Source organism: Lutra lutra, chromosome 2 (assembly GCF_902655055.1).
Source record: "Lutra lutra chromosome 2, mLutLut1.2, whole genome shotgun sequence".
NCBI lineage: Eukaryota > Metazoa > Chordata > Mammalia > Carnivora > Mustelidae > Lutra > Lutra lutra.
Window position 1 is genome coordinate 150,252,469 of NC_062279.1, and position 72,089 is coordinate 150,324,557.

A 72,089-nucleotide genomic window follows, 5' to 3' on the forward strand; every position below is an offset into this window, starting at 1 on the left:
CCCAAAAAAGGACAGAATGTAGAAAAGAGAAACATCAGGTTACAAAGCTTTAATTCATAAAGATTTTAAACTTCCAGAATCATTCCAGAATTATTTCCAATTTACATACCAGTAGAGCAAGGCAAGAAAATGAATGAGCCTGGACTGGACCCCTCACCAAAGGCAACTGGCTTTGCACGTTCCACAAGGCAATTTATGAGACACACCTACAAGGAGGTTGAGCAGAGAGAAAGTGTCTATATAGTATGAGGGTTGATCCATATGTCTCCCTCCCATGCTAAAAGGAAGTCAAATCTGAAGAGTACACACAAGTCATCCCCATGTCAGAAATGGAAGGAGCCTTATATACTATCACATCTCACCTTTTCAGGCTACACAGAGAGAACTCAGACCCACTGACATGAAATTAAGTGCTTCAGCTATCTTGGCTTGCTAATTACCCAGCTATGCCTGAATTTATGCCTTTCCTGAGGGTTTAAATGAGCTCCTGCTGGGTTCAGTGTTAGTTCTCAGTTGCGGCTGACTGCCAGTGTGGCCTTGGATGGTTCCCAGCTCTCTCTGAGCCTAGACTCCCTCATCTGTAAAATGAGGATAGTAACATTTACCTGCACGGAACTGATGGGAGCATTAGAGGAGGTTATATTCCCATAATAACTCCTCATATTGCTGACAGTCCACTTTGTGAGATCACAGAAAATGAATGTATTGGTCTCTGTTCCCCATTCCTGACACAAAATTCCTAAAACCTCCGTAATTCCTAAATCCCTTGGAATTTCTTGAGTGATAGAAGTATCTTTTGTTTGAATGAGGTGACTCTTGGTGGGATCCTGGATGGGGGTTGGTCATCAACAAGACCAAGCCATGATTAGAAGCCAGCAAGAGGAGAAGGGCTGGAAATGGAAGTTAATAATCGATCATACCTATGTGATGAAGCCTCCATAAAAATCCCAAAAGGATGGGACTGGGAGAGCTTCCAGGCTGGAGAACACGTGAAGGTGCAGGGTGAGCAGCATGCATGGAGAAGTCATGGGAGCTTTGTGCCCTTCCTACTTACCTTGTCCTATGCATCTCTTCCATTTGGATATTCACCTGTATCCTTTATCATAACTTTAATAATAACCATAAACAATAGGTAAACTGTTTTTCCTGAGTTCCATGAGCCCCTCTAGCAAATTAACTGAACCCAAGGAGGGTGTAGTGAGAATCTCTGATTTATACCTGCTTAGTCAGAAGCACAGGTAACCAGCTGACTTGGGACTGGTGTCTGAAGTGGGAGAGGTCTTACAGGATCTGACATTTTTATCCTATGGGCTCTGATGCTCTCCAGGCAGGCAGTTTCTGAATGAAGTGAAATTGTAGGACACTCAGTTTGGTGGGGAAAACCCCCACATCTGGTATCAAAAGTATTGCCAATATTGTAGCAGTGTCAGCAGAAAGGAGAAACATGGGGGGAAGTGTGGGTTTTCCCATCACACACTTAAAAGTACATTGGTCTGTTGAGTCTCTCTACCCTACTTGACTAAGTCTCAGAGAAAGGCCTCCACCTTGTTCCTTTTTGTGCCCCCTGTGCCAGGTGCAATAAGATATTTGACAGACAAGTAATCAATTAAATGACGTGTGTAAATTGCATACTCCAGGTTCCTCCAGCTTTTCTTCAATGCCAGCTGAAGGTCCATTGCTCTTTGCACTATATTATTCTCATACCTAGCTGGAAATTCCACCTGTATTACTGGTTAAAAGCTCTTTCAACAGTGGAAGAATAAGTTTATATTTAGTCTAGAATTAAATAAGCATTTAATATAGATAAATCTAGCATATTCTTTTAATTTAGTAACATTCAAAATAGATCAATCTAATTTATGTATTTTGAAATTATATAGCATTTATTTTCTATCTTAACAGTAATAAATGACCACTGCATTCCTCACAGTCATCCCTGCCAAGGGCTCTTTCCTACTACAGCTTTCCCTGTCTGAGAAGTCATCTGCCCTCCTGCAATCCAAGTCCAAGCCATTTAAAGATCCAAGTTAAGCCAGCCACCTAAATCCTGTAGGTCAGATGGACTTTTTTCTGTAGGAGTGTTAGCTTATGCCCCACAACCACCCAAGTCTTTATACATTCATTATCCATTTCTTTGGATCCTACTCAACTCACATAGGCCTCATCTATCAAGCCAGCTTCTAAGTTTCTCCAGGTCAAAGAAGTTTCCTCCCCTGGGGATTAAAAAAAGATGGGAAAAAAGACTGTCTCAAACAAATGGTATTGGGAAAACTGGACAGCAACATGCAAAAGAATGAAACTGGACTGCTTTCTTACACCATACACAAAAATAAGCTCAAAATGGATTAAGAACCTAAATGTGATACCTAAAACCATAAAAATCCTAGAAGAGAGCACAGGTAGGTATTTCTCTGACATCGGCCATTGTAACATTTTTCTAGATATGTCTCCTGAGGCAAGGGAAACAAAAGCAAAAATAAACTATTGGAATTAAATCAAAATCAAAAGCTTCTTCATAGCAAAGGAAACAACCAACAAAGCTAAAATACAACCTAGTGAACTGGAGAAGATATTTGCAAATGATATACCCAATAAAAGGTTAGTATCCAAAATATATAAAGAACTTATACAACTCAACACTAGAAAATCAAATAATCCAATTAAACAACAGGCAGAAGACATGAACAGACATTCCACTGAAAAAGACATCCAGGGGGCACCTGGGTGGCTCATTTGGTTAAGCATCTGACTTCAGCTCAGGTCATGATCTCAGGGTACTGGAATCAACCCTGTGTCAGTCTCTGTGCTCAGCAGAGAGACTGCTTCTCCCTTTCCCTCTGCCCCTCCCCTACCCGTACACTTACTTCCTCACACTCTCCCTCTCAAATAAATAAATACAACCTTAAAAAAAGACATCCAGATGACCAATAGATACACAAAAAGATGCTCAACATAACTAATCATCAGGGAAATGCAAATCAAAAACCACAATGAGATATCACCTCACACCTGTCAGAATAGCTAAAATCAAAAATGCAGGGATAACAAGTGCTAGTGGGGATGTGGAGAAAAAGGAACCCTTGTGCACTCTTGGTGGGAGTGCAAGGTGGTGCGGCCACTGCAAAAAGACAGTATAGAGTTTTCTCGAAAAATTAAAAACAGAACTATCCTATGATCCAGTAACACACTGTTGGGTTTTTACCCAGAAAATATGAAAACACTAATTTGAAAGGATATGTGCACCCCTATGTTTGTTGCAGCATTATTTACAATAGCCAAATTATGGACTCAATGTAAGTGTTCATCAATACGCAAAAAGATAAAGATGTAGCACATATGCACAATGGGTCATTACCCAGCCATAAAAGAGAAGAATCTTGCCATTTGCAACAACATGGATGGAGCTAGAGTATATTATGCTACGCAAAATAAGCCAGTCAGAGAAAGACAAATACCATATGATTTCACTTGTATGTGGAATTTAAGAAACAAAACAAAACAAATAAACTGAAAATCAGACTCTTAAATACAGAGAACAAATTGACGGTTACCAGAGGAGAGGAGGGGAGGATGGGTGAAATAGGTGAAGGGGATTAAGAGTACAGCTATCATAATGAGCACTCAGTAATATAAAGAATTGTTTAATCCCTATATTGTACACTTGAAACTAATATAATACTTCATATTAATTACACCAGAATTATTTTTTTTAATTTCACTCAAATGGAAACAGAAGTCAAGAATATAACTCAATTATTGTCATTATCCCTTAACAACCAAGTTGGAAGCAATATTCAAAAGATGGGAGGGGGAATCTAGTAGAATTCTTTAGTAACTGGACTTTATCCGGTTAACTGTGTAAAAATATGGGAATTTTTTAAAAGCTTGAGGTTCTTGGTTTTTTTCTTCAAAGCAACATGGCAAGAATATCCACTGGGAGAATCAAGTCCCTCAGAGCTTCTCATCTTACCACACCAGTATTCTAACAGATTCCCCTCCATCCTGATAATGAATGCCTTAGTCAGCTTCCCAACAGAAAAACCAGGCAGGGAGAAGACAGAGCAGGGCAAGGACACGCTCTTGCAAGTCGAAATTTAAGCTGCTCTGAGTGTGTGCTAAGTGAGTGATCCCAGTGACGGAGCACCGAGATGGGAGCCTCATGGCCCCACCCTGGACCAGGCAGCACGCAGCCACTTTAGGCATCCAGCCCAAATCACTGGGTACTTCACTCTGTGGGTGAGACATTCCGTCTCCCCAGAATGAAGTGCTTGCTCTCAGGGGAGCCCCCAGCTCTGCCCTGCATGTAACTAGATACACTCAAATTTCAGTTCCTCGTTTTACTGGTGCAACACTTTATACTTCAACTGTGAGAAACTGAATTATGTAAAAAGAGATTTAAAACAGGTTATTTCCTAAAGAAAAACTCAAAAGAAACAATATCCTAACTGAAGACTTTTCTAAACAGTCCTGGAGTTTTGTTTGCCTCCAAAGGACAAGGGGATTAACTTCAGCTATCCTAAAAGGGGGTGTAGTCAAGATGCTCAATTAATGCGTGAATCAAAACTAAACATAACTACCATTGATTGGTCTTTCTTAGTTCCAGGCACCATGTCAAGAAGTTAATCAACATCCTTTTATTTAGGATGGCAATCCCATGAGATTGTTCTTATTACCATCATTTTATAGATGAGGGAACATCTCAAAGAAGTGAGTGCTCATCCATGGTCATACACCAGGGCCAGACAAGGGTAAGGAAAGAGAGGCACCTAAGTACAGTACTTAAGGAAGCTCTTGCTCTCAAGCTTATGCAAGTGCAGGGCTGCCACTGGATTGTCACCTTAAATCTACATCCTAGGAGCCTCCCTTGCTTCACCCTAGCCCTCTCATGTGCAACACAGCAGCAGTACACCTTGGATTCAAACTCAGGTCCATTTGGTTCCAAAGACCTGGATCACACTACTCATCCTGCTGTGGAGACAAGCAGCTCTATGCATGATACTTTGTTCTAAAAGATGAGTCTCCACATAAAAACTGACATCACTGAAATGTGGTGTCAGCCCTAGAAACCCAGTAGAGTACCATGGGGCTGTGACAGGTGCACACCTACAAATAAACACCAGTATCACGAAACTCCAGTATCCCGAAAGGTCCTTGACCACTATAAGAGAACCAGCCCCTCAGTCAAGCTGTAATCATAAAGTAACCCAATATTCTAAAAGGAAAAGCCATTTGGTAGCTTTCCCCAATATGAAACAGGAGAGAACAAAAAATCTGCAATACCTATTTGGAACCTAAGTTATTGATCAATTTGTTCTGGAACAGAGGAGGTAGCGCATATTTTTCATCAATGTAAAAACCAAAACCAAAGTTATGATTAAATAACCATGGCCAACTCCCCAGGCCCCACTCTACCCTGCTCCCATCTTAAGCCATAAAACTTCTAATTGCTCACCAGGGGGTGAATAAAACATGTTTCTGGAGGGCAGTAAGCTTGACTGCCATGAAGCTCACCGTCTTCACTATGGGCTAGGAAGGGGAGAGTAGCTCAGACATTTGCTTTGTAGAAAATACTCTTTTCTTCACCTGTTTTTGGTGGAGAGGATGTGTGGAAATTCTACAATATCCAAGTTTTCAAAGTTACTTCAATTACGACAAAAATTACTCAAAATATTTTTTCCCTTGTCAGTCATGATTTCCCATTATAATTTTCATTTTCCTCTGAAAAGCACTTTTTCCAAAAATAAAATGGCATATTTAGATTGAAAATGGGTATCAGGGCACCTGTGTCACTCAGTTAAGCTTCTGCTTTGGACTCAGGTCGTGATCCCAGTGAGTGGGAAGCCTGCTTCACTCTCTCCCTCTGCCATTCCCCCCTCTTGTGCTCTCTATCTCTCTCTGTCACATCGATAAATAAAATATTTTTTAAAAAGAAAGAAAGGAAGATAATGGATATCATCCAGGTAGCCCACCAGACCAAAATGAGTTGGTCTGATAGGCATCTGTCAGAAACCACCAGCCTCAAGACAGTAAGAGGTTGTGAGGAGTTGGCCCACAAGAGGCATAAGGAGAAACTAATGTTTTGATACTCCACACAACACACAACCTAGAAAGGTTTCTTTGGAGCAGCGAAATGCCAAAGATTTAGCCTGGCAAAAGTGACAGAATATTGGCCCATCAGTGTCTGGTGTTGTTTTTAACTTAGAGAAAACAATGAAATCACGATATTTTAATTCTGGTTTCCATCACAAGAATTATAGTTTTATCTCCTCCAGCAAAGGAAAAGAAAATGGTGAAACTTGCGCCATAGGTAAGGTGGCACTTTATCACTTTAATTCCTGAAGATTCACTAGAGCCTGGATACTTCTGGCATCCCCCTGGGAACTGGCTAAAAATACAGCCTAATGGTCCCTGCTCCAGACCTATTGAATCAGACAGTGCATTTTGACAAGATCCCTGACTACTCATGGGCACATTAACATCTGAGAAGCACAGTATCAACTTTGAGATTGGGGATGAAAAGCAAAGTGGTAATAGAAGTAACAATCACTATCGTTACCAAGATGGAATGCTTCCACAGAGCCAAAGCTGTGCCATGTTCTTTTCCCTATATTGTCATTGCAGTAACCCTGAAAGGAATGCATTTCACAGATAAGAAAGTTGACACTCGAGAAAAGCAAGTAACTTCTCAAAGCTCACTATTTAGTCAGTGGCAGAGCCAAGTTTCTATCCCAAGTCCCTCTGATACCCAAACCAATGTGTTGTCCACTGTCTTTGGTTATGCTTCAGCCTGCTCTTGTGATAAAGGACACACCAACTTCCTAGAATTCCTTGGATTCCATGATGTGGCTCCTGACCTGCAGATAAAATGCCACATTTCTTTAGGTAGTTCTGAAAATTTTCCTCTTGAACAAAAACCTTTAAAACTCCACTAGAGGTAGACAGTATAAAATAAATAAATAAATAAATAAATAAATAAATGTATGTCTGCAATCCCCAAAAGTCACAAGCCAAGAACATACTCAAGATATTATAAACCATTAAATAAAATTTAGTGGAGAAAGAGCACTTCATTGCATTAATCCACTGAAAATTGTCCTTTTCAGCATTCCACAAAACAATGGTATCACAGTTAGTATCATTGAGAAGATCTCTCATCATTGACAAATAGAAATAAGCACTCAATCTCTAGCCCAACCCTCAGACCATGAACTCTTCAGGTGCCTATTATTTTCTTAATATTTCAATTTTTTAGAGCAGTTTTTGATTTACAACTAAATTGAGAGAAAGGTACAGAGATTTCCTGTATGCCCTTCTGACCCTACACATGCAGAGCCTTTTCCATTACCAACATCCCCACCAGAACAGTACCTGTGTTACCACTGATAAACCTACACTAACATATTGTAATCACCCAAAGTTCACAGTTGACCTTAGGGTTCACTCTTGGTGTTTGATATACGTGCTATAGGTTTGTACAATGACATGTATCCACCATTAAACCACTATCATGCAGAGAAATTCCACTGCCCTAAAAACCTCCATGCTCCATCTGTTCATACTTCCCTCCCCCAACCCCTGACAACTGCTAATTTTTTCTTATTAATTCCATAGTTTTGTCTTTTCCAAAAAGTCAGGTAATTGGAGTCATACAGACTGGCTTCTTTCACATAGTAATATGCATTTAGGTTTCCTCCGTGTCTTTTGATGGCTGGGTTGCTTATATCTTTTTCATGTTAAATAATACACCATTGTCTGGATGCACTCTAGTTTATTTATCCATTCACCTACTGAAGGATATCTTGGTTCTTCCAGGTTTGGGTGACTATAAATCAAACTGCTCTAAATACTGTGTGCAGGTTTTTGTGTGGACATAAGTTTTCAACACGTTTGGATAAATACTAAGGAGCACGATTACTGGATTATATAGTAAGAGTATGTTTAGTTTTGAACTAAACGGTCCTCCAAAATAGTGGTACCATTTTGCATTCCCATGAAGGTATCTTTTTTCATTTTATATCCCTTGTTCTTTACATCATAGCACATAGCCAACACCCAGCATACAGCAGGTACCCAATAGATATTTGTGGAATAACGGAAGAAAGAGTTGTTGTATAGCTTTTTTTTTTTTTAATCACCAAGCACTCACTTGTTCAGCAAATATTTATGAAGCACGAATAAATTCAGACTAGGTGTTAGATACTAGAGACACAAGAATGGAAGATATTAAGCTTTATCTTGTGTTTTCGAATACTCAGAATAATACAGGTTTGGGATCATACAGATACAGAGGCTCATCCTGCCTCTGTCATCATGCCAGCCTCTACCAGTCTGTTACATCATCTATTGAATGGGGCAAAAATGAGTTAATTTCTTGGGTATTTGGGGTGGAATAAATGAGATAATGTATATAAAATGACAATTACATGCTTCTCACATAGTATAAGCTCCAAAGTAGTAGCTAGAATCATTGTTACCATTTGTTTACGATAATAGATTTTCCATTTTTTAAATCTTTACAAAAATGGGTGTAAGTCCATATTCTTCACAAATCCATTCTTTTTTTTTTAATTTAATTTTATTTTTTTATGTGACAGAGAGAGAGATCACAAGTAGGCAGAGAGGCAGGCAGAGAGAGAGGGGAAAGCAGGCTCCCGGCTGAGCAGAGAGCCCGATGTGGGGCTCGATCCCAGCACCCTGAGATCATGACCTGAGCCGAAGGCAGTGGCTTAACCCACTGAGCCACCCAGGCGCCCCACAAATCCATTCTTTTCTTAAGGTGAAGTCAGTTTCATGGTGGCCTTCCCTAAAAGGAATAATTAATTGGGAACTCCAAGCGGAAGAGACAGACATCTCAAATGCCACCCAGAAATCCTGGATTGAAAGCAGCATTGGTAGTTTTGGGGAAACCCAACACAAGGTCAAGTGTGGGGAGAGGAGCGTGCCCCCTTTGCTATAGGTGGAACCTCCTGCCACAGGCCTACAGTAACAGATCTTGTCTTGTAGCCCTCACAGAGATCCACCACCTCCCAGAAAAGTAAAACTCATATTTACTATGACGTTATCACAGTGGGGGAGGGAATTTTTTTTTTACAACAGTTGATGGGTGTGACTCTGCAAGTGGACTACCTTACTAGACATAATCTGAAATGGAAAACTAGCTAAGTCACTTTCTGAGAGAGTTCTGGCATCTTCTCTATACAGCTTCATCAAAAAACACCAAGCAAAAATAACAACCCTAGAAATCAAGAAAAATGGCCACCAGGAAGTAGTCTCAGTCCTTCCTTGGCATGGTTTTCATATGCATGTCTGTCAGCCCCTGGGGCTTCCTGCCACCCCACACAACTGGGCATCTCTCTGCCTTATCAATATTCACTGTTCTCAGGGCTCCCCTAAGCAAGTTTCAAGAGGCTCTGATGTAGTGTTTTCGGATTAATGTTCAAATTGAGACGGTTTCTTGTGTTAATTAAGAGTGTGTCCTCTGGCGTTATTCTGGCTGTAATTCTCATTAGCTAGGACACCTTGGGCAAATTACCTACACCTTTGTGTCTCAATTTCACCATCTGTAAAATGAGGATAATACAGTATCTAATAATAGCATCATTTTCAAGAAGATAAAAAAACATAACACAAACATAGGATGCATAGCTTCAAAGCTTTTTCTAACTCATTATTAAGTTGGGGACCAACAGGTTGTAAAAATGATTCAAAGAACATTTGAGGGATTGAGATTTTATAGACACTGAAGAAATTATATCAGAATAAGACCATTAGATTAGCTGTAAAACTGGTTAATATACTATAGGCAATAAATCCAGAATCTTTGGAGTTATCTTGTCTATTATACATCTCTACCAAACAAAACCTTCACATTGACAGCTGATTTGAAGAGTGTGGACCCTAAGTAACAAGAAACGTAAGTGAGATGACCTAGAGCCACACTATCAAATATGGTAGCCACTAACCTCATATGGCTACTTAAATTCAAACTTAATTAAAATAAATAAAATTAAAATTCAGTATCTCAGTAGCCACATTTTAAGCACCCAATAGCCAGATATAGCTAGGGACTGCTGTGTGGGAAAGGGTAGAATAGAGCATTTCCAATCATAGCTCAATATTATAGTGGATAGCAGCACCCTCAAAAAATCCTGGGTGGCATTGTTAGCTTCCTATGGGTGCTGAAACTAATTACCACAAACTTAGTGGCCTAAAATAATACAGGGGCTCCTGGTGACTCAGTGGGTTAAGCACCTGCCTTCGGCAGGACTCTGGGATCAAGCGCCACATCGGGCTCCCTGCTCAGTGGGGAGTCTGCTTCTCCCTTTGCCCCTCCCCCTGCTTGTTTGCTCTCTGTCTCTCTCAGATAAATAAACAAAATCTTAAAAAATAAAAAAATGTGAAAATAAAAATTAAAAAATTAAATAACACACTTATTATCTCATGGTTCTATAAGTCTGTAAGTCTGGCTAAGCTCAACTGGTTTTTCTGTTCCAGGTTTCCAAGGCCAAACTCAAGGCGCCAGGCAGCTGGGCTCCTACTAGGGAGCTGTGGGGAGATTCTACTTCCAAGATCCATTAGGCAGAAAGAAGGACGGAGGCCCACTTCCTTGCTAGCTGTCAGCCTGGGGCTATGGTCCTTCTGCTGCTTTCCATGTGGCCTTCTCTAGCAACAAAGGTCAAGTCCCTCAGATGTCTCCAATTCCTCTTCTGCTGTATCTCTCAAACTGACAACAGCTGGAGAGCAGTCTCTGCTTTTATTAAAGCCTCCAGTGATTAGGTCATGCCCTCTCAGACAGTAGAATATCCCTATCTGAAATTCTATAACCTTAATTACATCTGCAAAGTCCTTTTTACCACATGACATCATAAATTCACAGGATCCAGGCAGGGAATAGAATGTGGACACCTTCAGGGAGCCGATATTCTGCCTGAAACAGTGGGCTTGCTAGACAATGTTCAATATAATCTCAAGAGAATATGAAATCCAACTTTTGTCTTGTTTCCAAGCATTGGGTAATTCTTAACTTCCCAGAGTTCTCACTAGGATTAAATATGTGACCCACCTAACGTGCCTAAAACAGGGTCTGGTGTCAAATAAGAGCTATAGAAGTGTACCATTAAACCTTCTGTGCCTCAGTTTCCTTACTTGTTAGATTTGAGTAGTAACTGTGCATGAGGTTGTTGGAAAGATGAAAAGGCTAAGTTGTGTTAAGTTAAGTTGTGTTGTGTTAAGGAATTAAGCACAGTGTTCCTTACAGAATGCCCTTGGTCTTAGTGAAGAGACAAAGGGGACAGTGTTGGCAAACAGAAGTCTTGCTCCTATGGGGTGGAGGAAGAAAGGTCTGGCTCCTCCTCTGCCCACCCACCCCCTGCACCCTGCATTTCAGGTGCAGATGAAGGGACAGCAACCAAACCCCCAGAGGCCCAATGAGGACAGCTCTCCCCTTCAATGAGCTGTCTCAAGAAAAACATCTTATGCTTCCTCCTGGGATCATGAGGAGAACAGGAATCTGTAGAAGTGTGGGCCAGAGAGGACACAGGGAGTGGAGATGAATGGCCAAATGCCTCCTGGGTCTCTCTGTGAAAGCCAAAGGAGCCACTGCAGGTTTGAGTCCTCCTCTCTGAAACCTTTTGGAGTGTAAAATCAATGTGAAAAGAGAAGATTTTATTGGTCTATTGTTAGAAGCAGAACTCAAGTGCTTTGGATCTTGATCTTGTGTTGTCTATGAAACTGCTCCTGCCTCCCCACCATGGTGGGGGTGGGGGGTGGCACTATCCCTCCCTCTTTTGTGTCCACATTGCACCTCAATGGGAACTTACAGTGGTAGCAATTCTGTCACTTCCTTGTATTCATTTTTGTTGCAGGTACAAATCTCATGAGGGTCATGCACACATACACACAAGAAATGTGCCTCTCTTTTCTGGGATTCAATACAGTGCTTATGCTGAACCCCTCTTCCCACAGGAGGCTCATATCAGTCCATACAGGGTGTCCCCCTCCTCTGCCTGGAGTCTTACACACAACTTGAGGCTGACATAGAACCAAGGCTGTGGAAGCCACACAGGGCAGGGAGGATGGCAGGGCAGCTGGTCGTCACAGCCATGAAGCCCCACCCTTAGCTGGCATGTCCAGCATCAGGATGACTCTCAGTAGTCAGTTCCTACAGGACACTCCTGGGCCCATGAGAGTGGCTTTCCCATAACCCTGTGCTGTTCCACACACACAGAAGCATCTTGTGACTACTCAGCCAGTCATACCGGCTCTACAGTCCAGAGCCATCACAGACGGATGTGCCCTGCCTGCCCTGCCGTTTACACCTGATTCGTGCAGCTTTTTCCTGAAGTAATCTCCCCACACAGGTACACACCTGCAAACAGCCCTCCTCAACTCCCGCTTCTCCAGTCAGGGGGTGGCCAGCCAAAGCCGCTTCCCCAGCCCCAAGGGGTGAGTGCCCCCAGACTGGTCACATGGGTAATCACTTAAAACTAATTACTCACTTGTGTCAGAGAGATGGCCTCCAAACATCTGGTTTGGATAATCCTCCTCTCCTCCCCACAGCCCAGCCTGAAACATTCTACCAAATGTTGCAGGAAAACATACAACCTGCGCAGCATCCCAGGTGTCCATGGCCAACTGTGCAGGCCAACCCCTGGGAACAAATCTGTACCCGGCAGAGAGGCTCAGATTTCAGCGTGGTCATTTTCCACAATTCAGGACAGAATGCACCCACGCCTTCCCTCTCTATCACCCCAAGAGAGGAACCTCACCCTGAAATCAGACTCTAAGACACTGCCACCAGGGAGACAGCCCCAGGGCTCTGTGATGCAGGCATTTTACACTTCAACGCAATCCATCCATTCATTTATGTGTTTATTCGATAAACCTTTAATAGACCCAACTAGACCCAAGGTGCCAGATAGTAGGAAATCCAGAGAAATTCTATGAGATCACCTGTTACAAGCCTCTCTTGCTAGACAGCAGTCCTGGAGAGGAGGAGGTAACACCCAGAGCCCACAGCCACTTCAGTAGGTTAGCCTGGACTACCGCCTACTGCACTGATCACAACACCCATGGGGACACTGAGGCCTGAGGCTCGCCAACACAGCTGGCTGCGGAGGTCAGCTCAGACATGGAGACTTTCTCTCCTTCCTCTTCTCTCCATCAGCCTCCCACACCACGGAGAAAACATCAGTTTGGTTTCATGCTGTCTGCTGTTGTTGCTACAACAACTTCATTTACACCAGCAAAGAGATCCTTGTTATTCATCAGATTGCTATAAAAAGGAATTTAAAACTTTCCAGAACCTTCAGGGCATCTACTATGTTGAGATTTGTCTAAGACGTATAAGAAGCTGTCACTTCGCTTCTCCTCTGTGAGGAGTAGCTTGAAAAGTCCCTCACTGTTAGAGATGTCCCAACACCGGGGTAATTCCATGTGGCTTTTCCCAACACTTAGAGTTAGTCAGCCCCCACCTCTCTGCCTGTGGGCATGGAGAGCTGGTTCCACTCCCACCTCAGCCCATTTCAGCAGCTCTCCAACTGACCTCTTAGCCTCCACCCACCACTGTCACTGGAATGATCTCTATAAAATGCAGAGCCAACTAGGACCCCTACCCCACCCACCCTACTGAAGTCATCTTCATGGCCTCCTAAGCCAGAAATAATTTTGAAGAACTTCATTGGCAAGACCTTACACGATTTGACAGCAACTGACCTTACCAGCCTCATCTTCCAGCACTCTCCACATCTCTCCTCCAGGCCCTGTGATCCAATGACACCAAATGCTACACTGCTCCCCAATACCCTGTTTTTTGTTTTCATACCATTCCACACCCAGAATGCCTTTCCCTATACTTCCACCTGGAAATCTCCAAGTCACCTTCACCCATTCAGTTGTCAACACATTGGTCAATTATTCACCATTGTCCTAACAAAGTGAATTGTGGCTGTGTCTATTTCTGTGTTACTTTCCACATTTATCTCCCATGTTGTACTTTGTTTGCTAAACTAAACACTGTACACTGCTTAGCACAATTATTTTAATAAATCAGTATCGAGACATATTTTTAATATCTCTATTTCTAATTTCTGATGTAGTGCCATGGCATATAGTAAACACTCAAGTTATGTTTGACAAAGAAAGGAAAGGAAGGGAAGGGAAGGGGAGTGGAAGGGAGGGGAAGGAGAGAGGTGGAGAGGGAAAAGAAAGGATGGGAAGGGAAGGAAAGGGGAGGGGAGATGAGGGGGAGGGAAGGGGGGAGGGAAAGGGAGGGAAGGAAGGAATGGGAAGGAAGGAAAGAAGAGGAGAGGGGAGGGGAGGCAAGGGAAGGCAAGGGGAGACAAGGGGGGAAAAAGAGAGAAAAAGAAAGGCCAAGATGTTCCTAACCCAAGTTCACCAATACTTTCTTTTCCTCATTTCCACCCCCTACCTATATCTGATAGTAGCACTGCATATTCATCCGGCCATTTCTTAACTTTGGGGTACAGTAGATGAAGGAACTGAAGCAATATTTGCAGTGTGAGGCAGAATTTTTTTTTCCTATATACTCCCATTAAAGCCACCAAAAAATTAAATTAGTGGTTTTGACATTTTTCTGCCTACTTGCTGATCTAAGCCTCAAAATAGAGCCTCTATAGTCCTTTCTTATAGCCCATCTCAGTGTTTATAAGGTGGTAGAAATTGTGGGACTTACCTGTTCCTGGGCCAAGGTCAGAGGGAGCAAAGTATGGCTTTATTAGACTTTGGAAAAGTTCCCTATAGGAGGCTCCTTCTCACATATATGAGTCGTGGCTGGTAAAATACATCTAGCAGGTTCTAACCCTGCTGAAAGTGTGGGCCATGGTCAGTAACCCTCACCTAATATATCACCAGAGATCTTGCTCCTACTACCTTTTGTTCCTTACTCCTTCTCTCTGTGGCTGGGCTGTGCGAGGCCACTAGGAAACTGTTAGCGTTCCCCTCCCTCAGGACAGTCTTGTTACTCAGATTCACTACAGGTGGAGGTTGGGGATTTATGCATTGTGACACAATCAGAGGATCTTAGAAACAGGGGTACCTTAAAAAGTCATCTATCCAAGTTTCTCACTTTACAGTGGAGGAAGCAGGAGGTATACCGGGGAATGAGCCCTCTGCTATTACTAACCAGAAGTGAATGAACTGGCTAAAGAAGCATTCTGAAACCCACTTTCCACCCTGTTTGGGTCACTCTGGGCACCAGAACCCTAACTGCAATAGACAGTTCAGCTCACAGAGTTCAGGCATCTCTACAGAGTAAGACCTGTGTGTGGGCAAGTGTGGGTGATTAACTCAGCACCTTACAACAACAGGGTTCATTCAAAAGCACTGATCTCACACTCTGAAAAGAAATAACCTAAGCTTGTAGTCACACAAAAACAGCTTCTAGTTCTTCCTTGAGTAGAAGTCCTGAGCTGCAAAGAGTAAGGAAAGACCCCCTGTTCTGGTCTGCTCTGGGTACTTGTCTTCTTGCAGGCTATGATAACCCTCTTAGGGCCCCACAACTCTTTTCCCTTGTGAATGCCACTTCCTTTCCTGAGACAAGGTCATCATTTTCAGCTTCAGCTTGTGCTTTTCTCTAAGCTTCTTTGCTCTAGCAATAAAAGGCTATTTCTATATTTGATAACTTTTACAAAAAGGTTAGGTGGAGGAGGGGGAGTTCCAATGTACAAATGGATTTGCTCCATTGGCTGGAAGCAGGGTGACTTGTTATTTCCTGTGTAATATTAATAAACACTCACCCTAAGTGGAGCAGGTAAGGGTATTTCCTGCTTAACTATTTCATGCCTCAGCTCCATGGACTACGTTACCAGAGAAGAGTAAGACCATGGGGAGCTGTCGGGATTTCTTTTTTAATATAGCTTGATCTGGTGCAATAACTTTCCAGAAAATAATTTACCTAAATTCAAAGAGTGATATTTCCCTGGACAGCACTCTAGACTCCAGGCTAATGAGATTTGGACCCTTTGAAAAATACTTAATCTACCAAGTTCAGGACTCAGAAAGCACTGAGCTAAAGACTTAACGTTATTTCATTTGAGTCTCATAATAGCCCTATGAGAAAGATACTATTGTCATTACCACCTTGCAAATAAAAATGCTAAGGTTTAAACTGGTTGAGCTATGCAGTATTACACACATTAAGTGGCAGGATTAGCTCCACTGGTGCTCCAGCCAAAGTAGAGCATTTAATCATTGCACCAGGAACCTAGAGTAATGGACAGGGTCGTACTCCTGTGTTGAAGTGCAAGAAACTATGTTTAAATAGAAGCCGCATTTCTGCCAAGGCACTCTTCCTTGACTGTCAAGTGTCATCCTTTTTAGAATGACATATAGTCTCATATATCTCTGCTATGACCTATCACCTTCTTTGATCTCTGCTATCTCTAAACAATTTGTCATCCGTCTTCCAAAGTCTCAGCACTTTGGCCAGCTCATCTCTTGGCAAGTCCAGAGATGACAGTACAATGTATCAAACCCAAGGTTTACCTGTGAAGGGGAAAGAGAGATCATGACTTTGAGTGACTGAGTAGGAGTTAGGTACTGATGAAAAAAAATTCATGTCAGAAATCTCAGCTGAGTGTCTCTAAGGTTTGGGACACAAACATGTAAATCCACTTTGTCTTTTTCATATGCCCTTAAGCGCACCCTGGGTTTGTAGTTGCATTCTCTTATTCTTCCCAATCCTACCTCTTTATACTCTTTATACCTCTTCTACCCAATTCCATACTTGAATTTTATTTTTATTCTGCTGTTGTTGGGTAGAATGTTCTGTAGATATCTTTTAGGTCTAGTTGACTTATAGTGTTGGTAAAATCTTCCGTTTCCTTGTTGCTCTGCTTCCTAGTTGTTCCATTTATTATTCAAAGTGAGGCATGTATGGAGCTCTAAAGTTAGGTTTACTTTAATTATGTGTTTATAGTTGTATCTTTTTGGTAAATTGATCATTTCACCAATATAAAATACCCTTGTTTGTCTCCTGTAACAGTTTTTTGGGTATTTTTGTTTTACTTTATTTTATCCAGCATTAGTAGAGCCACTCAGCTCACTTTTTGTTACTGTTTGCATAATATGAATTTCTCAATTCTTTTACTTTCAACATGTTTGTTGAATTTAAGTGTGTCTCTTTTTTTATCTTATTTAAATTCAATTAATTAACATACAGTATATCACTAGTTTCAGATGTAGAGTTCAGTTATTCATCAATTGCATATAACACCCAGTGTTCATTATATCATGTGTCCTCCTTAATACCCATCACCCAGTTATCCCACTCCCTCACCCCCTACACTCCAGCAACCCTCAGTTTGTTCTCTATAGTTAAGAGTCTCTTATCGTTTGTCTCCCTCTCTGAATTTTGTCTTATTTTATTTTCCCCTCCCTTCTCCTATGGTCCTGTTTTGTTTCTTAAATTCCACATATGAGTGAAACCATATGATAATTGCTTTTCTCTGACTGACTTATTTCACTTAGCATAATACCCTCCAGTTCCATCCACATTACTACAAATAGTATGATTTCATCTTTTTTAATGGCTAAGTAATATTCCATTGTATATATACACTACATCTTCTTTATCCATTCATCTGTCAATGGACATCTGAGGTCTTTCTACAATTTGTAAATGTGTCTTTTATAGACAGCATATGGTTGGATGATTTTTAAAAATCTATTCTGCTCATCTCTGCCTTTTAATTGGAGTGCTTAATACATCTGTATTTAGTGTAATTACTTATAAGGTAGGATTTGTGTCTGCTATTTTGCTATTTGTTTTCTGTATGTTTAACTTCGTTTTTTTTTTTCTTTTTCTACCCTTAAATCATGACATTCATTTGTGTTAAAGAGGTATTTTTAATTTTCTTGTTTCTTTCACTTTTTTTTCATCCATTTTCTTAGTGGTTGTCAGGGAATTACAATATATATTTTAATTTATACCAACCTAGCACAGATTAATACCAACTTAATTTCAATAGTGAATAAAACTCTGCTCCTTTATGTTGTTATTTCATACAAATTATATCTTCTTACATTGTATGTCCACCAATACAAATTTGTAATTATTTCTGTATGCAGCTGTCTTTTAAGTCAGGCAAGAGGGAAAAAATACATTTATACTGTTTTATATTTACCTATGTAGTTACCTTTACTGATTTTCTGTTTTCTTGTGCAGATTCAAGTTACTCTCAGGTGTCCTTTCATTTATTTTAGCCTGAATGATCCCTTTAGTATTTTTAAAGGCAGATCAGCTAGTAAAAATTTTTCTCAAGTTTTATTTATCTTGGAATGTTTAAATTTCACCTTTTTTTTTAAAGATTTTTATTTATTTATTTGACAGAGAGATCACAAGTAGGCAGAGAGGCAGGCAGAGAGAGAGGAGGAAGCAGGCTCCCTGCCGAGCAGAGAGCCCAATGCGGGGCTCGATTCCAGGACTCTGAGATCATGACCTGAGCCGAAGGCAGCAGCTTAACCCACTGAGCCACCCAGGTGCCCCTAAATTTCACCTTTTGAAGTATAGCTGTGTGGAATAAAGAATTCTTGGTTGATATTATCTTCTTCCAGCACCTTGAATATGGTAATCCACTGCCTTCTGGACTCCATGATTTCTGATGGGAAATCAACAGTTAATCTTAATTAAGGGTCCTTAGTACATGACTTATTAAGGGTCCTTAGTACATGAGTGATCACAGCTCTCTTGCTCCTTTTAAGAATCTTTTTGATGGTAATGTATAAAAGTGTGTATATCTTCTAATTTAGCCTCTTTGGAGTTCAGTAAGCTTATTACACATAGTTTTTCATTATATTGGAAGTTTTCAACCATTATTTCTTCAAATACATTTTCTACCTCTCTTTTCCTGTTGCCCATCCCCCACCCACCCCCACTTTTGCAGATTCTTATTATTGTGTATGTTGGTATTCTTGATTATGTCCACAGGTCTCTAGTTTCAGATGTAGAGCTCTGTTCATTTTTCTTCATTCTGTTTTTCTTTCTTTTCCTCAGACAAAATAATTTCAATTACTTACATTCAGGCTTGCTAGTTTTTTGTTTTTTTTTCTGCTTGCCTACTCACATGTTGGTAGCCTACAGTGAATTCTTCATTTCAGTTATTACATTTTTCAACTCCAGAATTTCTATCTGGCTCTTTTTTATAATTTTTATCTCTTTATTGATATTACGCATTGAGTGAGACATCATTATTACACTTTCTTTTAGTTCTTTAGGCATGCTTTCCTTAGCTCTTTGCACACATTTAAAATAGTTGATTTAAAGTCTTTGCCTTGTAAGTCTAACATCACGCTTCCTCAGTTTCTAGTGACTTTGTTTATTCCTGTGTAAAGGCCATACTTCCTTCTTTCTTTGCATATCTCATAAATTTTTGCCAAAGCTGAACATTCAAAACTATATGGTAATTCTGGAAATCAAATTTTTTCCCCACTCTCCAACCAGGGGTTGTTGTTGGTGCTGTTTATTGTCATTGTTTTTGATGGTTTAATGACTTTACTGAAATAATTCAGTATGTTCTTCATTCTTTGATATGGGTCAATACTGTTGTCTCTGCTTTGTTAGCTTAGTAGTCAACTAATAATAAGCAGAGATTTCCTTAAATTCCTGGAGTCAGTAAGTCTTACAGTCTTTGTAAAGGTGTTCTGTGTGCATACTGACCATTCCACCAACACTCAGTTAGGGATTTAAGGTCTTTAACAGCTCTGCTTTAGCCTTTAGTTCTTGAGAAGAGCCTCAAAGTCAGTCACAAATGAGAACTGAAAGCATTCCCAGGTCTTTTCTGAGCATTCACAGAGGCCGAAGCACATACATAGGTTTCTAGATTCTCAAAAATATGTTAAAGCTCTTCAAGGCTATGAATGGAACTATCATCTTTGAGCTTTTCCTTTTAAGAATTTTGGGTAGCCTATTATTTGGCCCAATTGTTATCCACTATCTTGGGCAGCCATGATCTTAAGCAATTGTCCTTCATGGTATTCAACAGGTGCCCCCAAGGGAAAGATTTTTCACACTAGGTGAGCTCTAAATCAGGTAAATAAGAATAGTACTGAAAATGGGCTCTTCTAGGAATCCATATGGCAGAACAAATAATAACAATTCTCTGAAAATAGGGCTTTCAAAGAGTTCCAACCCTGCTCTGCTCCCTCTAGTGGATGGCAGGCTGCTAGCTTTCACTGGATTACAGGCTGTTGGTTCAAGGTTACCATAGAGCTAGAAATAAAGGGATGAGAATGGGGAAAATTAAAACTCCACTGTTCATACCAACTTTTCATATGAAGATTTAGCTATTTTTTTTCCTTGAATAAATGATGCTCCACAGATTGCTTCGAGCCTTTGGTTAATTTCCACCATTTTGAGAGAGTTAATTCTGGCAATTTTGCCAATGTTCTTATTGTTTTTATGGGGGAAAGGATCTTCAAAGGTTGTTTTTTTTGTTTTGTTTTGTTTTTCCATCATTTTCACTGAGGTCCAATCCAGATTCATTTTATATCAACGTTTCTTTGCTCTGTTTGGCCCACTTTCATTTCTGGAAGTTCTGTTTCTGTTCCTTTACATTCCAGTTTCCTCATTTCCCACTTTCAATCAAAAAAATTTGGGGGTTGGCGCCTGGGTGGCTCAGTGGGTTAAAGCCTCTGCCTTCGGCTCTGGTCATGATCCCAGGGTCCTGGGATCGAGCCCCACATTGGGCTCTCTGCTCGGCGGGGAGCCTGCTTCCCTTCCTCTCTCTGCCTGCCTCTCTGCCTGCTTGTGATCTCTGTCTGTCAAATGAATAAATAAAATCTTTTAAAAAAAATTATATATATATATATATATATATATATATATATATATATATATATATATGTCAGACCTCAAGTCTTGCAAATATTCCTTACTTAGGGATTTTATCATCTCTCCTCCAGATTATTCCAGTAGTAACCAAATTGGCCAGTTTATAGCATATTTTATTCTAACCTTTTCACCACCCCAGAGCTAGATTGATCATTTAAAAATATAAATGTGACCTTGCTTAAGCCCTTTCATAGACCCACATCACCTTCAGGATAAAGTCCAATTGTTATCATGGCAAGGTATACAATGCCCTCTTAATATGGCCCTAAATCTCCTTTTTACCCTTACAGTTCCTACCCTAGCCCTACATAAATATGAAATTCCATATAAATTCTGCACTCTCATTAGTATTCTTTCCCCTTGTTCTCCTAATGAATTCATTCATTCATTCACTCAATACTTATTTTCTAAATACCTACTATGTGTCAGGTACCATGTAAGGCACAGGGTAAAAGGAAGTGAACAAGACAGGCAAAGTTCTTCTCCCTACAGATGTCACATCAGAGAAAGAAACTATGATCAAGTAAAGTAATTTTAAAATAACTGGATGATTACAAAATGCTATAATTTCAATGAAGAGATTAAATGGGATAAAGGTAACTAAAGAAACCTTCATCAATTGGTTTAGGAAGAATAGTTCTCTCTTAAAAAAAAAAAAAACTATTTGAACTGAGACCTTAAGAATGGCAAGGAGCCAATAAGACAGGAGAGGAAAAAGACTCTATGCAGAAGCCCTCAGACCAAATGAAACCCAGATAGAAATTAAAATCGAGAAAAATGTCTCCCAGACTTCCATACATTCCAGGGAACACACACACATGTTTACACATGCGCACACTTAACTTAGGTTCCTAAAGTGAGTAACTGCTGAGCATACCAGCTGACAGATGGGAAATCCTTTCAAGGAGCTGTGACAAGGGGAAGTCTGTGGGAAAAGGCGCTGTTATTTAGCTGACCCACCCCTGCTGAGGGAGTCCAAAGTTTCCCTTGGATTCATTCCCACCTGAACTTCCACCCTTATGAGCTAAAAAGACCTTTAACATTCATGTTTTATAAAAAGAAAGAGATGAGGATTAAGTAGCAGCTGCTTAGTGCTTGGTGTAGAGAAGAAACACATACATGCCTGGTTGTAAAATGATTATATTTTAAAAAGAAACTTAAAACCCTCTACCCATGCTTCTCAGTCTTGTGATCCAGTTAAGGAGTGTTGTGTAAACAAAGCCCTTTAAGGTAGAGAGCAAGAGGAATGAGAAAGTGTTCCACAAAGAGGGGTGTTGACTGAGGAGGTGATAAACTCTTGCAACTAACAGAGTGTCCAGCCCACACAGGCCCTGCTGACATTGAGGATTTCTTGTAGAAGTAGAACCACAGCCCAATGGTCCTGCAAAATTCTTCCTGATGCTGCCACTTTTTTCATTCATTTGTTTAATAAATAACTGTTGAGTACTTACAATGTCAAGCTCAAAGATACATCAGTGAAAGATCTCTTGTAGCATTATCCTAATGGGGAGAAAAACAGACAATGAATAAATAAATAAATAACATAAAGACTGTGTCAGATGTTACTAAGTGCCATGAAGGAAAACCAAGGTAGGAAAGGGAATTAAGAAGAGCTAAGAGGTTCTGTTTCATGCCAGGATCGAGTAACAGGAACAAAATTAACCCTTCCATTTAAAACAACTGTAAATCTGGATAAAACATATAAAACAATTGTTTCCAAGTCATCAGATATCAAGTGAATGACAGGGGCAAGAAACAAACAAAGCAAGCATGCTACCTAGAGAGATTTTCCAGGCTGGAGTGCAGGGAGGAGCAGCACAGACCAAGCCCAACGTATTTCCTGATTTGAGAAGATGGAACTGAGTCTGGGGAGACCAAGGAAGCTAGACTTTTTAGGAAAGTGTACCAGAGAGAGGACAGAGCCATTCAGAGAGAAAAGTCTGGGGATTTTCAAAAGGCCCACTCATCAAGTACTGATCAGCGCATGCATGTGAGGAAACTCCCCAAGGATGAGACAAGAATGATCGGTGGCAAAGTGTACCTGAAGGGTTTGAGGCACATCAAGAGACTTGATGTGCCTGTGGAGTTCCAGGAGAGAACAGTAGGAAGAGAAATCAGAGAAGTAAAGGCAGCAGGGGACAGCTTAGGCAGGGACTTGTAAACCATTGGAAGGACTTCTTGGTTTTGCTGCAAATAAGATAGGGGCCATGAGAGAGTTTTGAAGAGAGAAGTGGTATATTCTGCTTTATATTTTAATTTAAAAGAATTACTCTCAAACACGGAGAATGTATTTTAGGGAAAAGCAAACTCTGAAAACTTTGGAGACTGTTTTTATAATCCAGCAGTTCATGGTGGTCAGGACCATGGAATACAAGTGGAGGTGGTGAGACTATATCAGACCATGGATGTATTTTGGGAGAACCAAAGGATTTGTTAATGGGTTTATTCTAGAAAGTAAGTCTGTCTTTTTTTTTTTTTTAAGATTTTTATTTATTTGACAGAGAAAGAGAGTAAGCACAAGCAGGGGGAGTGGCAGGCAGCTGGAGAAGCAGGCTCCCCCCAGAGCAGGGAGCCTGATGTGGGACTCAATACCAGGACCCTGGGATCATGACCTGAGCCCATGGCAGATTCTTAACCAACTGAGTCACTGAAAGTAAAGCTGTCTTAATATTAGGGAATCTTTCATATTTGACTTCTATCTTATTCCTTTCTATCCATGCAGCTGATGTTGTGAGCTAACTTGGGATTTTCTCCAAGACCAGCCATCCTCTCTATTTTATTTAATTTTTTTTCAAGGAACCAGAGTGTAAAGATCTGAGACTTGGATTGGGTTTAAGTATACTGAAATAGAAGTAATAGTTGTCTTTGCCTACTTTTGTCTGAATCCTACCTAGCTTAAGAAACATTGGTATTTTATGTGGCCCAGCCTTGCTTTCCAGAGTTCTTTAAATTAGATTATGATCTTATTTGTAGTTATTCCTTGTGCATATTTCCTCTTCAGGAACTTCATTAGGAGGAGTAACAGGAACTTGAGATAGGACTCAGGTATCCCTAGTTCCTCAGACTCACAGCCATAATATTATTGAGATCCACACATTATTCCTAACAGGATGTTATTAATATAACTCATCACATCAATGAATTACAGAATACAACTCTGTATTCATTTTAACAAATTCTTAAACAATGTAAAAAATTCAAAATCTGTTCTTGTTTATTTTGAATCTTAGTAAAAGTGAAGACTAGTTTTTAACATGACAAAGGATATTGATCTTGAAATTAATTGACAGAAGGATCCCTAAGTGTAGCATATGAGATAAATTTGTATGAAAGTCAAAGATGAGACAAGAAAAACAAGGTGCCCTGTACATTACTTACTATTCTTGTATTCCAAAGAACCAGCCTTGACTGTACTGAGAAACCTGAGTTCTGGGGTGGGAATGAGAAGGAAAAGAGACACAAAGGATGGGATCCTGAAGGTAGGTCAAAGGTGGCAGCCAATGCTGCTTATTGGGTTACAGCTCTTTTATATGATTCAAGCACAATACAATCCCAGGGCAGTCACCTTAATCATTGCAATTGCAATTCAATAGAACAATCAACATAACAAACTACCTGTAAATAAGTTTTCTCATTCAGCCCTGTTACCCTTTTCTAGGCCCTCTCCCTCCTATGTGGTTTGCATGCTTCTGCAAGCTGAGGTTATGGCAGTGTTTTAGAGCTGAACCATGATGGGTAGGGCTGGTCTCTGTCCTGGCCCTACGATTGCAAGGACCCTGTCAGCTTGCTCTCTGGTCACCACACTTGCGTAATTTCTGGATAATACAGTAAGACATAATAAAGGAAAAAGACTTAGACAGGTCTTGTATGCTTTATAAGTGTCTTATAAGTGAAAAGCTTTATTTATTTGGAGAGTATATCGTTGCACACTTAGAAAACATGCACAAAAAATATTAAATGGGTTCGGAAATGGGCAAAATAGGCAAACGAAATTAAAAGGTATAAACTTCCAGAACAGTTTGATGTCTCAGTTCATTAAGCATCTAACTCTTGATTTCAGCTCAGGTCCTAAGGATGAGCCCTGAATTGGACTTCATGCTCAGTGGGGTATCTGCTGGAGATTCTCTCTCCCTCTCCCTCTACCCCCACCCCCCTTGCTCTCTCTCTCTCTCTCATTCTCTCTTTAAAATAAATAAATAAATATATATTTTTAAAGTTATAAACTTTCAATTATAAATAAGTCATGAAGATGGAAAGTATAGCATAGGGAATATAGTCAATAATACTGTAATAATGTTGTGTAGTGGCAGATGGAGACTACTTACCAGGTGAGCACTGAGAAATGTATAAATTTGTCAAATCACTATGTGATACACCTGAATTAATAAAACATTGTACATCAACTACACTTCAAAAAGATGTTCTTTAAAAAATAAAAATTGTAAAAAATGAATGAGAAACTTTTGAGATAATAAGATAGTTCAGTAATGTGGCTACAAATATGTGCTTTAATTTTTTTAAGATTTTATATTTATTTATTTATTTATTTGACAGAGATCACAAGTAGGCAGAGAGGCAGCCAGAGAGAGAGAGAGGAGGAAGCAGGCTCCCGGCCGAGAAGAGAGCCCGATGTGGGGCTCGATCCCAGGATGCTGAGATCATAACCTGAGCTGAAGGCAGAGGCTTTAACCCACTGTGCCACCCAAGCGCCTCTACAAAGATGTATTTTAAAATAGTTTTCCTTATATATATATACAATAAAAAATTATAAGATATAATAAAAGAAGATTCTTTTTACAGTAAAAACATTTTAACTTCCTATGAATAGACCTAAAAAGAAATTTTCTAGATTCATATTAAGAGTACTTTTATTCTATGTATAGAACTTATACTATATTGGGAAGCCTGGGTGGCTCAGTTGGTTGGCGACTGCCTTCGTTCGGCTCGGGTCATGATCCCGCATCCTGGGATCGAGTCCCACATCGGACTCCTTGCTCGGCAGGGAGCCTGCTTCTCCCTCTGCCTCTGCCTACCACTCTGTCTGCCTGTGCGCTCGCTCTCTCTCTCTCTAACAAATAAATAAATTTTTAAAAAAATCTTTAAAAAAATAAAATAAATAAAATTTAAAAAGAACTTATACTATATTGACATAATACTATGTGCAAATTAACACCTTGACTGTAGGAAAATCAAACGGAAAATATTAGAGGCTTGGAGCTCAGTTGAGAAGTCACTGGTATATTCAAGGCAAGAGATGATAAGACTCTGAAGTAGGAGAGTGGCAACTGATCTGGTAAGGGGGAGAAAACTTGGTTGATATTTAAGAGCTAGAGTTTGACAGAGGGTGGTAAAGGAGTAAATGAAAGGTGAGGCGAAGAGTTCAGGATAATTCCTAGCTGTATGCAAATTAACTGACAAAGCCAGGGAGTATGGGCATACAAGCAGGAGATGGAAAGGAAAAAATGTTGAGACATGTTGTATCTAAGTTCCTATGAGACATCAAAGTGAAAATCCAGGCACCTTAATGTGTGATTCTTGATTTAGAAGAGATTATTTCATTTATTCTCTTGATTTTTTTTAATATTCTTTTTTTTTAATTTTTTTATTTTTTCAGCATAACAGTATTCATTATTTTTGCACCACACCCAGTGCTCCATGCAATCTGTGCCCTCTACAATACCCACCACCTGGTGCCCCCAACCTCCCACCCCCCACCCCTTCAAAATTCTCAGATCGTTTTTCAGAGTCCATAGTCTCTCATGGTTCACCTCCCCTTCCAATTTCCCTCAACTCCCTTCTCCTCTCCATCTCCCCTGTCCTCCATGCTATTTGTTATGCTCCACAAATAAGTGAAACCATATGATAATTGACTCTCTCTATTCTCTTGATTTAATGAAAATTTATTGAGATCTTGATCATAGATGTAGACTTAAGAGTCATCAGCCTATAGAATTTCAGGAATTAGAGGTGATTACCAAGGAAGAATGGATTAAATGGGATGAGAAAGACAAGGGATTACCAACAATTAACATGCAGCAGGAAAGAAGGAACCATAAAAGAATTTGAGAAGGAATCCCAAGAGGTAAATGGAAGAGCAGGTTGGCGCAGTGGAGCAGAAACCAGAGATGACAAAGAACAGACTGATAATTGTACCTAAAGGCAGGGAGCAGTTAAGCAACATGAGACTTTGAAAGAGCCTCAAAATCAGAAAAATATTGATGACACTCACTTGATAAATGAGTTGAAAAGTAAAAGAGATGAACAGATGAAGAAAGCAAAAGAAGAAAACTCTTTTGAAATTTGTCCATGAAGAGAAAAGAAAGTTGTGAAGCTCTAATATAGGCGGTGAGAGTCAAAAGAAGGTATTTTCTTTTTTTTTTTTATTGTGTTATGTTAGTCACCACTAAATACATCATTAGTTTTTGATGCAGTGTTCCAAGAATCATTATTTATGTACAACACCTAGTGCTCCATGCAATACATGCCCTCCTTAACACCCACAACCAGGTTCACTCATCACCCCACCCCCCAACCTCTAAAACCCTCAGTTTTTATTTTTTTTCTCGGAGTCCACAGTCTCTCATGGTTCATCTCCCCCTCTGATTTCCTCTAATTCACCTTTCTTTTCCTTTTCCTAATGTCCTCCGTGTTTTTCCTTATGTTCCACAGTAAGTGAAACCATTTGATAATTGGTTCTCTGCTTGACTTATTTCACTATGAACCAGCAATTGTACTACTGGGTATTTACCTCAAAGATACAGATGTAATGAAAAGAAGGGCTATATGTATCCCAGTGTTCATAGCAGCAATGTCCACAATAGCTAAACTGTGGAAAGAGCCAAGATGCCCTTCAATAGAAGGTATTTTCTAAGACAATTATCCTCATAGTAGTTTTAGGGGAATTCTTGTCCAAAGATCAAGGGAGATTACCTTCTCTCCACTATGGCCCCTAAATATATACATATATACACACACACATATATATTTTTATATATGTATATATATATATACACACACATATATATTTTTATATGTGTATATATATACATATATATTTTTATATTTTATATATATAAATATATATATTTATATATATACATATATATTTAAAAATATATATTTTTTTAAATAAGGCAGTGAGTAAATCACTCAGAACTCATAGAGGCAGGCATACATTATACTGGGTTAATCAAGAAAAATGTCCCTTTATTTCCCATTCAAGAAAACAGTAAGTAATACCCAAAAGTTGCCCATGCTGGCTTCTCAGACCTAAGTAAATATGTCCTATTATGATATTTTGGGCTACAAGTAACAGGAAACTTCAATTCTACTTGCTTAAGTGAAAAATAATTTTATCATCTCACACAAAGGAAGCTCAGTGGTAGAAGAACTCTTGGGTTGGTTAATTCGGACAATAAAAAATAACTGATTTTGGGGATGCCTGGGTGGTTCAGCCATTAAATAGCTGCCTTCAGCTCAGGTCATGATACCAGGGTCCTGGCATGGAGCTCCACATAGGGCCCCCTGCCCTGTGGGAAGCCTGCTTCTCCCTCTGCCACTCCCCCTGCTTGTGTTCCCTCTCTTGCTGTCTGTCAAATAAATAAATAAAATATTTAAATATATATATCATATTAAATATATATTTATATATAATATATAAGTATCATATATATAATAAATATATAATTATATATAATATAATATATATAAATCTGATATATATACACACACATATATATCAGATTTTACTGGTACAAGAACCTAGTTGGGGGGAACAGTCAAGGCTGGGAGTTGCCTGTGCTGCCCATGCCTAAGAGAGTAAGTTTCATTCAGAGCAGTCACGTTAGCAAGTTCATTTGGCTGACACACCAACTGTGTTCTCAACCACTCTATGAGAAATGAAGATGGTAAGATATCTTTCCTGATTTTCGCTTCCATTCCTCAGTCAGTTTACAGTTTGCTCAGAGAAGAAAGATGTTATTTGCTGAACGTCATCAAATTCCAACACCAATGATGAGTATGTGACAAGATGAAATTCTGGCAATGTAACTGAGACTTCACTTTTCTGAATAAGTGACATCTAATAGCACAGAAGGTGACCAATAGTGAACAAAGATCCTAACCAATTTTTTTTATTAATTCATAACATAGAAAATGGTCTTTCCTGATGCCAAGGCTTAAAAGTGCAGTATCAAAACTTTGTTTGAGTTCTGAAAGTTTAGCTCAAAATAGCAAGAGCCAGTCCCCAAAGGATTCTGTACATAACATTAATAACTATAAACCAATATCCTTCAAACTACAGGTTGGGATCCATTAGCAGAATGTGAAAACAACATATTAAGTTGCAACTAGATTTTTTTATTTTTTAAACATTTTTTGAAGATTTTATTTATTTGCGAGAGAGAGAGAGGGAGAGAAGGAGCCCAGAGGGAGATGGAAAAGCAAGTTCCCTGCTGAGCAGATACTCACCTCCCCCTGCCCCCACCACCAACGTGGGTCTGGATCCCAGGACCTTGAGATCATGACCTGAGCCCAAGGCAGACACTTAAACCGAATGAACCATCCAGGTGCTCCGGCAACTAGATTTTTTTAATGAGAGACCAGAATAGAATAAAACATGAGAGGGCATTATGTCGACAAGGATAATTATTGTTTTTTGAAATTTTTATTTTGCATGCACACACATGCTTGTGTGTATATGTTGGGCCTCCGTGTAAAATATATTTCTTACTGTGAGTTGTGTCAAATGCTTGAAAGACACCACCATAAATGATAAATTTGGGGAAATATTGAGGAAGAGTCTGATTGCCCAGCCTCTCAACGGACTAGATAAATGAGCTCCAACTGAGAAAATGCATCAGGTCAGAGGTGACAAGAGTATGAAAGAACTGAAAGAAGTGCAGTGGCCCTGCTTATCCTTGATATCACTTTCTATAGTTTGTTAACTAATGGTCACCTGTGACCCATAGGCAGATGATCGTCCTCCAGACAAATGGTCAGAAGGTCAGTAGTAGCTTAACACTACATCACAATACCTACATCATTCACCTCCCTCATCTCATCCTGTGGACCTTTCATCGTCTCACCTCGTCACAAGAAGAAGGGTGAGTATAGGACAATAAGATATCTTGAGAGGGAGAGAGAGACCACATTCACATAACTTTTAATATGGTATATTGTTACAAATGCTGTAGTTTATTTTTATTAATCTGCTACTGTGCCTAGCTTATAAATTAAACTTTATCATAGATATGTATGTATAGGAAAAAATATGGTATGTACAGGGTTCAGTACTATCCATAGTTTCAGGCATCCACGGGAAGTCTTGGAACACATCCCCTGTGGATGAGGGGGTATTCCTGTATATCAAAGACGCAGCCTCGGGCTGTTTTGCATCCTGAGCCAGACATTTGGGAGAAGGAAGAGCATTGCCAGGAAGAGGGGCAGCAAATGCAAAGAATAGAAAGTGGGGAAATATAATGACTATTCAGCAGATAAAGAAGATGTTCATCTAGCTGAAGCCAAGTTGGACTGAATGGAAAGCTAAGCCAAATTGGATGTTCCTATAGTCAGAGTATTGTTCTTGATGGTCAGTGGAGTGTCATGGAATATTTTTGCTCTGGTGACTGACATGAAGATAACAGGATGGCCTGGAAGAGAAAGGAACTGAAGGTAAGAAGAATTTTTTTAAATCTCGTGAATAGGTAGGCCCAAGGGAGTACATAATATTTGCGGCAAAGGTCTTAAAAATTATAAATATGATTATTCCAGGATGAAAGACTTAAAGTTCTCAGGGGGTGTGAAGAGGGCTTCAGGGTGGCTCAGTCAGTTAAGTGGTGAATTCTTGATTTCAGCTCAAGTCATGATCTCAAGATCCTGGGATAGAGCCCCGTGTCTGCTTCAACCCCCCCTGGGGCATTCAGCGGGGAGTCTGCTTCAGGATTCTCTCTCCTTCTGCCCCTCCCCCTGCTTGCTCTTTCTCTCTCTCTCATAAATAAATCTTTAAAATAAAAATTTCTCAGGAATGAGGTACACAGAAAGGACAAAAGAAAAGAGTTCTAATTGGGGAGGGTAAGTGCTATGGTGAGTGCTGTGAAGTGTGTAAACCTGGCGATTCTCAGACCTGTACCCCTGGGGATAAAAATATATGTTTATAAAATAAAAAAAAAAAAAAGAAAAGAAAAGAGTTCTAGGATGAAAGTCTCTTTCTCTTGGCCATTGCAAATAAATCTACTTATTAACATTGGTGGAATAACTAGTATTGTTAATATCATAAATGTTTCACACTTCTATTACACCTCAAAGTGCTTTCACAACCATTAGTCCTTTGATTTTCACAATCACCTTAAGAATCAATGAAGGGATATACCACTATCTCTGTTTTAAAGGTGGTGACACTGTATCCCAAAGAGCCTTGTGACTTCCCAAAACCACACAGTTAGGGATGAGACTAACTCACCAGGCCTTCTCACTCTTAGCCCAGGATTCTCTATATGACAGGTCATACCTCACAGACCAAGCCATTCTCAAATAATGACCCATCGATCTATTGATTAAGATTATTCCAAGAATTGAAATGGCCTAATATTTCAAGGAGAAAGCCCATGCAAAAGGCCACTGTGGCTTGGTGTAAGTTTATTTAATAAATATTTTTCTTATTTGGAGGTTTTAATTTTAAGTATGTGGTCTACTCTTTTTGTATGATTATTTGCTCAAAAAAATTTTAGTCAGCAACACACCTCATAAAAATTTAATATGTTTCAGAGCCCTTTTTACTGTTTAAAAAAGCACAAATCAGGCATTCTTGAATTTTGAATGTGGCGCCCCTGTAATTGGGCTCTCTTTCTGAGGAAGGCCCTTCCAAACCTCACAGTGAAATTGCACTTTTTAAAAGAAAACAACATTTGAACAGAGAGTTGTCTCAGACTGGTCCTCCACTCACCAAGAATCTGAACATCAACCACTCAGATATGTCATGACTGTTCCATTCACCTGCATATTTCTTTCTCAAGTCTTGAAAAAGCCCTGCTCTCAAGTCTTGCCCTGGCTTCCAGAGATATGGAGAGGGAAGATGATGACTCAGAAGCCAAAGAGCCCTGAATCTGGATGGCAGCTCTGGCTCTCCATGGACAGATAGCTTTGACCAAATTAACTCATCTCTCTGAGCCTCATTTTCTTACCTGTATCATAAAGTGGTGATATTTCACATCACAGGGTTATTTATGCACAGTTGTAAGAGAGCAGACTGGGAAACACTCAGCCTGAAGTGGGCCTCATGGAATATTCACTACCTAAGAGCCTCTGAAAGACAAGGTTTGCTAAGAGAACAATCACTGGATTTAATAAGTTACTTACTTAGAGAATCAGCACTTGGCCCTGCCAGCCTTGCTCTTTTATCATGCCAAAAGATTTATACACATGGGCCCTTACCTGGTCATAGTCTATAACCATTGAGCAATGAATTGATAAAGTTTATTCAAAGTTGGAAAGCAACAGCCCTGACTTCTTCAATTCCTTCAATCAAAAAATATTTACTAAGCATTTACTATGCGCCAGCCATTGTATGGGGCATTGAGGGTATAGAAATAAAGATGATGGGCAAGATTCTTCTATTGGGGCTTACTCTCTACTGGAGAATACAGGCAATAGGTAGACAAGCAAATAAACAAGAAGCAGTAACTGATAAAGATTGGTATAACATAGAAGATTAAGATAAGGTGGCCTGAAAGAATGTTTGGGAGAAAGTCAAAGAAGTCCTTTCCAAGGAAGTGACGTTTAATCTGAGAACCAGATTAAATATTAGAACGCTTAATCTGATTAGAATGGCCTGCCCATGGGAGAATCAAAAGAAAGAACAAAAACTCTACAGTGTAAATCAACTTGGGGTTCTCATGGAATAGAAGGAACACCAGTATGGCTGGCATGAGCAAGTGCAGCTGGCATTGTAGGATGATGAGAGGTTGACCGGAGATGAGTGTGAGGAAGGAAGAAACCAGATTACTCAGTACCTTATAGTCCAGGGAAAGAGGCAAGATTTTGTTCTAGGAGGAATTGAGACCATCAGGGGTTATTAAACAAGAAAGCATCATGACTTAAGTTTTTCAAAGTTCACTTAATCTGCTCTTAGGAGAGAAAAACTCCAGACTAAGACAAGAACAGGACATCTTGTTGAAGGTATTATAGAGGTCTAAAAAGGAGAAGGTGGTCATCAGACTATGTAGGTCATGGTGGAGATGGAGAGAACACAGAATATATTCTGGAGAGCTGAGAAGATCTGGGGGGTCAGTGCCATAAAGAGAGAACCAACCTAGAATGTTGGCTTAGTCAAGTGGGTGAATTATGGTACTGTTCACTGATAAGAAAAAGATGGGGAAGGAATGGGTGGAGGGAAGAAGAGAGGAAGAAATTTAAATGTTCTTCTTTGGCTTTATGAAAAGACTGGACCTCAGGGCAGGAGTAAAGACTAGTGTGTCTATGGAGGAGCCTTCATATTTCCATTCCGTGGGCTCAGTGTAATGCTATACACAGCTTATAACCTCATATGGACCAAGGTATGACATATGGACCAAAGAGCACAACTTAGAAATTCCTGGTCTGTCGCTTTATCCACAAGCCCTTAATTTCCCACTTTAATTTTTTATCTTATGAAATTGAAATAAAAAGACTTATTTTGCCTATTCCATGGAATGCTGTATCAAAATTAGACATATATGAAAAAATATTTTGAAACTATAAGACACTGGGCAAACATAAGTTTTAAGGAAAGGATTAGGATCCCATGTTAGAAGGTTAGCTTTCTCTGGATAGGGATTCTGTCTGTTTCATTCATAATCTCCAGCACCTAAAACAAAGGTACACAATAAATATATGTTGAATGAATGAATAATAACAGATTCTTCTAGAAAGTAGGACTAGAGGGCATGAACACTAAAGATCCCCATAACTTTAAACTATAGTTTTTCTACACATCTGTTTCACAGGACTACCAAAGTTCAGCATACAGTAGGTGTGCAATGGACACCTAGTGAATCTGATTCTCAGCAAATGAGAATGTGAATGGCCAGCAGCCAACTCACAAGCCCTGTGTCTCACTGGACAGCCACACCAATCAATGCCCTTGGACATCTCCTGCCTTAAGGGCCTCTCAAACCTGGATGCTCATGCAAAGGAAAATGTGCCAAAGATGAAAGGGAACACAAGAAGCCTTGGGATCACCATGGCACCTCCTATGGAGTGCTACTTGCACTAGAAAAGTGGGTGGGAAACTGAGGATAAAAAATATCTCAACTCTCTGGTCTCAGCTGTTCCCAGTTCATGGTTATATCGAGTTTTCAAAAGGTATTTGTTGCATGAAAGAACAAATAAATTCATGAATACATATGAAGACACTTAGGGATACTCTAAAATAGAATTCCTTTTTTTTTTAAGATTTTATTTAATTATTTATTTATTTGAGAGAAGAGAGAGCAAGTGTGGGGGAGGAACAGAGTGAGAGGGACAAGCAGACTCCCCGCTGAGTGCAGAGCCCAACACGGGGTTCAATCCCACAAGCTCGAGATGAGGATCTGAGCTGAAATCAAGAGTCAGACGCTCAACCAAATGAGCCACCCAGGCACCCCTGGAGTTCCTATTTTTCAGAAGACAAACAGGATTCTTAAGAATTTCAAGGTTGAAATGGATCATGCCCAGCTATGACCCCTAGATTTCAATGGTTAAAGGAGCCTGAACGCTCTCTGCACTTTGAGTGGCAATGATGTATATGAAACAGGATGAAAAATGGAAGGTCCCAAATGCAGGTGCTACCTCATGGCTGCAGTTGGCTCACCATCTCTCCAAACACCATCTCCAGTCCCTTAACTTTAGGGAATTTAGAGAATTCACCCTCCGAAATGTCAGCTCTTTAACTCAGCACACAACATGGTGGGAGAAAAGCGAGTCATCCTTCCAGACCCCAAGCACAGTCTGCTTGTCTGGAGCTCCACACATCTCTGAGGGGGCTTTCTCATGTCTTATCTTCTGTGTCATAGTGATATTATAATTATATAGGAAAATTCCTTGTGTCTTGGAGATACATACTAGAATATGTTGGGGTGATATGTCATTATTTCTGTCTTTAAAATAATTAGGCTGGGAGGGGTGCCTGGATGGCTCAGATAGTTGAGTGACTGACTCTTGGTTCCGGCTCAGGTCGTGATCTCAGGGTCATGGGTTTGAGCCCAGAGTGGAGCTCCACACTCAGCAGGGAATCTGCTTGGGGACTGTCACCCTCTGCCCCTCCCCCAACTCGTGCATGTGCACACACACGCATTCTCTCTCTCTCTCTCTCTAAAATAATCTTTTTTTAAAAATTCGGCAGGGGGGGGCACCTGGGTGGCTCAGTGGGTTAAGCCACTGCCTTCAGCTCAGGTCATGATCTCAGGGTCCTGGGATCGAGTCCCACGTCGGGCTCTCTGCTCAGCAGGGAGCCTGCTTCCCTTCCTCTCTCTCTGCCTGCCTCTCTGCCTACTTGTGATCTCTCTCTGTCAAATAAATAAATAAAATCTTTAAAAAAAAAAATTCTGCAGGGGGAAAAAAGAAAGTAAAAGTGGAAAATTGATCATTACTGCTAACCCAGATAAAGGAAATATGGATGTGTATTTTATTATTTCTAGGTTTATATATATTTGAAATTTTTCATGATAAAAATAAAAAATCAAAATGTCAAGAAAAAGAAATAGCTATCTGGGAAGGTCACTGAGAGGATTAAATGCACACTCTGTGCTCAGTAACTATTAATTCCACTAACTTGTGAGCTCACACATAGGCACACACTCTTAGCATCTTCTCCTTTGAGAATGTACAGAAACTCCTACTTTGGGGCAACATGATCAAACATATAACTTAATGCTGTTTCAAAATCTCGTGTGGTAGTTTTGTGTCTAAGATCTCTTGGGCACAAAGACTGATGCCATTCATATTGATGGGTCACTGAGTGTTTTCTATTGACTCTTTCTGGAAGGAGGGAGGAGGCAGAGAGAAGAGCTGCGTCTCTGAAGTGACTCTTTTACACACACGTGATGAAAGCATGAACTTGGACAAGGTTTCTGAGCTGCACAACAAATCGCTGTGCTGTCACTGATGATGGTCTGAGGGTTGAGTGAGAGCTGGTGCATGAAGGAGCTAATAGGAACAGCATGTGGTCAGAGTGCGTGGTGCTAACTGCCTCCTGCCCCCTCCCTTCAAGGAGAAACAAAGAATGAGCAAAGGGCTTTTGGGCAGTGACTTATTCAAGAGTTTGGATTTAGGTTGTGGGTGATTATTGTATATTGACCTTTCGTTAGTGTCAATTTTTTTGCTTTTTGTTTTTTATTTTTTTTCTAATGAATGTATATTATGCTTTGAGGAGAAAATGGGAAATGACGAGAAAAACTTATTGCAACAAGAAGCTACTTTTAGAATGCATCTTGGAAGCTGGAACAATTCAAGCCTGAAGTGACATCTCACTTGGCAAGTAGAGCAGGTCTTAAGGTCCTCCTCATTGTACATCAAAGAAACTGAGTCATCAACTGGCCAGAAGGTGGGAGAATCTGACCTAGCCCTACACAGTGGGTATAGACGGAGTGCAGGGGCTGCTCCCAGAGACAGGAAGGACAGGACAAAAACAGAGTGCATCTCCTTTCCATTGCTCCAACCTGGAATTGGCAAAATCATGGCAAGGAGAACATTCCAACAACATGGATGCAAGCAGGATGACATTTCAAGTGCTCAGAGCAGCTGATTAATTGGGACAGGAGATCAAGTATCAACAGTCTTCTGAAGGCCCAGAGCAGAGCAGCGAGGCCCCCCTGGGATTTGTGAGTGTTCTGAAACAGGCCTACAATAAATAAGACCCAGGAGGAAGGCCCTGGAGGGCTGAGATGCTGCTTCTCAGAAGGGCGGGGCAGAGCGGACTTTTTATTGTGGGCCTGTGGGATAGGCGATGCCCATATATGGATGTTCAGTTGACATTCCAAGTCTGCTTTCTGTAGAGGAAGGGCGCTCTTGACGGGTGTGTGTTCCTGCAGCCCCCTGCATGTACCGAGAGCCCCAAGGGCGAGCTTTCCGCTAGAGCTGTCAGAAAGAGTTGACCAGGACCCAAAGAAATGTCCTTGTCCCAGAACCCAGAGGTGAACCCAGGTAAGGAGCATGTAACCTCCCGCACCGTGTTTGAGCCTCACAGAGGCACTCGCTCATGCATTCCCTCTCTAATGCTGGCAGCAAATATCCACAGAGCATAACTGCATGCCAGAAGCCATGAGAGGCCCTGGACAATCGAATATTGCAACTAATCCCCATGCAATCATTTGTTCATTCACTCATTCATTCATCCAGCAGACATCCCAGAGTGCTGGCTCACACACTAAGTTCTAGAGTTGCAGCAGTGAGCAAGACAGACCTCATCCCTGACCTCACTGATAGCCTCATGGGTAAAGGGCATGCTGGGGTCAGGTGGCCTCCGTTTAAAGCCCATGCACAGATCATTTGGCCTCCCTGAGGCTCTGTTTCTTCAACTGTAAAATGGGTATTCTCCCACCTCCTCTACAGAGTTGCTATGAGGTTCGGAAGTCAAAGATTGGAAAGCTGCCTCCAGTACTCACAGGTTGGTGAATATTCTATGGAGAGAGGGGCTCTTGCAAATTCACCCTAGGCTATTTACCTACAGACAAAGAAGGCACCAAAAAGCTATATCAAGTTACTGGCTCATAAATGGGGGATCAGGGAATTTCATAAAGAGACCACTGTGAATGCAGTGACTTATTGAGTGTAGAAGGCTGTTGGGGTAGGGCAGAAATCATTTCCACTTATATTTGAAGAGCATTCTGTGGTTTACAAAGGCGTTTTTGTAATGCATAGAGCACCTCGAAGAGGGTTAGCCTGGCTCAGGTGTGTGTGTCCCAGAGCAGAAGCTGTTTACCTGGTTCGCCACCCTAGAGGCAAGAAACTGAACTCTGTTATTCAGTTACGATCTTCATAATGGATAGAATTTGAGAATACCCTGACAATGATGGAATCCAGACTATAGAAAAAAAAAAGACTAAATGCAGATCTCTACAAAGGTATATATAAGCTGGTACTTCCCCTACAAACACTGTTCTTGAGTTCTCACACTTCTCAGACACCACCACGTGCCCAGGTAGCAATTTTCAGTGATTGAAATAAGGAAAGAAGGGGAAGAAGAAGGGATGTCAGGGGGATAAGTTCATTAAAATCTGCTGGGATGGACAGACTTTATTTAACAAAGCTTTCTTGGAAGTTCTGCCGCTTACCCTCTACTCCAAGTTGAGAGTCCCTGCAGGACAGGGTGGGGTTGGCATGAGCCCTGTCTCCCTGATGGGATCCTGTCCAATAGCTGTACCTTTTTGGCCAATGGATACTGCATCAGTCCCTGGTCCTCTCACGGCCCTATGATGATCAGAGTTTAACCCAAACCTAGGAACAGACATTTCCTCACTGTGGGACTGAATGCTTGATTGTTAAGTATTCCCAGTCTGTTTATCTACAATTGTTTGTTTTTCTCAGCCATATTTTTAAAGTTCTTACTGTTGCTTTCTAATGGTGACAGCACAGCTCCCTGTAATGCCAAAACTTGGGAACACCTGTTGTCTTCCTAGAGACACACTACAAAGGGGCCCACTGCAGATGTCTGTAGCTGAGGGTGATATCAATCTGTTTGTCCCTGTGGTGTAGTGGTGGGAACATGTTGTGAATAGCCCTGATTTTTAGCATGAGCAGAAAGTTCTGTCTCACTGTGCATACATCAACAACTCTGTGTTATTTCCTGTACTACAAAAACAAACAAACGAACAAAAACAAACAAACAAACAAACAAACAAAAACAGGGCCACACTCTCTGTCTGAGGCAGCCTGTGGCTTTCTTGCTGACCATTTCAGCTTGTTCATGTATTGACTACCCCATCACAGAGAGTACCACATTTAAGCATCAAAACAACACTGTCATGGTCGAACACAAAAAGCCATATCAGTTTAAAACAAACAAACAAACAAAAAGGAACAGAATTAGGTGGTCTTGTCCCTCCATCTCCTCTATTTCCAAGCTTTCTAAGTCAATTACTTAGCATCTTTTTGATAAGCTGTCATAAAACCTCTCTCACCATCCATCTCTTTTTCTGTCTGTAATCTAGATGCTCATGTCATTTCTTCCATGCATTCTGTTTCCCCTTTGACTCTGGCTACAACTTGATGCAGAAATTAGCTTCTGTTTGATAGGAGTTTACATTCTGCAGAAAATGTCTGCATTTTCTGAATGTTGGCACAGCTCCCTGCCACATTTCCTAAGAAATCCAGTCACAGCCAGAAGTTCATGACTTTCTAGTGATTGAATCTAAAGATTGGTCAAATCCTGGGAAGGATGTTGGATCATGCAAGACACAACAGCATGCCATTAAAAAGCCCATATTCCCCAAGTGTTCATTAAGGGTTCACTTTCAGCCTTTCCCTTCCCCACACAACCTTACTGGCCTCTCTGCACCCTCAGGCTCCCTCCCCAATACCTTCCATCCTCAGGAGACAGGGACCTGTTCCTTCTTCCTGAGGGCATCTCTGCTCCAGCCATCTTTCCCAGGCCTCAATAAAATGTTTCTCCAAACACAGTCCTTTCTCAAAGGGAGAGTCAAGGATACGTCTCTCCTCCTCTACAAGAATGGGAAGAGCCATAACATGTCCTTCCTCACCCCAGGTTCTGATGAAGGCCATATGAAGGCAAGGATGCAGACATTTTCTACAAAACATAAGGTCCTATCAAACAGTGCATTAAGAGAGTGGTAGCAGCAGCGTGACACCAGAGATGGGAGGACTAGTTTTGTGTTTTCCACACATTTTCTGCCACAATGAACAATAAGAAACGTATTTTATATCTAGACCTATTACACACACACACATACACACATAACTGAAACCAAGGTCTCACAAAGCAATATACCCTTATTATGTGTAGTCTAAGTTTTTACTCTTTTCTCTCCCATTGCATCTTCACATGCTAGTGGTGCCCACAAAATGCCTTTCAAAACCCACCAATGAGGGGTGCCTGGGTGGTTTAGTCGGTTGAGCATCTCATTCTTGGCTAGGGTAGTGATCTCAGAGTCATGAAATCAACCCTGAGATCAAGCCCCACATCTGGTTCCATTCCTACCATGGAATCTGTTTGAGTTTCTCTCTCATGCTCTCCCTGTCCCCTTCCCCATACTCACACATGCTTTCTCTCTCTCTCTCTCTCAATAAATAAATAAAATCATTAAAAAAAAAAGAAACACCAGTGAGTCACCAACCTTACTTACAAGAACCCTGATGTAGTCCTACTCTTATTCTAAAAAGAAGAAACCAAGGCCCACTCATCTTTTTAAACATTTACTGCCAATCTACATACTCACAGTGTGCTAAATTTGGGTAGTGACAAGTTCATGGTGCCCTTGAGGATTTCATGGTCTAGCAAAGGGGTATAAAAAGATAAGTCCGGACAATGACTGGCCCATGTTCACACCATTCCAGGACAAAGACTAGAATTAATACTACACATAGTTCCTGTTGTTGTTGTTGTTGTTGTTTTAATTTCTTGCCTATAATTTTTATAAATAGTAAAACTTTTATTTTAATTGTATTTTTAAATGTTTCCATTTGCAAGCACAGTTGATTTAAAAAAAACTTTCCTATAAATGTTCATGATTTCTTCTCTGTGTATATAAATCTGCTAGAGCCTGAAGTCAAAACAAACTAGCAGCATAAGAAGGAAGGACTTTAGAAGCCAAAGAATACAAATTCCTACTTTCTTATAGCATTTTATCACTTAAAATCCTCTTCCATTAACATCAATTATTTTATTTCAATCTTCACAACAACCCCATGGTGTTGGTACTACCGTTTATGAATAGAAAGCAGAGGCACAGGCTGTGACTGACCCGGGGTCACTCAATCAGCAAGTGGAAGGAATGATAAACCCTTGATGGATTGTAATGGGAAGTAAGGAGGTAGGGTAGGTTAGGACTGGATTAGAGGAGGCCTGCATTTCTCTTGAGGCAACATTTATGAAAGGCTGCAATCCCTTATAAATCTGGGAAATTTCAAGTCACTATAACGATCATCTATCCATTTCAATATATCATCAATGGTCCTCATAAATTTTGCTATATCATCACTTTCCTGGCATAGACTTCTATTTCAGGGTAAATGCCAGAAAATGGTGTTGCAAGGCCACCCCCAGCTCCAGATCTCTGCAAGAGCTTCCAAGACATAAGCCAAACATTCATTGTCTCCACACCCCTCCTCCCAACATGGCACTGACTCATATTCTCCACTCCCAGAGCGGGTTTCCTTCTCCAAACTGTTTATTTATTTTCAGAAATTCTCACAAGGCTAATGACAAAAAAACTGACATTTGTCTAAAAGAGCTCAGACTGGGAGAAAATGCACAGCCCCTGAAGGGACAGTTGTGTGAACTTGAGAGTGGGGATTTTAAACCCCAGTTGCAAGTCAGAGCAAGAGGTCACTGTAAGAACCAGACAGAAGACAAGTTCAGCTACAGTTGATCTATGCAAGGCCTAGATCTCGCAGAGTAAATATAAATAAATGAAATATATACTTCCATTTGTTGAAGAGAAGAGTTCTCTTGCCTAATTTCCTCTGTCTGTCATTAACACACACACACACACATTCACACATAAATAGTACACATAGAATTTGAGATCTGGTTCATCAAGAATAGTTTATGAGTTTATAAAGTACTTTATAAAGGATGCCTCAGACCCATTAACCTGTAAATTGCCTTCCATGTAGAGGAGGTAGGTCCAAACTTACTATTATAGTATTAAATTCAAGACTATAATCATTGTTGAAGTGCCATTTTCAACATAAGGTGGGAAAGAAGGCTGAAAAGGCAGGCAAAAACCAAATCAGAAAATATCTTATGTAGCACAGTGAGGAAATAATCCTGTAGGAAATAAGCAATCACCAAATAATTGTAAGTAATGCTGGTTATGTGACCCTATTTTCATTACAAAAGACAATCCTGGATGCAAAGGGAGTATGAGTTGGAAGAAAGCAAGACTAGAAGCAGGTTGGCCAATTGGGCAGCTAGTATGATAACTACAACGATAAATGATGATTGTCCAGGAATGGTGAGAGAAGACAATTCTTCCTGGACCTCTTATGTCTCTGCATATCTTATGAGTGAGGCACCGACTGCCCTCTGTTCTAGACTGTCTCTTCAAGGACCTTTGCATATCCATCAGCCTTGGAAGAGAGTACCTCCCTCCAGAGCAAAGGGAAGGTTTTGTGATAGTAGAAAAGAAGAAGATAGAACAGGCATGGTTACTGCCCATTATAAAATGTTCGGGTTCCCTGGGTTCAAAGTTCCTCTCAGGCAGCACAGCTCACTGTATGCAGGTGTCTTCTGGCTCTCATTGCATTATCCTGTGGTGTCAGGGAAATGACACAAAAATGCTTACACTCTGACCCTGGTTATTGCTGTGAGCAATAAATTGTCCTTTGCCTTTGACCTATGAGACCATGTCTTTCACCAGCATTCATGAAACTGGTGGGCTTGACTGTTCACCTACAATTAGGGAACAATATCTGGCCCCTTGCAATTCTTGATACTAGAATATAATTATTACAGCAGGAATGAAGAGAAAGGAATGGATAGGAAAGAAATTTAAGTGGTTTTTGGCAGTGAGAGAAGAACAAATTTCTGATTTGAAATAAATGTGTTCTCCCTCTTCTATATACTCCCTCCTTTCCAAGGACATGTCTGTGAATCTATTCAATTCCTTTTCTTTTTATGGTGCTGAAAGAGGTATGAATCATGGGGAAATCTGAGAGGTACAAACAATTTTGGTATTGATTTATATAAAAAACAGTCCAGAGTAGATCACAAAACACCAAAAGAGAAGAAGAATACAAGATCCTTAGGTTTGGGGATACTAGCAGGCTGGGTTTGAAGACTTTTAGAGCTTTTCAGGGGAAAAAAAAAAAAGAAAGAAGCTACTCAGGTGTAGTTAATATAGATGATAAATAGGAGGAGAGAGAAACAAATGAGAAGAACAGATGTCAAGGTTTGCTGTGTAAAATGAATGTGATCTTCCTTTAGTTCTTTATAGGATTTAGGAAAAGCTAAAATTGTTTTTAAATTTTTGTTTTTTTGTTGCCAGACTTCTGGGCCTTTTATTTTTCTACGAATCTAAGACAAGGCTCATTTCCAGGCAAGAACCAGCAGGTCAGGTTATATGTGGGTTATAAGGATGACACTTATGGGACAGTGATTTATTAGATGTGTCTTTTTAAATTAAAAAAAAAAAGAGAGGAATCTGTGATACTACTCTGTTTCTGACTTAAATATCTAGTTTTATAGGGTGCCATTTACCACACCAAGTAATACAGGTCGAGGAGGAGGTTTGGGTGGAAGTTTTAGGGTTTGATCTTGAACGTGCTGAGTTGGGAGTGCCTGGCAGATGTGCAAACAGAGTGTCCTGGGCAGGAGTCAGTGGCACCTGTCACGATGAAATTGGGTGAGAGACTATGGCCAAGGATGGATCCCTGGAGCTTCAACAGAGACAGTGACAGGCCAGGGAAGGAGGAGAACAGGGGGAGACATGGTATCAGGAAAACCAAGGGAAGATGGTGTGTCAAGAAAGATGGTTACATGCTCCAGTAGGCAGGAAGACAGAAACTGGGACTGTTCCATGACTCTCCAGCCAGAGTAAAACATGAAAATAAAAACAGAACTAAGAGATATAATATAAAAGACTTTCTAAAAAGTGGCCCTATTTTGATACAAGGTTTGTGGCCCTGCTGGCCACACATGGAAGAGAAACACACAGCAATAAGCGGGAAGGGAAGGGAGGCCTACAGGGCTCTGGGCTAAAAGCCAGCAAGGGCAGCCAAAAGTACACAACTGAGATGGCAAGAGGCCTATGGAGTGTGATGGGGGCCAGCATCAGGCCCAATGCATGATACCCAGAGCTGAGAGGAACCTTTGACCCAGACAAGTAGGCTGAGAAAGCTGTGATGGCTGTCCAGTGCTGTAGAAGATGCCAGCCCACAGCCTGGGCCAGCTGGGAGGAGAGGCAGCAGAGGTCAGCTTGGGGCTGTTTGTAGACAGCACCCCTTTCCTTTCCAGCACATTCTGTCCTCCATCAGCTCAGCCTCCAGGACTCTCCTCTCTGTCCTCTCAACCCAGTCTGACCACCAGATGCTAACTGCCAGACTCTGCCCGGATTCCCCATCCCTGCACTGCATCTGGGAAATTCTCCAGGCTCTAGGCGGGGAACATTAGAGCTTATCTTGTAGGTTTCCTCTTACATAGGAACCACTGTCCTGCTCAATGTGGAACATGGGAAATGGCTTTCCTAATACTCTGTCCAGTTTTCCATGTTCTTAGATATGAGGGTCAATCTAACTCCATCTTGGCCAGAAATGGAAACAGTTCCTATGACTTGAAATGCTATCTGCCTGTGAGCTATTGATTCCCAGGCTCACACTTCCAGCCCTGCCTCTTCCCCACACTCCAGCTGTTTCTCTGACATCTTCATTCAAATGCCTAATAGTTACTCAGACATGCAACTCCTACAAGAGTCCTTGATTTATGGCCCAAAGTGCACACAAGTTCCCCCTCCCTTGCCCATTTCTCCTTTCCTGAGTATGCAGCAGACACATGTTCTCACTGTGTCCTTCTCTCACTAGTCCTTCCCATCCCTCCCCAGCCACACCCCACTCATGCACACATGTGTGCACATGTATACACTCAGACCCAAGTGATTGCCCACTTCTGCCTATCGCTCACCAAAATTCATACTGCATCTGTCCTCTTCTGCCTCCCAGGCCTTCAAGCAGGTCCACATCACCCGCATCTCTTGCCTCCATGTCCTCCACATCCATGTCCTCTGTTCAGTCCATGCGCCTTCTACACTACGTTCAACATAACATGAAATAATGTTTTCAAAATCTCCACATAGGATTTTGTCCCATGTGGCCCTTGTTCTCAGCTTCCACCCTTACCCCTACACACAGTCTGCATGGGCTTCCATTCTGTTCTATGAACAGGCCAAGCCTGCTCATTCCCCAGGACCTTCACACATGCTGTTCCCTCCATCTGAGATTCATTTCCCAGCTAGTCAGAGACCTGGCTGCTAATCTTCCAGTCTGTTGAACTGTCCTCCTCAGGGAGGCCTTCATTGTCCACTCCATTTGACAGAGGCCCTGCCCTTGTCCACCCCACATCACAACCCCTGTTTGTTTCTTTGACAGCACTTATCAGAGTTTACTGTCATTCTACTTGTATTGGTTCACAGTGTCCCATTTGTTTTTCTCCTTCAACTAGCAGCAGCTGGAGGACAGAAACACTGCTGGCCTTGATCATCACTCTCATTCCAGTCCCCAGGACAGTGTCCGGCTCTATGCGCACAATGACTTAAAACATCAACTAGTCCATCAAAAACCCGATGAACTGGGCGCCTGGGTGGCTCAGTGGGTTGGGCCGCTGCTTTCGGCTCAGGTCATGATCTCAGGGTCCTGGGATCGAGTCCTGCATCGGGCTCTCTGCTCAGCAGGGAACCTGCTTCCTTCTCTCTCTCTCTGCCTGCCTCTCTGTCTACTTGTGATCTCTCTCTGTCAAATAAATAAATAAAATCTTTAAAAAAAAAAAACCGATGAACTGATGAATGAACAAGTGTGACTTCATCTCAGAGGTAGTCAGCAGCCCTTTAAGGATTTTAAGAAAGGAAGTCATGGGCGCCTGGGTGGCTCAGTGGGTTAAGCCGCTGCCTTCGGCTCAGGTCATGATCTCCGGGTCCTGGGATCGAGTCCCACATCGGGCTCTCTGCTCAGCAAGAAGCCTGCTTCCCTCTCTCTCTCTCTCTCTGCCTGCCTCTCCGTCTACTTGTGATCTCTCTCTGTCAAATAAATAAATAAAAAAATCTTAAAAAAAAAAAAAAAGAAAGGAAGTCATATAATCAGATTCCTATTTTGGAGCCATTGATCCTTCTAGGATATGCACAATGATGGGAGGCGGGCAAGCCTGGCAGCAGCTGTCCTGGAATGAAGAGGAGGAAAGGGAGGCACCTAGTGCAAAACATTTAAGGAGGCACTCCCTCTCATAACCTCACAAGTGTGGAGTCAACACCTGAGGGTGGGTGTTGCCTTAAATGCTATGTCCTAGTTGCTTCCATCCCTGGCAGTGCTGGTGCCAGCCCTGGGCAGCAGGGGTACTCTTTGGGAGGTTACTGAAACTCTTCAGTCGAGAGTTGACAGCCCCATGGTAATGGCCAGAATGGGTCAATCTGAGAGACACCCAGGAGACCTAGAAACCATGGAGCCCACCCTCCAGCTCATGTTGCACACCTCTCAACCAATATGCCTAAAAACCCACTGGCTTTCCTTCCTGTTTGCTTAACCTGCTTATTTATATTTTTTTTCAGTCCTCCAGAGCTAATTATCTTAGCCACCGATCACCTTATGAGCCAGGAGAGGCATTCTTGGCAAAAAGAGCTCCCAGAGATGTTAGGAAAGGTTTGAGGTTTACAGACTCAGAATTCAAGGGCATTATAGCAGAAGAGAAACAGGAAGCCATTAATTATTCCAGCAATTCTTGAACCATGCACCCACAGAATGCTGGTGTCTGGGAATGGGCAAGGGCTTCCAGTGAAAACAATCCAAAACTCATAAAGCCTTTCTATTTTTCAGGTAATGTGACTTGGTGGAAGGGCATTAAGTAAATAGAAATTCACTCAAGTTTTACTAAAAAACATTTTCCCAACTGTTTAGTATATTTGCCTTTATCTTTTTATTTTCCCACTGATGATATTTATTTTGAAATTTCAAATAAACCTTACAGACCATGAGAAATTTTTACATTCAGGGCACCTGGCTGGCTCCATGGGTAGAGCACAGAGTTCTTGATCTCAGGATTGTGAGTTCAAACTCCACATTGCGCATGGAGCCTACAGTAAAAAAAAATAATAAATAATAATAATAAAATAAAATAAATAAAATAAATTTTGATGTTCATTGAACTAGACCTGGATTTGAAAAGATAGTGAATTATTGCCAGTGGGATGTTAATAAGCATCAATATAGAAAAACATAAAAAGCACTAAGAGGGGGAAACCAACAAAATGTAGACAGTGGGATTTATAAAGTCATCCCAAAAACCAAGTCTTTGTCTTCCTCACCCCTTCCTCATCTTGTAAGTAAGAAGTGTTCATCTGAAGGGAGAGTGTTTGGATCAGTCCCTAGCCTGGTCCCTGGTGTTCTGAGCCAGAAGATGAGGCTCCTGGTCATAGCTAGCTCTAGTTTCCCTGAGGTGAACACACAGCTGCTCAAACAGGTGTGACCTGAGTGCATCCCCATTGTAAAACACAACAGCTTTGCTTCTTCTGGAAACTGTAGCCCAGTGCTCCAAAGGAGTGGGTCTGCGGGCTGCTCCTTTGCAAAGGAATCCAGGTGAATTTCAACGGAATCCAAAGGAATTTAAGGTGTCTCAGCAGCTGTTTTTCTAGCTTACTTGCCTCTACCTTTATCTCATTTTAGATGGTATGACACCTAGCAGAGCATAACGAACAGTTATTTTTTTAAAGATTTTTTTATTTATTTATTTGAGAGAAAGAAAGCATGAGTGAGAAAAGCAGAGGAAGAGGGAGAAGCAGACTCCCTGCTGAGTAGGGAGCCTGACACAAGGCTCAATCCCAGAACCCTGGCATCATAATCTGAGCTGAAGGCAGGTGTTTAACTGGCTGAGCTACCCAGGTGCCCCACAAACAGTTATTATTCATGTGACTCATCAGCATTTCCTGGCAACTACGAATACCATGACTTCTGTGAGCGCCATCTCCTGAACGTGGCTGAGAAATGTGACTCTACCTCTCTTGTTTTCCAATATAGTAAACTGAGATGTCCAAGTTTACCACATAAGTTGACAGCAGTACCCAAATTTGAAGACTTCCACCGACTGGTGTTATTCGTGTTATAATCTGCTCTTTTCCCTGTTAATGCTTTCCCAACAGGTTTGCTTCCCATATTAGTCAGGATGGGCTCTGTTACACTGCAGTAACAACCACCTCCAAATTGCAGGGTTTAAACATGCAAGTGCATACATAATCTACCCATAGGAGCATTCCTAGTGCAGGTAGATGTGCAGGAGGTAGGGGAGGGCTCTGTGATCCTAATCACTCAGCACTCCAGGTGGGTGGACATTTCAGCTAGACACATGCTTCCAAAAGTGGGAAAGGAATATGGAAAATCATGCGTGGATTTTTTAGTTTCTGCCCAGAAGGGACACATGCCACTTTTTTTTCAAGCTTCTTTAACCAAAACCAGTCACATGGCTGTAGCTGATTTCAAAAAAGATCAGAGGAGGAAGAATTTACCATGTAGAGAAGAATTTAGGGAATGTCCCTAAGGACTACCACACTTCCTCATACAGTTCACATGAAGAAAAGGAAGAGGAGGAGGAGGAAGAAGAGGAGAAGAAAGGGAAGGAGAAGGAAGAGCAGGAAAAGGAGAAAAACCACAAGAAGAAGAAAGGTTAAACACTGTTTGCACTAAGAAACAAGAAAGAAGGTTTAAGGGTCCCTGGGTGCCTCGGTTGGTAAGTGCCCAACTCTTGATTTCGGCTCAGGTCATGATCTCAGGGTCCTGGGATCACAGGGTCCTGGGATCAAGCTCTCTGTCTGGCTCCGTGCTCAGCAGGAAGTCTGCTGGAGATTTTCCCTCTCTCTCTCCCTCTGAGTCCCTCCCACCCTACTCGCACATGCACACTCTCGTTTTGTCAAAATAAATAAATAAATCTTTAAAAAAGAGAGAGAGTTAGAGCGTGACTTTTCTTACAAAGCTGTGTGATCTTGGGGAATTTACTTCATCCCATGAAGTCTCAGTTCCCTCACCTGTAAGATAAGACTAATAGTACCTGCCTCCTATGGTGGCAGAGGAGATTCAATTAAATAATCTCTACAAAATGTTTCTCCCAGGCCTGGCACAAAGTAGAATTCTCAGCACGTAGGTGCTGTCTGTCTCCTGTGTTAGATGGCTTTCAGAGCACCGTCGAGTCTGTCAGCACATGAGACCCCCCCCACCGACAAGCCTGTAAGGTCAATAGGGGGATCATTATTATCCACATTTGCAGATGTGGAGACAGAGGCTTTTGGAAATAGAGCTGCCCGAATTTTTACACATGGTGAGGCTGGGAGGAGCACTGGGCCTGGGGCTTCAGGCTCCAACTTCATGCTCTTGTCTGCACATACTCCCTCCCCTTCTTCTCTCTTTTCTGAGGTATTATTTTTAAAGCCTCACTTGTAATGGGCAACTATTTAGGTATGTATCAAAGTGAATGGCTGAAAAATAGGAATGTAAACTGATGAATTTGGCCCAGGACAGAAGACATAACACCTGTATTATCCAAAGTCGGTAGAAAGCCTATGAACATGTTTTTGGAACATTTTTCATGCATATGAATGAAAAAAACTCACTGCGGCTGCACACAGAAGACAGACCAGCCCAAGGACGTTGAGGGTCCCCGAATGAGATCATACCCTCCAGGGAAGGAGGCCCAGGAGACAGGGAATCGTGCACTTGTGGTTTCCATCCAGGGCTGCATGCATTGTTGCATTGGGTAAACATTAAACCCTCAGTTGTGCAAAAGGATGAGCTATGCCAAAAGGCAGCTGGAAACAGATTCAATGCAAATAATATTTTTGTGCCTCTGTCTCAGTCTGGGGAGAGGGTGTGTTCCTAGTCCTGAAAGTCGAAGAGCGAGTTCTGTCTTCTATCAAAGTGAAGGCTTAAAGAAAGAACGTGGATTTTCCAGATAGACAAACCCAAGGTTTGTTGCCACCTCCCACCATCCTTAGCTGACTGCTTAAGGAGGAGAGAGTCTCTAGGTCAAGACCAAGTAGGAGCTGCTGCTCTTACTCTGCAGTCAGGGGTCTAAGAGATGCAGAGAGAAGTGCAGGGGTTGGATGTTGTACCAGCAACCTGCATGTCCCCAAGGAGGACAGCCTTGTCCCAGGGCTTTGGAGCATTCCAGAAACCCATCTGTAAAGACACTGCTTCCAGCACTCTGCCCCAATAACCCTCATCTACCCTCTTTTCCTTCTGCCTTGCTAAGACCTCAAAACTGAGGCTTGGCTCTGATTTTTTTTTGTGTGCGTAATAGAATCTAGAAAAATTCATGCCCCTCAACTTCAGGAACTATGGGAAAGACTAGGCAGCCAAGTGGGGCTAAACCTCAAAGGAAGGACCTTGAACTTTGTGTCCCAGAGGCCATGCACAGGGGTGTAGACATGCCTGGGGTGCAAGCTTTGGAAGACAGCAAGCCTTAGGTGGGAAATCTTCAAGGTCGAGAAATGCTGGGTGCTGAGGGAAGATTCATGTCGTTCACTCTCAGATCTTTATTAAAGTTACTAAACTCACAACATTTATTCATACGAGTAGATTTTGGGGGTAAATAAAATGGCAAAGGGGCCAAGTTCCATTTCCCAACTGGCCCAAAGCCAATCCAAGATGGTACACAGAGTTGCAGGAGCAGAAACAGAGGAGGCCATGAGGAAGAAAATCAAGAATCTGCAGAAATTGCAAGGAGGACTCTGGGTTCTCAGCACCAAAACTCTGGGTGATCCAGATAACTCTTCTGAAAGCCCTGAGAGATAGCCAAATTACCCTTGTGTGTTTCTATTAGGTTAGCCTTCCCAATTGAAGTAGAAGCTTTTTGAGGTTATAAATCAAGTCTTGGTTGTCACTATACCATCACCACCCAATATATTTGCATAGCGTTGGTGCTTAACAGCTGCTGAAGCATTAAGCTGTTTTCACATTCTCCTACACACCACCAGCACAGCTCCCTGAAGCCTTGATAATGGGTCCAGGCATAAGGAATAGCCCCCCATGCCACTGAATCAGGAGCCTGGACAGTGCAGGTGTCAATCCCTGCTCCGCCATTTGCAAGCTATGCCACCAGGACAAGACCCTCAGCTGCTCTGGGCATCAGATCTCACGCATGAAAAATGGGCATTAAAAATCGAATTGAAGGGGACGCCTGGGTGGCTCAGTTGGTTAAGCAGCTGCCTTCGGCTCAGGTCATGATCCAGCGTCCTGGGATCGAGTCCCACATCGGGCTCCTTGCTTGGCAGGGAGCCTGCTTCTCCCTCTGCCTCTGCCTGCCACTCTGTCTGCCTGTGCTCACTCTCGCTTCTCTCTCTATGACAAATAAATAAATAAAATCTTTAAAAAAAAAATCGAATTGAAAAAAATAAATAAATAAATAAAAATCGAATTGAGGGACCATATTACTAGCTAGTTGATTGAGTGAAGGGATGGTGAAATCAAGAATATAGAAGAGATTCATAATTTATAAATTGTTATACAAAAGATTTTTAAATCTTTATTACTTACACTTGCTTAACACAACGGGGAAAGAAACGAGTTTTGACATAGGCTGTGCTCTCTGTGAAAACGTTCTGAGCTGGAACTACCCCTGGTGCACTGCCAACACTGGTCTTCGGAAGGGCCTGCCGCCAACATTCCCTGCTGGCCACCCTTCTAGCCTCTGCCTCTCTTGCCTCAGCTGCAGTCTCTGTCTCCATCTCTCTGCCTCTCCACATCTCTGTATTATCTCTCTGTCTCTGCAGGTCTCTGTTTGCCTCTAGCTCCTGAGTCAAGTGCTCCCAGCTGCAGTATCTGCATGTGTCTCTCTACCTTTCTGTTCCTAGGTTTTCCCATCATCTCTGGTCTCTGCCTCTTTTAGTCCTACTGTCTTTGCCTCCCTCTCTCTGTGGCCTGTAGTTTCTCCTCTGTCTCTCTCTGTTTCTCTTTCACTGTCTTTCTCTCTCATTCCCTACCTCTTTCTGCTTCTCTATTTGTTTCACTCCTTCATCTGTTCCTCAGGCTCCTTGCCTTGTCCCTGTATCTCCCATGCCCAAGACTCTGTCTCTGCCCATCTCTCTCAGTCTGCCTGACCATCTCTATTGGGATCCATCTGTCCCCTCTTCCATGCTTTATTCATAGTGCTCATGCAGGCAGACTCCACTGCAGTGTGACCTTTCCATCAGCTTCTCCCTGAACTCCCCACACACACCATGACCATCTCTCATCATGTCCTCAGGTTGGTGTAAATCTCCTGTGTTTTCTTTAAGCAGGAGCCAGGGCTTGCATTCAGCCAAGCAGCACAGCCCAGCCCAGCCCTGCAGCAGGGAAGGCACGTGCCTGAGGGAAGAACCATGGCTCCCCTTTCCCAGGGGGAACATCAGTTTGGGGGGGTCCAAAACAAGACCACCCTGAGGCCCCACAACACATGTGGTATGAGGCCCCACAACACATGTCATATTTACCTTTCATCAACCTCAAAGTTGGAGTTTTTTCCTGTATTTTTCTGATTATTCAAACCATATGTGCTCACAGTAAAAAATTTAGACAGTATGAGAAACAGTAAAGATGCAGAAAGAGAAGATCCTCATTATCCTAGCACCAAGAAGCATCTACTATTGCCATTTTGTCATACTTTCCTCCAAGACTTCACTCATACATTTTTTAAAGATTTTATGTATGTATGTATGTATGTATATATGTATGTATGTATATAGAGGAAGGGAGAGAAAGAATTTCAAGCAGACTCCTTGCTGAGAGTGAAGCCCAACTTAAGGCTCAGTCTCACTCACGACCCTGAGATCATGACCTGAGTCAAAATCCTGACATCCATCCTCCACCCTGACATCCAACAAAGGTGCCCACAACATCTCATACTTTCTCTCATGGAAAACTCATCCCTGTATACTCGATGAGTCAATTGATGTCACCCTCTCCAAACTACCAGACCCTTAAAGGTGTTTGTGCTAAGTGGTGCCTAGGACACATCCAGCACAAGTAGATCTTTAATGATTGTTGAGTATTCTGATTTACACATTAGAAATTGACCAAACCATCTCATTAATGTTGGACTTTCACTTTGCTTTCAGTTTTTTCAAGTGACAAATAATGCTGTTAAATGGCTTATTCACAAACTGTCTTTCCACTCATTTGCATGGGGGGAACATTCTCAGATTCTATAAAATATCACATAGGTTATGTATCAACATTTTTTAACATTATGAAACACTCCTTGGCAACTTGGGATCCCCATCCTTGGGATTTCTTTCCCAAAACTCTCCTGATGGATTGAAGAGATTCAAAAAAACTAAGTCAGTGGAATTGAAGATTAGAGAGGCCTTATCAAATTTAAAACAGATGTGGTGCATAAACAATGAATTCTGGAACACTGAAAAGAAATTTTAAAAATAAATAATTTTTTTTAAAAAAAAGGTGTAACCCCAGAATTTATAAGCTGAGGCTCTATAGCTCATATGCCTCCATATGAGAAAAATGAAGACTCGAGTTATGATAGTTACTCAAATTCACACAGCTCCTCTTCTGCTTACCCTACCTTTACTCTCCTGCCCCCCACCTCAGGCACCTGCTGTACATTCAGTCAAGTGTACAAACAGATGAGTTTGCCAAACAGTGGTGGTCCAGAGAAAACACTAAGCTACATTCAGTAAAAACCAAGATAACTTCCCTGCATCCTAACTACCCTGAAATCTTAAATTAAATCCTAGATGTTGGGACCTTTAACTCAGCAAGTGCTTACTATACATCTACTAGGTGTCAGATGCTGTGCTATTTTGCTGGGAATGAAAAATTTGTAATAAGAAACAATGAATGCCTGTCTTTAGGAGTTCCCCATCCATGGGGAAGGCTGGCGGTGTCATAAAAACCATGATGGTGCAGCACCTGGGTGGCTCAGTCAGTTGAGCATCTGACTCTTGGTTTTGGCTCAGGCCATGGTCTCAGGGTTGTGAGATCGAGCCCCACATCAGGCTCCACACTCAGCAGGGACTCTACTTTAGATTCTTCTCTCTCCTTCTTCCTCTGCCCAACTCCCCTGGTCACATGCTCAGACAAATTCTCCCTCTCTCTCTCTTTCTCTCTCTTCTCTAAAATAAATAAGTAAATCTTAGGAAAAAAAAAAAACTACTGTGATGGCAATAAGAGTTATTCTAAGATCACAGGGCAGGACACCTAACTCAGGGAGCAGGTGGGATGAAGGAGAGGCCAGAGGAAGTTTTCTGGGGATGTGTGATCAGGCTTAACACTATAGCATGACAGGTAGGGATCTCTCTGGAATTTGCTCGCATTGGCTAGGCCAGGTAACATGCTAGGTGTTTGATATGCCACAGTGAACTACAATCTTCACAACCACTCTGAACGGGCAATCACTGCCCTTGTTTTACAGAGGAGAAAGCGCAGGCTAAGAGAATCATCCAGACATAGCTCTGAGATTGAGTAGGCACTGAGATTCAAATTCAGATGTGTCTGATCCAAGGCCCAAACTACTTCCAAAAATGCCACAGTGACCCTATTCCCTCCCTGTGAGGTTGGACAAACCACAAAACATATTTTTTAACGCTATGGATTCTACAGTCATGTAGCATTCTAGAAGATATAAACTGCCACGGGGGCACAGAGTGCCCCAGGGGAGACACTAAAGTAAAGGGGAAAGAAAGAAAGTAAAGGGGAAAGAAAGAAAGAAAGTAAAGGGGAGGTGTCAAGGGGGCCTCAGAAAAGAGAGGTGACCTTTGTCTTGAGATATAGAAAATCTCTCTGCAGGGAAGGCAGAGCAGGACATTTCCAGCCAAGGAAGAGCAAGTAAAAAAGACCAAAGACTGATTTAAGGACTGACAAGAAACTCAGGGTGACTAGACTATAGGATGTGCAGAAAGCAGGACAGGCACTAGCAGGTTTAGAGAAGTTCATTTGACCCTATTTCAGTGTCTATTGGTGAATAACAAACCAACACAAAACAATGGTTTTAAGCAATAATGTCCCCAGTCCCATGAGACACAAGTTACTGGTGGTTATTTTGCTCTGCCTTGGGCTACTTGGCCCCTGAGGGGGCTCCAGCCATCTGGAGGATCCAGCAAAAGCCCAGCTAGGGTTAAGGGTCCCAGGTATTCTCCCAGTAGGTATCCCCACACGGTTGCTTGGCCTGCTTCACAGCATGACATCTACATTCCAAAAAGAAGTGCCCAAGAAGAAGGATGTGGCAGCTGCCAGGCCAATCAATGGTCACACTTGGAACCAGCACAGCATCACTCTGCCATATATATTCTATGGGTCAAAGCAGTCACAGACCCAGCCTGGGGCTAAGTGGGAACAGAAGAGAAACCACACAAAGGTGCAAATGCCTGCAGGTGGGCTTCACTGTGGGGAGATCGCTAAAGTCAAAGTATTAGCAGTAGCAGTCACCAAATGATGAAATCCATCGTCAGCCAGCCCAAGGATTCTGTGCTGAGTCAGGTTGTTCTCAACCACAAGGCTGCAACACACTGGTTAGTTATGAGGTTGTGTTATGAAAAATAAAGAAGCAAAGCTTTTTATTTTTTTTTTAGTAAGTTAGAATACATTTATGGTGATCCTATAATGTTATAGTGTTATTTTCACTCACGTTCTGATGGGCTATCTTTTTAGTAGTCATGGAAGTTTAGCTGTTAGCCCAGCATATCTGAGCAGCAGCCCACATCACTGTCATCCATCGGGTTACCACGCTCCCACAGACAACTGAACACCAACAGAGCAGGGACAGGAAGGTGGACTTCTGTTCTAAAAAGATCACTTAAGATCTGAAGGGGCACGTGCACTCGAATATTTATGGCAGAAATATCCACAACAGCCAAACCATGGAAATAACCTAGATGTCCATCAACAAATGACTGGATAAAGAAGATGGGATATATATATATATATGCACACACACAATGGAATACTATTCAGCCATCAAAAGAAATGAAATCTTGCCATTTGCAATGACATGGATGGAACTAGAGGGTATTATGCTGAGCAAAATAAGTCAATCAAAGAAAAACAATTATCATATGATCTCTCTGATATGAGGAATTTGAGAGGCAGGGCAGGGGTTCGTGGGGGGTAGGGAAGGAAAAAAATGAAACAAAATGGGATCACGAAGGAGGGAGACAAACCATAAGAGACTCTTAATCTCACAAAACAAACTGAGAGTTGCTGGGGGGTGGTGGGGTAGGGATAGAGAAGCTGGGTTATGGACATTGGGGAGGGTATGTGCTATGGTGAGTGCTGTTAAATGTGTAAGCCTGATGATTCACAGACCTGTACCCCTGGGGCAAATAATACATTATATGTTAATTTAAAAAAAGAAAAATAAAAAAGAAATATCACTTGGCTGCTATGTGGCACATGAATCCTGGAGACACAGATCCTCTTGGACACAGGGTCCAAGAGGGAGGTCCTTACAAGGCACAGTGAGAAGCTGCAGGAGAAACCAACTCTGATCTTGGATTTTTGGCCTCTAGAACTATGAGAAAATTAAGTTCTGTTGTTTAAGCCACCTAATCTTTGATATTGATTTGATATGAATATATATATGTAATATTCATATTTGACATATTCAATGTATATAAAAATATGTTAACATCATGATAGGGTTGTGGAATTAAAATAATGGTTATTTGGCTAACTCAGATTCCCATGAAGGTCTGTCCTCTGTAAGTTCCTTAAAGTAAATCTCCATCACCAGAGTAGCCTGGATGGATGTTTGTCCCTTGAAATCTCTAAAACCTGGTTAAGACTTTCATCCATCCTAGGCCTTTATCCCAGAGAGCTATGGTGGTCATGTCTGGGACTTAAGCTCAATTCTTACATACTCCAAAGGGTGGCCCAACCTAGTAGCTTCTTTGTAAGAACAGGGACATCTTATCCAATATGGAGACTAAGGTTCCCACCTCAACTGGTCTATTAGACAGGAACTGACCAGTGTGAGGGCATGACCCATCTGACTCCTCAATTTACAATTTACAATGATGCATTTTACAAGTTGTCCAGTGTTCTCTGTCCTTTTCTTTTTCTATAACACATGACTCATCGTGTTCTGTAAAACTTTAGAAAAGTCATGTAATATCAACCCTGTCTAGGGTGAGACTATCAATAAATTTCAGATGATTCTTCTTAATGAATTAGTGAAGATAAGGGAAAATTTTGAGCAGATATAATAAATTACTGCACTCATTATAAAAGGTAGTGTGCACTAAGTCCATACTATCTGCCAGACACTGTATTAAATGTTATACTTAGACATTATTTCAAATAATCTTTATTCCAACCCTATAAAGTAAGTGGTGCTATTACCTCCAATTTGCAGGTAAAGAAACTGAGGCCCAAGGTCATATGATTGCTATATGAAGACACAGAATTGATACAAGTCTTTGACTCTAAAGCTTGGGCTTTTAAATACTTTACTATATACTGACCTTTTTGACGCTTTTATAATACAATCACGAGAAGCATGTTGACTTCATACAAGACCTCAGGGTCAAGTTCAGTGATTTCTCAAAAATGCTCATGTGTTGTTGAAAAACAAAAAGTCAGGCAAGATACTAAAATGTGGTTACACAGTTAACAAGATTTTTGGAATGGGAGCAAGAACACATATGTGTCCATGACTCTGAGTCTCACCCAGAACAAGGATCCGTAGAGGAAGGGACTCACAGTGAGGGCAGGACTGGAATCCTGTGAGACTGCAATCACTTACCACCTTCTCATTTATGTTGCTGCACAGAGACTTACAGGCAGACATTCAGGGAAGCCAGCGGGGTTAGGAAAGATTGTAGAAGAAAGACTTAACATTGATCAAAGTTCATTCAGCCTGGAATGAGTCCTCCTGGACTCCAGTTCTGGTTCTACTACTTCCAACTTTACTCCATAGCCCAGTTTCCTGATCTGTGAAATGGGGATAATATTAATAAGTACTTCCCATGGTTGTTGTAAGAATTGAATAGCACATGGAATGTACCTTCATCCTAAGTAGTCAGTAAATACAAGCTATCATCCCCATCATGATCTGTTTCCTTTTCCCACAAAACGAGAATGTTCTGTCATTATTCTCAGTTTGCATCTGGACAGCCTTCTTGTGCAGAAGGCACCTGAGATTATTGTTCCAGAGGCACTGCCTGGACATTGATGATCTCAGGGCTCTGGGGCCCAAAAAGGGCATAGGAAGGGATCAGATATCTCTTTCAATAGTTCTATCCTTTTTGGTTTATTAAAACAGCATGTATCACAGTTGTACATTTTATAATCTAACGAAGTCAAAATCAAGTTACCATGACCTTGAAGGTCAAAAGTTGAAATCGTGATTTCCTTTTCTGCTGCATTCCATATTCAATAGAGTCAGGATTTGGGTCTGTAGGGACGGAAGAGGTGATAATCACAGGAATCAGAGCTGGCACCACACAATGCTGTGCAAAATGTGTTACAGGGACAAGCTCACTCACAGTTAAAGGATCAATTGTACATATTTCAAGATATAGAACCTGTATTGAGATTTTGAGAAGAATAAAAATAAAATTGTAACAAGAAAGCATTCCTGCCTTTCCAGCACAGGGCTCTCCTCTGGCGCTGCTCTGTGCGATGGTAAGCTTCTCCTTCAAGGATCCCCCTCCCCCTCCCCTTCCCCCGGCAAACAAGCTGGCAAAGGAGGGAGGGAGCACACAGCACGTGGGAGGTGGAGGACAGAGTTCACCCTGTGAAAAATCATTAATCATCTTGAGGTCACCAGCCCTGAACACGTTTCCTTCTCCATCCTGTCCTGTGGGCGATCTGTCTCCTAACAGGTTTTGTAATGCTGAGTTGTAAAGTGTTCCTGATGAATTATTGTTGGCATTCAGTCCAAAGACTTGAAGGCTTGATTCCACCAGAAGAAAAAGCAGACCCTCTCTCCCGCGCCTGTTGTCCACGAGGCCAGCACAGGGCTTGCATTGTGCATGACGGTGGATGGTCTATTGGCCCCTCATCCCAGCAGCCCCCAGTTCCAGGAAGAGCCTGAGCCAGACTGGGGTTTATTAATGTGCTTCGAAGCAGGAGCATTTGAGGGCACGTCCACCCTTGGCCACGCCCCTCTCCCAGCACTCCTCTGGTAAGGGCAGGACTTCTGTTCCTAGTTGACAGATAAGGAATCTGAGGCCCGGGCTCTGCTATGGCACGTCCAATATGGCCCAGAGGCTTTGGGGAAGACCCAGGATTAAAATCAGGTCTCCAAAACTGCCACCTCTCCTGTTTCCTCCACACTGCTTACTCTAGGCTGTATGGCCCTCCAGTGATAGGGGACCACACCATACGACTTCATCCCACACCTCCCATGCCTCACCTAAAGCTTCTGGAACAGCCCTCCTGCCTCCTCATTCCCATATTGTCATCTAGGGCCAGTGTAAGTCACCCACCTCAAAGAGGCTGTCATGACCCCCCTATCCCTCAACCTCCCCCATCTAAAACAGCCCCCATTGCCCTTGATCATAACACCTACTTTACTTCTTCATAGCACTTAACACCTTCTAACTTATCGTGTTTATTCATCTGTTTCTTTGTTCTCTGTGTGTTTCTGCTTTCCTTGCAGCTCCCCCCTCACACAGAGTACCTAGTAGTTCTCCGCTGTTATGTCTAACACTGAAACTGGCACTCGCACCTTATGGGTGCTCAACAAGCTTTCAGTCAATAAATTAACAAACACTGATCATTAATAATGTCTTCCCTTCAATGCCTGCCTTTCCAAATATAAATGTGTATATGGAGATAGATAGATGATAGGTAGGTAGATAGATAGATAGATAGATAGATAATAGATGGATGGATGGATGGATGGATGGATAGATAGATAGATAATGAGCTTTCCAAAACATTTCCACAAGTAATACTTGTCTGCCACTTGTCCCATGTAAGATAAGAAGACAAGGCTTTGTTACAACCATTTCACAGACAGAGAAATTAAAGCCCACAGAGATTTAGTGACTTTTTCTCCTGACCCTAAAATTAGACCAGGGTTCCTCTGCACGTCACTAGCTATGTAACATTAGAAAAGTCATTTTCCCCCTTTGAGACTCAGTCCCCTCACAATGGGGGACTATAAACTCAAAGATCTCTAAGATTCTTTCTGGGAATAAAATTCTAGGATGGTGTTTCCCTGACTGTGTGCTGGGAAACCCAGTATCTGACGAGATGGTAACACTGTGAGTCAAGGCCTCAGAAAGAATAAGAAAAGGAACAAGAATGAAATGGGTCAGTCCCTGTGGTGTTCCAGGTGTGTGGCGAGCACTTCCCACTTCCCATCAGCTCATTTAATCTTCAGAACCCACAAACTGTACAGCTGGGGAACGAAGTAAAACAGGAAATTCAGAGATGATGCGTATGGCAGAGGATGGTTGCTCAACAAAATAACCTCAAAGGATTCATTCAAAAACCTTAAGAAGGCTGTAGAAAGCTTAATTGTTGCTCTGTGTTTGATTTGCCATCAACTATAGGGAGCCAGTGTTCCACTTTCACCTTCTAAATCTTGAGCAGGTACATCTACCAACTGAACCCAAATGGGGATCTATAACTCTAGCTACAAGGGAGTCTGGGAAATGTAGTTCTCTTGGCTTTACATCCTCTGCAGTATGAGAATGGCAAACCAGAAAGGGCGTGGTAATGATGCTGATGTGCCATCAGTCATATCTTTCACTCTATGGCAAATTAGGTTATCAAAGACGCTGGGGGTCTGAGATGTGAGTTGGAGAATTAGGGAATGAGGAGGGAGTTGGTGTAGGGATGGAAGTGGGGTGGGGGATGGAAATCAGGGTCCAGGATGAAGACACAAAGCTCCTTCCCAGGACTATAGCAAAAGCAAAAGAGAGGTGAAAATAAAGGGAAAAAATCACAGCTGTGGTGGATGAAAGGTTTGTTTTCTCAGATTAAAGCCAACTGAAAGAATTCTACTCCCGGTCCCTCCCATCCTCACCATGGGATCTTAAGCATCTTATCTCCCTCTCTAAAAAACACTCCTCATCTGTTTCTTTTCCCTGCGGCTTGACTATCAAGTGGGTCATACTACATGGACCTGATTTACTTTCACAGTTAAGCGATGCAAACGTGAGAGAGACTGTGATCTCCTAACCAGCAAACCCAAGTGGCTTCACACATTCACCTTTTGAGCTTTGCCTATTTAATCTGAAAAGTTCTGTAAGTGGCAGAGTCACCTTTCATTATAACTTCAATTCAGACAGGCAGGATTTCATATGATTTCTATTTCATACTGACTTCTTGGGTATGTTCTACTTTTGCAATCAGGAAAAAAATAAGTAAAGATGTGATATTTTGGGAGGGCATTTAGGCGGGATGAATAGGTGGAGCACAGAGGAATTTTAGGGCAATGAAAATACTCTGTGTAATTCTATAATGGTGGATGCATGTCTTTACACATTTGCCCAAGCTCAGAGAACATACAACACCAAGAGTGGACCGTAATGTAAACTAGTGTCTCTGGGTGACAATGATGTGTTAGCATAGGCTCCTCAGTTACAACAAAAGTACCACTCTGATGGATGCTGATAATGGAAACAGAAGATCTGCACATATGGGAGCAGAAAATCTCTCTACCTTCCCTTCAATTTTGCTGTGAACCTTAAACTGCCTTAATTTTGGCTTTGTTTTGTTTTTTAAGTAGGCTCCATGGCCAGCATGGAGCCCAGTGCAGGGCTTGAACTCATGACCCTGAGATCAAGACTTGAGCTGAGATCAAGAGTTGGACACATAACCGACTGAGCCACCCAGACCCCCATAAACTGTCTTCATTCTTAAAAATACAATGCCTTGGGCGTCTGGGTGGCTCAGTTGGTTGGGCGACTGCCTTCGGCTCAGGTCATGGTCCCAGAGTCCTGGGATCTAGTCCCACATTGGGCTCCCTGCTCCATGGGGAGTCTGCTTCTCTCTCTGATCTTCTCCTCTCTCATGCTCTCTCTCTCACTGTCTCTCTGTCAAATAAATAAATAAAATCTTTAAAAAAAAATACAATGCCTTGATCAAAGTAAAATAAAATGTCCAATTGAAATCTCTCTTCTTGTACATATAAACACACATAGTTTTACACTCATGATTGTGACCTAGCATTTACAGTTCTATTTATGGGATCATAGAAGGTTTGAGCCCAAAAAGACCTGAGAAATCATGTAGCCAAGTGGTGTCAAACCACATTCTGAGGACCCTCAGGATCTACAGAGATATTTCAAAGGTTCCCAGAGCAAAGGAGATAAAGTGACCAAGACCGCTGCTCCTGTGTGAACCCAAAGGGCTTGGCTTTCATCTATTTTATATTTTGGATTTGCCTGTGAGATTCCATTTTAAAAAGAAGTCACAGTGCAACACACACACACACACACACACACACACACACACACACACACACACACACACCAGAGAATGAGTTCAGAGCCACCTAGCTTCTGCCATTATTTGGATGGGAAAGCAGAGGCCAAGAGAACTCAAAAGCCCACCTATAGTCCCACAGAAGCAGAAAAACAGGGTCTGGAACTAGAAATCTGACGCCTAATCTGTTTTCCCTCTGCACCACTGCAAGAATCCCAGGCTGAGTGGCTCAGACAGATGTGGCTCTGATCCAAGGGTCAGATCATTTTTGGCGCTGTTTGTTTGCACAACATAGAATATTGTTTAAGAGCTGAAGCTCAGAGACATCCCCTGGCAAGACGCTCTGATTTGGAGCCCAGAGGGGTGCATTTCAAGAGCTTGTGGTCTGGACGGAGAGCACACCAGTGAAGACAGGGTGGATCTTCCTGGGGGTGGTGTGCTATGCTGCTCCACGTCACATCCCTTCTCAGTACTGTAAACACAAGTCCACTGTATGTTTTTAAAACGTGAGAAGAAGCAGGATCCTGCCTGCATGTTTTGACATAGCCTGCAGGGAGAGAGAATGGGACCAGTGGATCTCGTCTGTGCAGAACGTAATTGCTTCCCGCATCTGATGGTTAATCTCAGGCTAGCAGGGCTGTCGGCAGTCTCTCCTCCGAACCGCCTACACCCACCACATGTAGCAGAGACCTGGGACCCATCCTTGGCTTTCCTGCTCATGCATTCTGGGACTTTGGTCCTAGTTTCCTTACTTGAAAAGTCAGAGGTTTGGCCTAGATCATGGTTTTCTACCTACCAAAGAGACTTTGTTTGGCTCCATTTTACAATGGAAGATTTAGGTTGAAGTTTCTGCTACTAAAAGAAAGCTGGAAATCCACTGGACTAAATGTTGCTGATAACTCTTTCAGCTCTAAGATATTGCAATTCTAGATTTTACTTCTCTTTAAGTTTGACTTCCACCCAGGAGAGGTCAAGAAAGGCATCCTCAGTCCTTAGCAAGAGAGTTGAGCATTGCGGGGCCTGGGGAGCCCAATCCTGCTACCCCGGTCCCATCCCCTCTCAAGACCCACAGGGCTAGCTGCTCCCTCTTCTGCCCCATGTAGCAGTCTGTGTCCCATACCAATCATGCTGTCATCACTGCATCACTTCTGTCCTACGAACACCACTGCTTCTGCTTCCTACCTTCCCTCCCCACTGAGCTGCTTGAAGCCTGTGGCTGTATCTTTTTTCCTTGGTGAAATCCTAGTGTCTGGCACCATACCTGGTATACTGTAGGTGCTTAATAAATGCATGTTGCATTTCACCACATTCTGAACCATTGGACTTACTTTCACACTTAGCAGTCAGTTTAAAGCTAACCTTTAAATGTAAGTAATTTCAAGAAAAATATTCTGGTCTGGTATAGACATAGTATGTAGTCAGTCAGCAGATGTTGAGCATCAACCATAAGCCAAGTACAACTCCAGGACCCTCTGATACCCTCAAGGATAAACCTGATCCTGTCTCCAATGGGGAGATACTAGAACCACAAGATAGAATTGATCATATAGTGAGGGCTGGGAGGACCTCTGTTCCCAGAGCATGAATTTTTCTGGTGTCATGAGTCCCATGGGAAAGCTGAGGCTTGAAGTATGCCGGGCTCAGGGAAGGAATAGTCCACATAGCTGGTTTCTTTACTGAGATGAGAGCCCTCCAGAGAGGAGTACCAACCCACCAGTGGAGCATGGTAGAAGAGGGCACCACAGAGAAAAGACATACCACAAAAGGACAAGACTGTTCAATCCTTCCCAAATTTCCTATCCCAAAGACCAGAATGTGTGGCAGAACCAGAGTGGACTTGGACAGCACTGGCTTTGACTGGGGTCACTGTGACTTGCTTGCTGTGAGATGAGAGGCAAGCTGCCTTACCCTTTCTAAGAATGTGCAAGGGAAGGACCATGAATTCGGATGGTGTTGAGTTGGAAGTAACTTTGGAATTGACGATAGAAGGGAAGGGTCCAGGAGAAACATGGACAAGGAGGGCTGAAGCTCTGGCAAGAGGTTTGTGCTTGGGAGAGGGATTCTGGAGTTAATTGATGTGTGTGTTTCTTGCAGCCACACTCAAAGAGAAGATGTAGAAGAAGAGTAGAGGAGGGGTAAAGAAGGAACCAGCCTGAACCTAACTTCTCTGAGACCTGCATTTGCTCCTCTGTGCTCCTCTAACCTTCTATTATAACTCCCACAAGTTTCCCCCCTTTGATATTGTGAACTTTCTAAGCACGGGGCCAGGGTTAAACCACATTTGCCTCCCTCACATTCATCTCTGTGTTTACTGAGTGAATAAGTGAACCAATGAAGCCTAGAATTCATTTCCTTTGAGAAACAACTGAAGAGCCTATAAACGCTAACTTGGAAAAGATTTGGCTCAGGACACCCCAAAAGGGCTGACCCATGGAAACAGGCAGAACACCGTCATATCAATGTTGGAGGAAAATTATTTCAGTTCAACATGAATGGACTGGGCCATCTGGTGAAGCAGGGAGGTCTTCAGGACTGAGAACTTGTACATGGAGATGGATGATATTCTCCCAGGACTAGGGCCCTGCATGGCAGCCTAACCACACCTTCAAGAGAGGCAGTTCAAAGAGTCTAATGTTCCAGTTTGGCACCCAGGCAACTCCATCACCTATACCAACTGACTTCAGAAGAGAGGAATGGAGCCCATCCTTAGCACACAAAGATGAGATCTTTGCAGGTGTGGGCTTCATTCTGTGGAACTTCTGGAAAGTCAACTGGTCCAGCCTTTCCCTCATCATTCTGGGGCCTCAGTATCTGGTCACTATCTGACCTGTCTACTACTCATCGGTTCCCTGCCCACCCCTGACCTCCCTTGGGTGGGGATCCATTAAGAGTAGAGACTAGGCATCATTTGTTCATGAGGCAGTTATGTTCCAATGGTTAGGAGTACAAGTACCATAGTTAAACCACCTTCATTCCCTCATCTGTGATCTGAGACACTCATAGTAAGAGTGTAAGGATCAAAGGGTTAATACACATAACATTCTTAAAACAGTTCTAGCACAGAGTTGTTTCTCAAAAGAAATTAACTTTCTTATAATAAGATCAGTTTCTCCTGTACCTGGAATGGAACATGTAAAAAAAAAGTTTTGCTGAATAAAAAATTAATTAGTCAAGCAATTAATAACTAAATATTGATGTTGCAATCACCAACTAGTCAATAAACATTTGTTAATTCCAAATAAGCACCCAATACTATGCTGGGTATAGAAAAAGACAGAAGTAGAAATAAAAATACATGGTTCTTATTTCTAAGAATTTTACAATCTGATGATAAAGAGAAGTATTATTAATTTCTTAAAATAATAAATTTATAACAAAATCTAACAGCTTCAGGAGTGCACTTGCTATGAGTCCTAGGTGGTGTATGGAAGTGATGAATCACTACATTGTACACCTGAAACTAATATTACACTGTATGTTACTAACTGGAATTTAAATAGAAATTTTTTTTTTTTAAATCTAACACAGCTTTATAAAGTAACACTAGGCCAGGCCCTGCTAGCTTTCAGAGGTTATTTCATTTGATCAAGCTCTAAATTGTGAGGGTCCTGCAATAAATGGTTTAGGACAAAAAAGGGAAATCATGTGGGTTCTCTCAAGGGAAAGACTATTTAAAAGTGCCTTTAATTTTCTTAATAGTCTAAAAGTTTCCCAAAAATGTTCAAAAATACTAAGACGGAGAGGTGATGGAATAGGGGATAATCTGTGGCAACATAAAGCATGTTGGATTTACACCCTTTATCAATCTAAATTCATTTGTTCCCAACCTTAAAGCTATTAAGCAGGTACAGGTTTTTTCTGGGAAAATCCTGGAGTCAGTCCTCTCTCTGTTCTCCTATGTCATGATCCACAGAGATGCTTCCCTTGCATAGGGAAGGGTTCTGCTCTCTGACCTATCAAGGGCCAAGGAGCAAAATGGTGTTCGGCCAGTCACACAGAACGGATCCCTTGCTGTTGGTCATGGGATTCTGCGCAAGTTCACCATCAATGTCCTCCCAAAAGAAAACATAAGCACCATTGATTACCTTCTAATAACCACTTTATTACACATTTTATATTTATAAAAGGGCACTGAGAGAACACTGTTATTATTTCTCTAATCCAAAGCAGATGGTCCTGACAGAGGTAAATGGGACTTTCTGGGTGTGGCCCTGAAAGTTTGTGTTTTCCCGGAAGGTTTTGAGCCAGGGCCAAACCAGACCCAGAAGTTCCCATCCACCCCTGTCTCAACACATGACTTTCACTAATAAAATTGCATTGCTCTTTTCTGCAAAAAGTGGTACCATTACTCTAATAAAAACATGTCCATTATGGATCAATTGCCACCTACATGATGGCGAGGAGGACTCAGAAGCAAGAGGCCAGGGATTGGTGAGAACAAAGAAGGCCGGTCTTACAGAGGGAGGCTCCGGCCACTCACTGAGCCTCCTTCCCAGGCCTGTGGCTGGACAGGAAGAAGGTGGGTCAAACTTGTACCATTAGCACGATCACCCTAGGTGAATCCCCTAAATGTGGAACTTGGCCCTCAGAAGACTTTGGTTCCAATCCTTACTCCAGCCCAGCCCAGCCCACTGAATGCATCTTGTCATTGGAGACCAACACAAACACCCCTTGGCTGCCCATCCTCCACGCCCACTCTCTGGGCTCATCCAGACTCTCTCACTTTGCTCCTGACTTTGCTTTTTTTGCTCCATTCCAAGAGCTGCCCCTGCAGTCTCCAGGCTCATGCTTACTTTTTCTTTCTTTTTTTTTTTTTAAGATTTCATTTATTTACTTGACAGAGAGATAGAGAGCACAAGTAGGCAGAGTGGCAGGCAGAGGGAGAGGGAGAAGCAGGCTCCTTGCTGAGCAGGGAGCCCGGTATGGGACTTGATCCCAGGACCCTGGAATCATGACCTGAGCTGAAGGCAGCCACCCAACCGACTGAGCCACCCAGGCACCCCTTATTTTTTCAACTTCACTTGGACTTCTTGACTTGGTCATGGCCACAGTATGTTCCACCCACTGGCTCTACACACTCCGAGTATCCTCAGGATACGCTGCCTGACCAATAGTGGAAGTGACTTTCTCAAGCTTCTAGGTGCATGAGAATCAGCTAGGGAGAGTTGGGAAAACAAATTCCTGAGTCCCATCTTCAGAAATCCCAATTCTATGGGTCTGCAATGGGCTAAGAATCTGCATATCACGGGATGGATGCTTCAAATGGAGGAAGAAGCTGAGATGCTCTTTCGACAGCACAGTCTTCCCTCACAGGTCTCCGCCCAGCAGGTGAAATAATTACTTTTTCTATCTGCTCAACCCTCTGCACTTACACATCCATTCATCCTTCCCACCCCTCTGACTCTCTGTCTCATTAAGGGTACAACCACGTCCATTTGACAGAAGAGGAAAAGGAGGCTTGGAGTGATGATGTGAGACCTCAGATTCCCAGGCCATGGGGCATCTCTGCTGCACATGACTCATAGGTGTCCCAGCCTTGCATACTGACATTGGAGTTCCTAAAGTCTTCTCCATCCCACCAATGGAATCTCCACCCTTCATGTCATTGATCCAGATCTTTGAAGCGATACTTAATCTGCTCATTTATAATCCACAGAAATTGTTTCTGTATATATCCTGTATCAAACATCTCCCACCTCCTTGCTATGCTGGTTCCAACATGATTCTTCTCCTTACCCCTGCTCCAGTGGCTCAGCCAACTCTCGCTGCTGTAACAGAATACCAACACACATTTCTCTCTCACAGTTCTGGAGGCTGAAAGTCCAAATTCAAGGTGCTGGCCAATTTGATCCCTGGTGGGAGCTCACTTCCTGGCTTGCAGACAGCTGCCTTCTCACTATGTGCTCACACAACAGAGAGAGAGACAGAGAGAGGTTTCTTATCTTTCTTCCTCTTCTCATAAGGACACAGATTCACTCTTGAGGGCCCCACCCTCACAACCTTACCTAAACCTGATTACTTCTCAAAGGCCCCACCTCCAAATACCATTATGCTGGGGTTGGGGCTTCAACATATGTACTTGAGGGAAGATACAATTCAGACCAGAACACTCACTTAGGTCTGTTCTCAACACAGTGCACACAGTGAGTCTCATGACACCTAAATCACATCCAAGCACTCCAGTGACTCACAGTCACTAGGAGTGCTGAGCTGCCTAGTGTGGTACTCACCAGAAGAGCTGCAGAGATCTGGAGAAGAGTCACAGTGGGGAAGAGCTCTTGCTGGAGGTGGCTCCTCACTGGGCCTCAGAGGAGACACTGGAAAGCCAGGGAATGGGAGAGCCACTGGCGTGGATCACAGCAGGGCCATTTTGGGAAGTGAGTTGTTTTTGTTGTTGTTATTGTTGTTGTTGTTTTTAGTTTATGGCTGTTTTTTTTTTTTAAAGATTTTATTTATTTATTTGACAGAGAGAAATCACAAGTAGGCAGAGAGGCAGGCAGAGAGAGAGGAGGAAGCAGGCTCCCTGCTGAGCAGAAAGCCCGATGTGGGGCTCGAACCCAGGACCTGGGATCATGACCTGAGCCGAAGGCAGCGGCTTAACCCACTGAGCCACCCAGGCGCCCCAGTTTATGGCTGTTTTGATCTAGAAAGGATCTGAAAAAAAAAATGAGGATGAGGAAAATTATATTTTTTTCAAGTGGAAGTCAGGACCAAGAATGGGAAATAGAATCAGAATGTTTCAGGTCATGACACTTTGTCAATCTGTTTGAGCACCAAAGATTTTGCCTTGAGTGTCCTAGCAACCCAAAGGCAGAGGGGAAAAGAGCCAGTTCCATAAATCTTTCTGTCAAAGAGAAGGAGAAAACACATAATGTTCTCTAGAAAACAGACTACTTTTTCCTAGTATTGCATTGTAAAGAAAATTTCCCATTGGAGTTACTTCAAACAAAGGTTTATGTCTTGAACCTGCTTCATTGGATATAATGAGGCCTAAAAGGCCTTGGAGAGTCCCTCTATAAAAGATGGAAGTATAAATCAAAATCCAGCCAGAGGGAGAGGATAGGATGACGCTTGGGTCAGTCATCCCTGTATCCTCCTTGGTGGACATTGCTGATGTCTGGGCTTGAGTCAGCCCAGCGTAGGGATGTCTTGACCAATACCTCAACCCCCAGGTCTGACACCAGCAACTGGCAGTAAGATTTACAGTGCTCCCCACTGCTCTTCCAAGAAAGTCCTTCCAACCCCCTTACCATGACCTGCAGAGACCAGCATGATCTGGCTCCTGCCCACTTCCCAGACTCCTCCTCCCACCCACTCGGCACCACCACACTCCAGCCACACTGGCCTTTGGGAAGGGAGCCAATCTCTCTTCCACCTCCAAGCCAGTGTGTTTAGTCATTCCATGGACAGGGCTTTTCCTTCAGCTTTTCACCTGGTGCCTGCCTCCTGATTCTTTGGGGCTCAATTCCTCCCATGGGTCTGCCCTGCCCACCCCTCGAAATGAGGCCTTGCCTATCATTCCCTGGCTCATCTCCAGTGTCTCTCCTCCGTGGTATGGATCACAATCTACATATTTTACTCCAGCCTTTATGCCTGTATTGGTGTCTCCCCACTAGAATGTAAGAGGGTGGGGGTCTTGCCTGCCTTGCCTCCATTGTATCTCTAGGGCCCAAAGCAGCATCTGACACATAGTCGGGGCCCAATATATATTTCTGGAATAATGGGGGGGGGAGGAATGCTCTGTGGGGAGAGAATGGAGGGGCAGGCTTCCCTACCTTGAATCCTGGCATAAAAAATCCCACCATTTAAGAAGATGTCCTTCCAAGGAAATCAAGGAACCCAAAACAACATTCACTCCAAGGACAGCCAGCCAATTCCAGCACATTGATAGCTCCCAGGTCCCTGTGCAGACAAGGAGGGATTTCTCTGAAGAACTAATTCTTGGTAGAGCCATGTTTGTTCTTTGCTGCAGTGTTTGTCAGGGTAGACTGGGGAGCAGCACATGGAAGGATAGCAGGATTCCTTTCTTCTATCCCTTCCAATCCAATCCCCAAAGAAAGTTCCCTCGGTGGGGTGAAAACATACCTCCAATCCAAAGGCACCAAAGAGTACTACATGGTGTAACAAAATAAAAAAGAGACACTGTCTGGACATGAATGGAAAAAAAATGTTCTTACTTGGCCCTTTTCTGGTACCAGGGTCCACTGGCATTAATATGCTAGCTAAGGGCAGGAGCCTCTCTTGAAGTGAAGCTTCCACTCTGCCCCCCGCAGAGAGAAGCAGTAACCAGAGCGAGGCCACCCACTGCTGTCGGCAGCCCGGGCTCAACTGAGGGCTTATTATCACACTCCAGCCCTTTCTGTTCCCTTTGGTTTCCTCCTCCTTTCCCACACTCTTCCATGGCTCCAAACAGGCCACCTGGTGCCCACACCCAAATTCCTACTCTCCAGTCTGTCCTTCTCTACAGCCACCTGGAGCTAGGAACGCAACATAGAAATTTCTCCAGCTGGAGACCAGGGTGGTCAGAGGCCTCATTCCTGCTTAGCCACTCTCAAGCTGTAGGACCTTGAACAAAACTCTTCCTTGCCTTGGTTTTAGTCATTTGCAAAATAAGCAAACTGTTCTCATTCATGTGCCACCTTCCTGATTTTTACCATTTCTTCATATTATATATTCTGTTACTTAAAACATGATTATCTAATGTTTGCCTTTACACTTACTCACATGTTAAACGGTAATATCATGGGTATGCTATGTGTATTTTTCTAATGTACATTTGAAATATATAACTATCAAAAACAGTCCATCTGCACCCTAAGTCACCTTGTGTTCAATCGGTCCAACACATACACACTTTTGGGAATACTGGATTAATGACCTGATCTTTACAATAAGTTCCGACAGTGCATAGCTCCACAACATAGAGGAATTACTTTTCATTCCTGAGGACACAAATATTGTGGCTGGGATTTCAACACAGCCCTGGTGATGAATCCTCCAATTGGTATCTGTGGAATCCCAAACCCACTGCTGATGGTAACAAACTCCAACAGTGAAGGTCCTATTCTTAGCATAACTTGATTTTTCCAGCACTGAAACTCCTGTTATGTGTCATGTCTCATACTAGGTCCTTTCCGAAGAGAAGTGGTAGAGACATAGGTTTGTCCTCATGAAAGAAAGAGCTGCAGACTAGAAGCTCAGTTCCAGTGTGGTGACAAGGCCAAGCTCCAACTCAAGAGAGGAGACTGATTAGTGAGTCCTGGCACCTGGCACAGTGCCCAGCACACAGTGGAGACTTTCTTAGCTTGTCTGCTGAGGTTCAATAATGGAGGTGTTTATTTACAAGACATTGCAGAGATATAGCAGAGACCGAGATTCCTTCTACAGAAGGGACATCACAGAAGGATCTGCTAAGCAGGTTTTCAAAAAATGAGGCGTTCTGTTGTAAGGAGGTCCCTCCAAAGGCAGACAAAATAGCCTAAACAAAGACCAGGAGGAGAGAGACACAGAAGTGTTGAGGTCTAGGAGTCATTAAAAAGAGCATACAGGTGGTTCTGCACAGGGAAGTGATGAGGGCCAGAGAGATCTAGATGACCTGAGCTGAAATTAAGAGTTGGATGCTTAACTGACTGAGCCACCCAGGTGCCCCTGCCCAAGATTTAATGCACCCATTATAAAAATGCTTCAGTGAGGAATTATGGTCTTGAAACAAATTAAAAAATACAGTGTCAGCAAAGAAATAAAGAAGAATCAATGAAAATTTTAGAACTGAACAATACAATAGCAAAAAATAAAAAAGAAGGAAGCTTCAAAAGCAACCATCTAATCCAGGAGTCAGCAAACTACAGCCCACTAGCCAAACCCAGTCTGCTGTCTCTTTTTGTTAATGGTTCTACTGGAACACTCCATGCTCATTTGATTGCATACTGCCTCTCACGGCTTTGTGCTATAATGGCAGAGTTGGGTATATGCAATAAAAAATGTGTGGCCTCCC

The 72,089-nt window shown here is 42.1% G+C and overlaps 1 long non-coding RNA gene across 1 annotated transcript; it reads right to left on the reverse strand.

Annotated features, from left to right (window-relative positions):
• Window positions 1–18,552: 18,552 nt before the first annotated feature.
• Window positions 18,553–32,144, reverse strand: LOC125094322 (uncharacterized). The gene is made up of 3 exons (XR_007125455.1): window positions 32,029–32,144; window positions 22,300–22,348; window positions 18,553–18,617 (listed from the first exon to the last, which is right to left on the reverse strand). It is a non-coding gene; the product is annotated as an uncharacterized LOC125094322 (long non-coding RNA).
• Between the last annotated feature and the right edge of the window lie 39,945 nt (window positions 32,145–72,089).